General features: G+C 42.1%; 2 protein-coding genes across 3 annotated transcripts; both read right to left on the reverse strand.

Moving 5' to 3' along the window:
- Positions 1-11279: 11279 nt before the first annotated feature.
- Positions 11280-28346, reverse strand: LOC130885250 (C-type lectin domain family 2 member E-like). 2 transcript variants are annotated; one of them, XM_057786698.1, is made up of 5 exons: positions 28233-28346; positions 21446-21577; positions 19311-19486; positions 12150-12256; positions 11280-11589 (listed from the first exon to the last, which is right to left on the reverse strand). In XM_057786698.1, the coding sequence occupies exons 1-5, from the start codon at positions 28276-28278 to the stop codon at positions 11445-11447; spliced, it is 606 nt and encodes a 201-aa protein (XP_057642681.1). In that variant the 5' UTR covers positions 28279-28346; the 3' UTR covers positions 11280-11444. The 2 variants fall into 2 exon arrangements, with proteins under 2 accessions (XP_057642681.1, XP_057642672.1); XM_057786689.1 differs by having other exon boundaries at positions 19311-19489.
- A 20287-nt stretch (positions 28347-48633) lies between these two features.
- On the reverse strand, positions 48634-60147 carry LOC130885263 (C-type lectin domain family 2 member E-like). Its single transcript, XM_057786709.1, has 5 exons — positions 60041-60147; positions 53234-53359; positions 50457-50641; positions 49797-49903; positions 48634-48856 (listed from the first exon to the last, which is right to left on the reverse strand). The coding sequence occupies exons 1-5, from the start codon at positions 60084-60086 to the stop codon at positions 48739-48741; spliced, it is 582 nt and encodes a 193-aa protein (XP_057642692.1). The 5' UTR covers positions 60087-60147; the 3' UTR covers positions 48634-48738.
- Positions 60148-72089: the final 11942 nt, after the last annotated feature.

A 72089-nucleotide genomic window follows, 5' to 3' on the forward strand; every position in this document is an offset into this window, starting at 1 on the left:
TCTATATATAATGAGTTGCGTGGGCATAAATGTATACAGATTCTTGAAACAACTTGTTTTTCACCTGGAGTATGTAAAATGTTTAATCATGTAAGGGATATGGGAAACATGCTGCTTTTTAATTCTATCCATTGTAATCATTCACTTGAAAAATAGAATGTAACCACAAGGTAATTTTTATACTGCTTGAAAGATTTTGCTGGGGTATATAAGCTGTAAGGGAAAGAATAGTTAGAAGGAAGGTTCTGTCTGGCATCCAGTGTCTGTCTCCTGTAGTGGCTACATGGTTTCTTCTTGACTCTGCCTGCTCTTTCTTTTCCAGTCTGGCTATATTCTGTTAAGCCATTGGCCAAAAGCAGTTTCTTTATTTAACCAATGGCAATGAAATATATTTACAGCCTATGTAGAGGAATCCCACATCAGAAAGTCAACCAGAGAGAGAGAGAGAGAGAGAGAGAGAAAGAAAGAAAACAGAAAGAACATCTTTGGATAGAGGTAAGAAAAGAAATCAAGACAAAAGTAAACCTCTTATGTGAGCCCTGTTGTATACCAAGACTCTCTTGTAGCCAATTTTTAAATTATAACAGCACACACAAACACACAGAAGCACACAGAGAGAAAGATAAAGAGAGATAAAACAAACCACCAAAACATAGAAAATATCAAAACAAAAACAGAAAAAAAAATAAACCAAACCCAAATAAACAGACTATCAGGTCCAGAAGAAACTCGGGACAAATGACAGACTTTCATGCTTCAACCATCCCACAATGCATGCTGGCCTCCAGGCTCACTCAGGACCTGTGACTCCTCTCAGCTCCTCTCTCCCTGGCCCCTACTCTAAATGCGCTCATTGGCTTCCCTCTCCCAGCCTCTCATTCCTACATAACCCTGCTATTTGCTTTGCTGTCTCTTTTATCTTCTTCTCTTGGTCCTCCTCTCTCACGTTCTCTTTCTTCTCTCACGGTCAAGTTGAATCTGCTGGCCTTGTTTAGTCTACTACTTTCTCTCCCCACTGTGGACGCTTACAATAAAACCTTCCCCTCAGATCTACCTGGAAATGGTCAAGTCCTCACTTTATTCACGGATCCAACACAGGTCTTGTAATTAATTCATTGTTCATTTCTCTTGCCTGGTTATATTTAAGTATGATATACTCCAATAGAAACTCCTCTCTGCCCTTTAAGTTTGATTCAGATTGCATTAAATACATACCTATTTATCCCTCCTCCAAGAAGTCTGGTGTAATGGTTCTCTCTTCAGAGACTTGGCGGTCTCTGAATCACTTTTATTTTTTATTTATTTTATTTTATTTTTTTTGGTTTTTCGAGACAGGGTTTCTCTGTGGTTTTGGAGCCTGTCCTGGAACTAGCTCTTGTAGACCAGGCTGGTCTCGAACTCACAGAGATCCACCTGCCTCTGCCTCCCGAGTCCTGGGATTAAAGGCGTGTGCCACCACAGCCCGGCTTGAATCACTCTTTTCTGAGCTGAGTCTCAGCTACAGAAAGACAGAAATTGAAACTAAAGAGGAAGAATTTCTGTTCTCGATCCTCGGCTGTTCTTAATAAACCCACTTATAACTGGATCCCACTTGTCAGGTGGCTTGTTAACTTCATCCATTGGAGTAGAACAGCCACTCAGGAAGCAGATGAAGCTCTTTGTGCCTCAGAGAAATGGAATCACATATAAGAGGAGGAATTGAGACATGGGATGAAGTGTAGGGAGAACCAGCCTGCCTCCATTTTAGGCTTAAAAGCCCTCTTATAGTAAAGACAAAATAAATCCATTTCTGTTTATGATTAACCCTGTTTTCATGGTTTGGGCTATGCCCACCTGTACCCATAACTACAAACGGTTCTGTACTGTCTGTTCCAGAAATGGCAATCATGTCTTTGTTTCCAAAGGTTGTTTATAACCATCTTGTAAGCCTATGTTTGTTATAAAAGTTTACATGAACACTCATTACCACCTTTTGACTCCCTGTTACCAGTGACTACCTCCTTTTGCCCCCTTTACAGTCATGTCTTTTGTTCAGGAGCCTGGGTTGGGCTATTGTGTAATTTATGTTCTGCTCCTGTAACCCCACCTCTTTCACCTGTCATGTCCACCATTTAGATACTCCCTACCCTGAGCTTTATAAAAATCTTTACTCCCTCACCTCCAATGCTGACCTCTCAAACTCCACCTTAGGGGGAGGCAGTTCATGCACATGAATAAAAAAAGCATGTTTTAATTAATTTGGTCGTGAAGATTCAGGTCAGTGATTTTTCTCCTCCAGTCTTTGGGATTAACATGTGTTGTAAATAAGATAATTTAACTGATAAATGCAAATTAACTTCAATATGAGAAAAAAAATATTTATTTTAGAAATGGTGTCATTCTGTTTATCTAAAATAAAGTGGATTGGGAAAAACGGGGCACTAAATAAACTAAGAATAGAACACTGGAAATGTTATTTTCCTGAATGAGATAAGCTTGCATCTAATTTTATCTAATATTAAAAACATAGACTCAAGACAAACACGGTCTATTAGAACTTTACATTTCTATTTCACTTTATTATTTATTTATTTTGCCTGCATGCATTTCACAAGTTTGAAAATTAAAGGACAGCTTTTGGAGACCAGTTTTCTTCTTCTACCATGTGAATCCAGGGGTCAAATTCAGCTTATAGAGCTTAGGGGCAGGTACCTTTACCTTCTGAGCCATGTCACTGGCACTAAAGAGTAGCCATGTCCTGTGTGGTGATACACAGCTCTAACTCCAGCTATCTGGGGATTGCATGGAGACCTTGTTGCGAAACAAAATGTACAAAAGGGAATGGGATCCAGATTAGCATGTGTGAGGTCGAGATGCTTCCAGGCATGTGTGAGGTTTAATCTATATATCAATGTAGTAAGACGACAGAGTCAAGAAAAGAGATGCATGTGACCTGTTATTTTCTCCTTTGGGAGATTTGTCAGTACATTGTAGTAAATAGCCTAACAAAAACAAAATTATTTTGTTCTTATAATTCAAAAATGTGTAAACTATTACAAGATTAAGCATCAAATGCTTAAGAAGGCTCAGTAATTAGTTTTCTCCTGATCTTAAATAAATTGAATAAATAATAAAATTAAAATGGCATGCTTACTCATGAAATTCTCAAAAAAAAGTCGAGAAAGTAAAATGGCATTGTTTGTAACATGTTCTTAGTGCTTGTAACATGTTCTTAGTCCAGCCATGAAAAAATGGAAACTGAGATGTAAATGGAGGCTTTTCTCTGCCCCACCCCATCCCACAGCCATTTCCAAATAAGCACTCAGAGGCTTATATTAATTATAAAAGTTTGACCAATGGCTCAGGCTTCTTACTAGCTAGGTCTTACATTTAAATTAACCCATTTCTATTAATCTATGTGTTTCCACATGGCCATGGAATTACCGATCTGCTGGCATCTTGCTTCTTGGGTGACTGGTTGATATCTTCCCTTGACTCCACCCTTCTTCACCTGTATCTCTGCTTGGATTTCCTGCCTGGCAGTATCCAGCCTTGACATAGGCGAAATCAGCTTTATTTATCAACCAATTAGAGCAACACTTATTTACAGCACACAGAAAGATCATCCCACAGCACTGAGAGGTAAATTAAGAATCATTTGGACAAACATTCCTTATGAAATGCAAAGTGTGTAATATTGAACTTAATCCTGTCTATATCTCTTTTCAGGTTGGCTACTGAACTTTGTAAAATAATGTTGACTGTTTCTAAAAATATGTGGAAGCCACAGACACAGCAACCATCTTTTTTGTGGTTATTGAATTATTTCAAGGTTTCATTTGTCCTTTGTTTCTTTTCCAACACATTTTTATGGAATTATTTGAAAATTTCATACAATGCATCCCAATTACACTTGCTTCCCATTCCTCCAAAGTCTACCCTCCCACCCTTCTACCTCCCCCCCACACACACACACAAACACTCTAAGTACTATTTGTGTTGCCCATATACTACTCATTGGAGCATGGTCAAAGCCTTAAAGATAGGTGAGTCCTTTCCCATTCCTCACCATGGCCAAAAGCTAACAGCTGTGAAAAGCTACACTTCAGAATTTTTATCACAATTTTTAAGGACTCTCCTCCACGACTTTCTGTCTAGACTTTTTTTTTTCCTTTTGTAGGGGAGGTTGTTACAGAAGACTTCAATGTCTCTCATTCTGAATTATGAGTCTGGAGTCATTGATACCACTTCAACAGATGCTTCCTTGTCTATAACAGCCAGCAGCCACATGGACATTAATAGGGTCCCAGCATGGATCATTGACATCAACACGGTTTACAGTGGCAGCATGGACCACAGATATCCACATGGCCTCTGGATGCACCATGGAAGATGGACATCAACATGATCTCTGGGGGCAGCATAGACAATAGACTTCATCATACCTTCCTGAAGCAGTACAGACAATGGACATCAACATACATCTCAGTGTCAGGGAAGACCACAGACATTGGCATGGCCTTAACATTGCCTCAGACTACAATACAGGCCACACATAACATGGCCTCTGGCAGCAGCAAGAACCACAGACACATATATACATGATGTCCAGTGGCAAGTTAGACCACAGACAACACCATGGCCTCAGGCTGCATCACAGACCACAGACATCCACATATCCTCTTACTGTTACATGGACCACAGGCATCAACATGGCCTTCAACAGTAGCACGGACAACAAATATCAACATGACCTCAGGCAGCAGCCCAGGCTATGGAAAGCCATTTGTCTTCTGGAGGTAGTATGGACCAACACCATCAACATGATCTAAGGCTGCAGCAATGATCTGGGAAGGGACACCAGCATGGTCTCTGATGGCAACATGGGTCATGAACAACAAGGTTTTCACTGATAGTTCAGAGCAGGGCACCAACATGGGCTCCAATGGCAACATGGACATCAACAAAGGCCTCTAGCAGTAGCACAAACCATTGATATCAGCATGGCCCCATGGCACAGTGGACTAAGGATGTCAAGATTGCTTGAAGTGGTAGCACAGACCATGGCCCAAGCCATGAACATCAATTAACATGGACCCTAGTGATAGCATAGACCACAAAGGCTAACAGGGCCCCTGGTGGTAGCAGGAACCATGGTATCAATTTGGCCCCGCAGCAGCATCTCAGACTATAGATATTAACATGGCCTCAGTGGACAGGAGAGATCACTAACTTCAATTTAGTTCCCTACAAGGGAACACGGACCAGAGACATCCATTTGGTCTCTAGTAACAACTTGGTCCATAGGTAACAACATAGCTTGCAGCAGTCACAAGAGGAGAAAGATGCGAGCTGCCAGCTGGAAACTTGCTGATACTGGACAAATATCTAAGCATGTTTTCCCATTCTTTAAAGTTCCTGTTTGCTTTCTTCAATACAGCTGCTTGCTGATTGCCACTGCTACACAGACTGGACCACTAGCCACTACTGTTTTCCAACTAATGAGTTCATGATGAGTAGCTGGTCAGAACAGGGATCCCCCTTTGAGGGAATTTGGGATAACCTAAGTCTGTGTTCCTAGGCTGTGATCACCCATACTTGGCTAGTGTAGGAGGTCCTTCTATTTATGTGTTGCTTTCATTGGTTAATCAATAAAGAAACTGCTTGGCCTGATAGGGAAGAACTTAGGTAGGCAGAGAAGACAGAACTGAATTCTGGGAAGAAGAAAGCAGAGTCAGCGAGCCACCATAGAGATACCAGGTCAGACATGCTAAATCTTTCCTGGTAAGCCACGACCTCATGGTGAACACAAGATTGGATTAAATCAAGATGTGAAAGTTAGCCAATAGGTGGCTAGAGCTAATGGCCAAGCAGTGTTTTAATTAATACAGTTTCTGTGTGATTGGGCCGGGACAAACAAAGGGACCCTCTCTCCATCAACACTTGGCTACAAAACAAACCATTTGTTATCACTCTTGAGATTTAATTGCCCAGTTGGTACAGTCCACAATCACCTAGAAGAGCATGCCTGAGGCAGTGACCTCCATAGGAGCGGGTACAATGGAGCGATCGCTGAGGAAGTAGGCCTGAGCCAGAGACCTCTACAGGACCAGGTGTGAATCAGCAACCTCTGAGGGAGCAGACTGCAGCCAGTGGCCTCTGCCAGAGCAGGCTATAGCCAAAGATCTCTGACCCAACATGCCTAAGGCAGCAACCTCAGCAAGAGTAGCCCCAAGTCAGCAACCTCTGTGGGAGGCTGAATGACCCCCAGATTTGCAGAGCAGCACCCAAGAGCACTGAGCAGCACCCAGGAGCAACGAGCGATCTTTAGAACACCAAGTGACTTTCAGGGTGACTAGAATTGTGGTTCTGACTGCACCACAAGGAGCAACCAACTGAGCCTTGGATCCACTGGCACCTGGAAGATTGATCACGAGAGTCACAGCCCCAACTACATCAGTAAGAGGAAAAGATGGATAGACAAAAAAAGAGGAACTCTGGACATTGAAATACACAGGAAAAATTCAAAGGATGACTGAAGTTGATATTGGAAGAATAGATTTATAAAACAAGGCAAAGAAAGGATAACTAGGAAGACTGGAACACCCTCTCCATCTGATGATCTTGTACTCTGTAAAGATTTGTCACTTGTACTTGTCTAATAAAATGCTGATTTGCCAGTAGCCAGGCAGGAAGTATAGGAGGGGTGACCAGACAGGAAATATAGGTGGAGCAATCAGAACAGGAGAACTCTGGGAAGAGGAAAGGCTGAGTCTGCAGTCATCACCCAGAAACAGAGGGCACAAGCTGAGAATGCCTCACTGGTAAAAGGTACCAAGCCACATGGTTAACACAGATAGGAATTATGGATTACTGTAAAATGTAAGAATTAGTTAATAAGAAAACCTGAGCTAATAGGCCAACCAGTTTATAGTTAATGTAGACCTCTGTGTGTTTATTTGGGACTGAATGGTTGAGATAGAAACCTCTGTCAACACTGGGCTAATGTGTTGCACTAAATCCACATAAAACTTGAGAAAGCTTGAAAAGGAATTCTAGACACAAAATTACAGACTTTAACACACTTCTTGCTATTTGCTGGTGGTGTGCCACAGTTCCCTTAAGAGAAGTTTTCCTGATTCACCCATGGCTGTTTTGAAATGCCAGCTTTCTGAGCCATGCTGCCATTATGATCTCTGGATCTTTCAGGAGACCGAGCATTTGAATGGGATTTGTGAGCAGACTGATGCAGCTTGGTTAATGGTGACAAGGACTGGCTGTGTGCCTGAGAATGGGGCTGTGTGTATGGCTCTCAAGTGCCAGTGGCTCCACCATGCTGGACTGGGCAGGCAAGCAGGAAGTACCATGTATACCACAGTAATGGTTCAACTTAAATTTTAAGAAGCACATAGCATTTTAAAAAGTGCCCCTGGAGAGTAAAGAATTACAGATATGCAATAAAGACAAATCCAGATGAGTCACAGTGTTAGATAAATAAATGTACATAGGCTTGGAAGAGAGAAGAAAAAGAGTAAAAATAAGCCACATAAAAATGGAAAATTCACAGAGAGTCTTGATTATGCATATTATTGTGTTCTCTTTGAATTTTTTGACTATGAATGAGCTAAGTAAAGAGAGATATTTCATTGTATGGGCTGCTAAGCTAAACCAGCATTTTTATTATAAAGGTATCATGACTTCCAAGTTTGGGTGTAAGGATATGTTGCTTTGGAAAAGAGGTTCTCTTGGTTCCACAGTGGATGAGAACCTATGGATTGCTTCCAGACCAATATGGTTTGATGAAAAAAGAGCCCCTGAAAGGATGCTGTGAATGCCCCCAAAAAGAAAGTACTTCACCCAATAAACAACAGGAAGGAGTTTGGAGAAACTATGCCCATATTCCCAAACATTGCTTATAAATGTCTCTTTACATTTAAAGGGGGATATACTATAAAAATGGGTACTTGGCATTGGTATGAATATTGGTTTATTGATACAAGTTTTAGATTAGTTTTGTTACATGTATATTTCTGTTTTTGATTAAGGTATTGTGTTTGTGCAATTCACTTAAAATGTAATGTATAATTAAGAAAAATAGGTTAATAGATAATCATCTATAATAGTCAAGATTGTAGTCATGTTATTTAGGTTTTCTAGATAGATAGAGATATATTTCAGTTAGTTAGATATTCTTCAAATCTTTCAGAGACCTTCAGAATATGGCATTTAAATGTTTTAAGAACTTAAGACTTTTCATGACAATGAGATACATCTGCTCCTGGCTGACACAAGCATGGCTCCAGTTGCAGCACAGACCACATACAGCAATATGGTACCTGATGGCAGCATATACCATAGAGCTTTTTTGAGAAGACTCAATCCAGAAAGTGAACCACTCTAAATCTTGGACATCCCACCCGTTCTTCAGAACCAGGGTAGTCATGGAGCTAAGTAATAGAGCTTGGTGCATTAGGAAGCAGAGCCTGTGAGAGATCCAGGCTGCTGCTTACCACCCTGCCAGTACAATATTTTTAAGGAGATACAGCCCAGTAAATGAATTTTTCTCCATCACAGACATCCTGTTATTGTTCAGAGACAAGGTGATCTTTTGTCTGGGCAGGGGATCTGGGGGCAGGATCCACTAGAGCTCCAGGCCTCTACACATCTGTGCCATTAGTACCATCCTGCTGGTTCATTAGGTATGACCATCATACCTACGGCCTGAGGGCAGCTGCACAGTTGGTGTCTTCAGTTGAGACCAAGTACCCACACTGAAAGTCACCATCTTGAATCAATCTTCAAATATTTTTTTAAAGTTCTGACAACAGAAGTTACAGCTGTACCAGGACACATTTACTTGAGATAAAGCCATTCTCTCTGCCACTCTATATTGATTTTCTAACATCAGGGCCTCACTCCAACTCTGGCTTGGGTTGCAGCAGCTATGGCATCCATGTTTGAGGCTCCTCCTTGGTGATTGTAGACCTGTAATGCAATCTGCTGCAGGATGCCCAAAGCAGTGGGGAGAGAGTGTGGGAGAGACTTCACTCCTCTGCCTCCCCTTCTAGCCCTCTACAGAAGGCATGTGATTTACCCCTCTTGGCTCAATCCTATCTTTCCTGGATTTTTTTTAATGTAACAGTCATTCAAAAGAAATGAAAAAAAAATTCATATCTGGTCATAAAATGGAGGTCACTAATATGGATATGATTGTAATTCAGGTTTATGGTATGAGTACAAACTCATACCAAACACTTATTTAATTTAGAATCACCCATAGTCTCCCAAAAACCCATAACTATAGTCATCTATGATAATTTTCATCTTTGATGTGACCACAGATTATGAATTGATTTTGATAATTTTATTAGTATAAGAGGTCCTTCTGTATTTGTGTTGCTTTCATTGAATGAATAAAGAAACTACCTTGACCTTTAGATAGGAAAAAACTTAGATAGGCAGGGGAAAGAAAGCTGAATGCTGGGAGAAAGAAAGCAGACAGAGAGAGCTGCCATGGAGTCGCCAGAGTCAGACATGCTGAATCTTTCCTGGTAAGCCATGACCTCATGGTGACATGCAGATTATTAGAAATGGGTTGAATCAACGTGGGAGAGTTAGCCAATAAGAGGCCAAAGTTTATGGGCCAAGCAGTGATGTGGGAAGGTCATTTGTCAATCTGTTGTTTCATTGGTTAATCAATAAAGAAAACTGCTTGGTCTGATAAGTCAGAAAATTAGGTAGGTGGAGTAGACAGAACAGAATGCTGAGAAGAAGGGAAGTGAGCCAGACGCCATGCCTCTCCTCTCTGGGGAAGACGCGATGAAGCTCCAATCCAAGATAGACGTAGGCTAGAATCTTCCTGGTAAGTCACCACTTCGCGGTGCTACACAGATTATTAGAAATGGGTTAATCAAGGTATGAGAATTAACCAGTAAGAGGCTAGAGCTAATGGGACAAGCAGTGTTTAAATGAATATAGTTTGTGTGTTGTTATTTCGGGGCATAAGCTAGCCAGGCGGCCAGGAGCTGGGTGGCAGGAACGCAGCCCTCTGGTCCTTCTACAAATGGCACCAACATGTGGATAACTGAATCCACAGAAAGCCTAAGAAAGCTTGGGAAAGAATAAAGTAAAGCTTTATTGATATAAATTTAAGGTCGATCTTGTTATATGTATATGAATTTCTGATTTGATTAAGGTATTATGATTGTGTAGTTCATTTAAAAATGTAATGTATAATTAAGAAACATAGGTTGATAAATAATCCTCAATAATAGTCAAGTTTGTAGTCATGTTAGCTAGATTTTCTAGATGTGCATAGATAAATTTCAGATGGATAGGCATTCTTCATATCGTTCAAAGACTACAGAATATGGCATTTAAAATGTTTTAATAACTTAGGGTTTTTCATGACAATGAGACATGTCTGCTCCTGGAAGCACCAATCTATATCGAAGAGGCCCCTTATGGAGTTTGTTAGCTATCTAGGCAAGAAATTGCTCTTGCCTGGACTGTTGCATAAACTGGAAATGAAAAACTCAGAGAGAGGACTGCTGAAATTGCCTAAAGTTGAGATGTTCCTTCGGGGTACCTGATTCATGAAAGAGAAGAGTCTGCAAGACATTCTGCAGGACACAGAAGAAAGTAACTGAACTGTTAAAATTTCCTGCTTCATGAAAAAGTCTGCTGGATACTATGGGCCTGTAGGCTGAAGATGGATGCCCCAATGGTACAAAATAACTTTGGGTGACTGTCTAGGAATTGAGATGTCTCTGAAACTTCTAGAGTTTTGGAAATTTCTTACAATTTACTTCCTGTTTACTTAGGTAATATTACATCTTTCTGGACTCTTTGCTGGAGTTGAAGAATAGATAGATAGTTATAGTTTTCCCTAGTTATGATAAAAGATAAAATAGATATAAATATTGTGACTGTAATTCTTGCTTAATAACTGTTTTGTTATATGTAACTTTACTATGTTAAAGTGGAAGCCTTTTTTTTTGTTTAAACAGAAAAGGGGAAATAGTGTAGGAGGTTCTTTTGTATTTGTGTTGCTTTCATTGGTTGAATAAATAAATTGCCTTGGCCTTTAGATAGGGAAGAACTTAGATAGGTGGAAAAAAGAGAGTTCAATGCTCGGAGAAAGAAGGCAGGCAAAGAGAGCTGCCATAGAGTGGCCAGAGTCAGATATGCTGAATTTTTCCCAGTAAGTCAAGACCCCGTGGTGACATACAGATTATTAGAAATGGGTCGAATCAAGGTGTGAGAGTAAGCCAATAAGAAGCTAGAGCTTATGAGCCAAGCAGTAATTTAATTAATACAATTTCTGTGTGGTTATTACAGGGGTTAAGCTCGCGGGGCAGCAGGACACAGCCGGCTCCTTTTACAACATTTTAAAAGATGAATAAATGAAGCTGTAACTGTAGATAACATGCTACAGATCTCTCGTGATGACTTTGACACATTCTCTATACAAGCTGTGAAACTTCTGGACACTGTAAAGTGTAGCTGTTGGGCATGCTACAAATCCACTTCCTATGTATGTTGTTCCTGCCACTGCTGATCCCTCTGTCACTCAGGTAGGCATGATCTCCTTCTCCTCGGGTGGGAACCCTAAAACAAAAACAAACAAAATTTCTGCAGTTGACCACTGCATCCCCCCCCCAGCAATGATATCTCACTCGTGTCCACTGCTTGTTTATAGCACGAATCACAGAAAAGCAGAGTCCATGAGGAATCACCTGCACTAGTGTTACACCCAGTGACTTTTCCATTCTCAGGGTTCCATTTGGTGATCACCTTGTCACTCATCCATATTTAACCATGTACTGTGTGTAAAAAGCATTTGGCAGGTGCTTGCTACCATGTTCACAAGAACTTCAGCCATGAGTAGCATCCCAAGGGTGGTTTTCAATTCTACCTTGAAGTACTTTTCACATGTATGAAAGTGGAAGAAAATGGATTAAAATTCATTGGGATGTGGAGTTTATTGGAGACTGTCTATTGCATGTAACACACAACCAACACCAAGGACACCTCCAGTCCAAGGTTTATTTTTCCTCCATACCAATACATTTCCCTTCACATGACTCAGCCTTTCACCTTTCACAACCACGACTCACTCAATCACAACACTTGAACACAGTAGGAGAAAATGCATTCTGAAAACATACAAGTTGTTATATTCGGTGTTGTCTGTCCACATCCAAGGGTGATGTGATGACTCTCTGTGCAGGCTGATCCAGTGGTCAAATGGTCCCTTGTATCTCTTCAGGAAATTCTGTCATAAAGCACAGAAAACTAATATGTGTCTCTCAACTTCAGATACCATTGAGTGTCTCCAACTTACAGCTTCTTTTCAGGATGTCAACAGGTTTGAACTGAGAGTAATTGACTTTGGAACCTAAATAATCCTCAGTTCTCAGTGGATATATTTTACTGCCATAACCCATAGTACACTGACAACCACCCCTCTTCTGTGGCTGAGAAAGTCCCTTGTTAAATCTGTATTTACAGTTATTAACAGCTGTCACCTTAAGTTCGCAACACCTGCCAGTTTGGACAAAGACTTACATGACCATGTATACTTATGTTTGGTATAGGAGGTCCTTCTGTGTGTTGCTTTTATTGATTAATGAATAAAGAAACTGCTTTGGACCTATAGCAGAACTTAGGTAGGCAGGGAAAGCTAGGCTGATGCTGGGAGAAAGAAAGGTGGAATAAGAAAGAAACATTGGAGCTGCCGCCAGAGTCACACATGCCAAAATTTTGCCAGTAAGCCACTGCCACGTGGCAATACACAGATTCATAAAAATGGGTAAAATTAATATGTAAGAGTTAGCCAGTAGTTTAACTCCCTGGTCATTGAGCAGGGGCTGCTCCTCTGTGCTAAGGCCTCTCACTCCCTAACCCATCCCAGCTTGCACCCAGGATCCTCCTCCCTTCTTCCTCCCTTCCGCGGGGACACAAGATCAGCCAGCTCAGCCTATTTGGGTGCTAAGACGGGGTGGGCAGGAGTTCCTTTGCTTCAATAGCCTGCCTGCAGCAAGGTAGGCCTTTTGTCAGCGAGGTCCCTAGCCAGCAAGGGAACCTGATCCTGTTCCATAAGATCCATCGGATAGCATTTGAAGAAAGAGATGAGCAGGCACCAAGGCAAGAATTCCTCCACCAACCTGAAGAACAACATGAAAACACCAGAACCCAGTGATCTTACAACAGAAGGTCTCAAACATCCTAATACAGAAGAAGTGGAAAAAATTGACAATATAAAAGCAATAGAGTCCCTTAAACAGCATGTAAAATTCCCTTATAGAAATGGATGAGAAGTATAACAAAAAGTTTGAAGAAATGAATAAATACATAAATGATACCCTGGGAAACCAAGAAAAAACAATCAAACAGGTAATGGAAACAGTTCAAAAATTGAAAACTGAAATGGAGGCAAGGAAGAAAACACAAACCGAGGGCCGGCTGGATATGGAAAATCTAGGTCAATGAACAGAGACTACAGAAACAAGCATAACCAATAGAATACAAGAGATAGAAGAAAAAATCTCAGATTCTGAAGACACCATAGAGAAAATAAATGCACTGATCAAAGAAAACAGCAAATCCAACAAATTCTCATCATAAAACATTCTGGAAATATGGGACACAATAAAAAGACCAAACCTAAGAATAATAGAGATAGAAGAAAGAGAAGAATTACAGCTCAAAGGCCCAGAAAATATATTTTAAAAAATTATGGAAGAAAACTTTTCCAACATAAAGAAAGATATTCCTATGAATATTCAAGAAGCATACAGAACAACAAATAGACTAGATCAAAAAAAATCCCCTCACCATATAATAATCAAAACACAAAACATACAGAAAAAAAAAGAATATTAAGAGCTGCAAAGGAAAAAGGTCAAGTAACTTATAAAGGTAAACCTATCAGACTTACCCCGGACTTCTCTATGGAAACCATGAAAGCCAGAAGGTCCTGGATAGAGGTACTGCAGAAACTAAGAGACCATGGATGCAAGCCCAGACTACTATACCCAGCCAAGCTATCGTTCACTATCAATGGAGAAAACAAAATATTCCAGGATAAGAACAAATTTAAACAATACGTAGCCACAAATCCAGCCTTACAGAAAGTAATAGAAGGAAAATCACAACCCAAGGAATCCAACATTGCCAACACTGCCTACAATAACTCAGACATCTAGCGACCCTTCACCAGCACAATAACCGGAGTCAACAACCACTGGTCATTAATATCACTTAATATCAATGTACTCAATTCACCTATAAAAAGACACAGGCTAAGAGATTGGATACGTAAACAGGATCCAACATTCTACTGTTTACAAGAAACACACCTCAACCACAAAGACAAACATCTACTCAGAGTAAAGGGTTGGAAAAAGGGTTTTCAAGCAAATGGACCTAAGAAACAAGCAGGTGTGGCCATACTAATTTCTAACAAATCTGACTTCAAACTAAAATCAATCAGAAGAGATCGAGATGGTCATTTTATAACATACTCATAACAGGGACAATTCATCAGAATGAAGTCTCAATCCTGAATATCTATGCCCCTAATATAAAAGCACCCACTTATGTAAAAGAAACATTACTAGAACTCAAGGCAGACATCAAACCACACACACTAATAGTAGGAGACTTCAACACATCTCTCACCAATGGACCGGTCAATCAGACAGAAACCTAACAGGGAAATAAGAGAATTAATGGAGGTAATGAATCAAATGGACTTAAGAGACACATATAGAACATCCACCCAAATAGAAAAGAATATACCTTCTTCTCTGCAGCTCATGGAACCTTCTTGAAAATTGAGCACATACTCAGTAACAAAGCAAACCTCCATAGATACAAAAAAATTTTAGTGACCACCACGGATTAAAGTTAGAATTCAACAAAATGCTACCCCCCGAAAGCTGACAAACTCATGGAAAATGAAAGTCAACTACTGAACCACACATGGGTCAAGGAAGAAATAACGAAAGAAATTAAAGTCTTCTGTGAACTTAATGAAAATAAAGAGACAACATACTCAAAACTATGGGACACTATGAAAGCAGTGCTAAGAGGAAAGTTCATAGCACTAAATGCCCACTTAAAGAAAATGGAGAAAGCACACATTGGAGACTTAACAGCACACCTGAAAGCTCTAGAAAAAAAAAGAAGCAGACTCACCCAGGAGGAGTAGAAGACTGGAAATAATCAAACTGAGGGCTGAAATCAACAAAATAGAAACACAGAAAACAATCCAAAGAATCAATGAAACAAAAAGTTGGTTCTTGGAGAAAATCAACCAGATCAAAAAACCCCTATCCAAACTAATCAAACGACAGAGAGAGAACATGCAAATTAATAAGATCAGAAATGAAAAGGGGGACATAACCACAGACACAGAGGAAATTCAGAGAATCATTAGATCTTACTACAAAAGCCTGTATGCCACAAAACTGGAAAATGCAAAGAAATGGATATTTTTTTTAGATAAGTACCATATACCAAAGTTAAACCAAGACCAGGTGAACAATCTAAATAGACCTGTTAGTCACAAAGAATTAGAAACTGTTATAAAAAAATCTCCCTTCCAAAAAAAGCCCAGAACCAGATGGTTTCAATGTAGAATTCTACCAGAACTTCCAAGAAGAGCTAATACATATACTCCTAATGCATTTCACAATATAGAAACAGAAGAGTCATTGCCAAATTCCTTTTATGAAGCTCCAGTTACCCTGATACCAAAACCACACAAAGACCCAACCAAGAAAGAATTACAGGCCAATCTCACTCATGAACATTGACGCAAAAATTCTCAATAAATTACTGGCGAACTGAATCCAAGAACACATTAGAAGAATTATCCATTGTGATCAAGTAGGTTTCATCCCAGAGATGCAGGGCTGGTTCAACATATGAAAATCTATCAATGTAATCCATCATATAAATAAACTGAAAGAAAAAAAAATATGATCATTTCATTAGATGCTGAAAAAGCATTTGACAAAATTCAACACCCCTTTATGATAAAGGTCTTGGAGAGATTAGGGATACAAAGGTCATGCTTAAATATAATAAAAGCTATTTACAGCAAGCCGACAGCTAACATCAAATTAATCAAAGAGAAACTCAAAGCCATCCCACTAAAATCAGGAACACGACAAGGCTGTCCACTCTCTCCATACCTCTTCAATATAGTGCTTGAAGTTCTAGCAATAGCAATAAGACAACATAAGGGGATCAAGGGGATTCGAATTGGAAAGGAAGAAGTTAAACTTTCGTTATTTGCAGATGATATGATAGTATACATGAGCGACCCCAAAAACTCTACCAAAGAACTCCTAATAAACACCTTTAGTAAGGTGGCAGGATACAAGATCAACTCCAAAAAAAAATCAGTTGCCCTCCTATACACAAAGGATAAGGATGCAGAGAGGGAAATCAGAAAAGTATCACTTTTCACGATAGCCACAAATAGCATAAAATATCTTGGGGTAACTCTGACCAAGGAAGTGAAAGATCTATTTAACAAGAACTTTAAGTCTTTGAAGAAAGAACTTGAAGAGGATACCAGAAAATGGAAGGATCTCCCTTGCTCTTGGACTGGGAGGATCAACATAGTAAAAATGGCAATTCTCCCAAAAGCAATTTGTAGATTCAATGCAATTCCCATCAAAATCCCATCAAAATTCTTCACAGACCTTGAGAGGACAATAATCAACTTTATATGAAAAAGCAAAAAACCAAGGATAGCCAAAACAATTTTATACAATAAAGAAACGTCTGCAGGCATTACCATCCCTGACTTCAATCTCTATTACAGAGCTACAATATTGAAAACAGCTTGGTATTGGCATAAAAACAGAGAAGTTGACCAATGGAATCGAATAGAAAACCCGGATTTTAACCCACAAACCTATGAACACCTGATTTTTGATAAAGGAGCTAAAAGTATACAATGGAAGAAAGAAAGCATCTTCAACAAATGGTGCTGGCAAAACTGGTTGTCAACCTGTAGAAGAATGAAAATAGATCCATATCTATCACCATGCACAAAACTCAAGTCCAAATGGATTAAAGACCTCAATATCAGTCTGAACACACTGAACCTGATAGAAGAGAAAGTGGGAAGTACTCTACACATGGGCACAGGAGACCACTTCCTACATATAACCCCAGCAGCACAGCCATTAAGGGCAACATTGAATAAATGGGACCTCCTGAAATTGAGAAGCTTCTGTAAAGCAAAGGACACTGTCACTAAGCCAAAAAGGCAACCCACTGACTGGGAGAAGATCTTCACCAACCCTGCAACAGACAAAGGTCTGATCTCCAAAATATATAAAGAACTCAAGAAACTAGACGTTAAAATGCTAATTAACCCAATTAAAAAATGGGGCACTGAACTGAACAGAGAGTTCTCAACAGAAGTTCAAATGGCCAAAAGACACTTAAGGTCATGCTCAACCTCCTTAGTGATCAGGAAAATGCAAATAAAAACAACTTTGAGATACCATCTTACACCTGTCAGAATGTCTAAAATCAAAAGCACCAATGATAGCCTTTGCTGGAGAGGATGTGGAGTAAGGGGTACACTCATCTATTGCTGGTGGGAATGCAAACTTGTGCAACCACTTTGGAAAGCAGTGTGGCCGTTTCTCAGGAAATTTGGGATCAACCCACCCCAGCGCCCAGCAATACCACTCTTGGGAATATACCCAAAAGATGCCCTATCATACTACAAAAATATTTGTTCAACTATGTTCATAGCAGCATTCTTTGTAATAGCCACAACATGGAAGCAACCTAGATGTCCTTCAATGGAAGAATGGATGAAGAAAGTGTGGAATATATACATATTAGAGTACTACTGAGTGGTAAAAAACAATGACTTCTTGAATTTTGAATGCAAATGGATGGAAATAGAAAACACTATCCTGAGTGAGGTGTCCCAGACCCAAAAAGATGAACATGGGATGTACTCACTCATAATTGTTTTCTAGCCATAAATAAAGGGTATTGAGCCTATAATTCATGATCCTAGAGAATCTAAATAAGAAGGTGAACCCAAAGAAAAACATATATAGTTATCCTCCTGGATATTGGAAGTAGACAAGATTGCTGGGCAAAAATTGGGAACTGGGGGGTGGGGTAGGATGGGAGAAAGGGGAGATGGGAGAGAAAAGTGAGAAGGGGAGGATGGGGAGAGCTTAGGGAATGGAATGGTTGGGATAAAGGAAGGGTGGATATGGGAGCAGGGATGTATATATCTTAATTAAGGGAGCCATTTTAGGGTTGGCAAGAGTCTTTACTCTAGACGGGTTCCCAGGGGTCCAGAGAAATGTCCCCAGCTAGGTCCTTGGACAGCTGAGAAGAGAGAACCTGAAATGGCCCTATCCTATAGCCCTACTAATGAATATCTTGCATATCACCATAGAATCTTCATCTGGCGATGGATGGAGATAGAGACAGAGACCCACATTGGAGCACTGGACTGAGCTCCCAAGGTCCCAATGAGGAGCAGAAGGAGGGAGAACATAAGTAAGGAAGTCAGGACCGCAAAGGGTGTACCCATCCACTAAAACGGTGGGGCTGATCTATTGGGAGCTCACCAAGGCTAGCTGAACTGGGACTGAAAAAGCATGGGATAAAACTGGACTCTCTGAACATGGCAGACAATGAGGGCTGCTGAGAAGCCAAGGACAATGGCACTGGGTTTTGATCCTACTGCATGTACTGGCTTTGTGGGAGCCTAGCCTGTTTGGATGCTCACCTTCCTAGACCTGGATGAAGGGGGGAGGACCTTGGACTTTCCACAGGGCAGGGAACCCTGACTGCTCTTTGGACTGGAGAGGGAGGTGGAGGGGAGTGGGGGGAGGGGGAGGTAAAAGGGAGGTGGGGAGGAGGCAGAAATTTTTAATAGAAAAAAAAGAGTTAGCCAGTATGAAGCTAAAGCTAATGGCCAAGCAGTAATTTAAATAATATAGTTTCTGTGTGATTATTTCAGGTTTAAGCTAAACTGGCAGCCAGAAAGAACAAGCACCCTCCTTATAACAATCATGTTTCTCAGTCAAATGTATGTCTGACCATGCAGGATGACTATTAGCATTACAGGAGAGAGTGCCTTTGGAGTATCTCAGGAATACAGCCAGATGGGTTACTATCACAACTGGCACATACTAATATGTGTCCCCCTGTCCCCTGTATGCCTAGGGTGGAATCCTCCCTCATGCTGCAACATTAAGGTCCCTATCTTAAGACAGTAAATATTCAACAGAACAAACAACAAACCAATTTTGATCATTTCTTACCAGCTCCTCTTGGTTGTCAAATCGAGCTAGTTGAGCCCCTAGTGCCCTGCAGTAGTTCTGACTGAATGTCCAGTTTTCCATGTCTTCAGAAAAATAAAAACATTTATTTCCAAATCCAATCCAGTTTCTTGGGCAAAGAGCATAGGTATTGTTACGTGAGATCTGTTCTGTCTTTCCTGCTTTTGTAATGACAAAATAAAGAGAACTCCTCACTTCTCTGGATTTAACTATGGACAAATATCAGCATGCAAACATGGCATAGTCAAACAGGTTTTTAATTCCAAAGCTTTGCTTGAAGACTTTCTGTTATCATATACACATACATTAAATCCATATGAATATATGCTAGTTCTCATTAGAGGCTCCCAGAATGGCAATTATCAAGAAATCTCACAGCATATATCAGAAGGGGCACTTATTTATTGCTGGTGGGAGTATAAACTGATACATGCAGTATGGAGGCTCCTTTAAAAAATTACAAACAGACCTTTTGTGACTCAGCTATGTCATTCCTAGGCATATATGAGAGAACACTACATCATAACACAGAGACCTGCACATCCATGTCTACTGCTGCTCCATGTACAATGGCAGCAAAATGGACCTAACTAGATGTCCATCAACTGATGAACAGATAATGAAATTGTAATATATGAATAAAACAGAATGTTATTCAGACACAAAGAAAAATGAAGCTTGTAAAAAAGTGGTGGACCTAGAAAGTATAATATTAAACAAGGTCACACAAGCCCAGAAAGAAAGAGACCCCATGTACTTCCTCATATGCTTGTCTCAGCCCATAATGCATAGTGTGGACAGCTGTCAAGTGTGAGTATGGTGTAACATGTAGAAAGAAGAACGAGGAAGAGTGTTGTAAGGTGATGAGCAAGAACAGGATTCAGCAAAAGGCTCATAAGGGCTTTTTAATAGCCTTAAGAATAGGGCTATTAAGAGCATGGTTTTTCTAGTTTAAACTTTGCTGGTTTTTTTCTAATTTGTGATGAATAAGAATATAAAAATGTAAATATAGTGAAAGTCTAAACCTTAACCAAAGCTCCATGGCTTCAGAACAGTTATTCTGTATTCAATGAGATTCATAGGGTTTGGGATGTGTCAAGTGCTTAAGTGGCTATGATAATGGAACTATAATATGTTCATTTGTGAGTCCATCATAATAAAGTAATGTGTGTGTGTGTGTGTGTGTGTGTGTGTGTGAAACTCTTAAGGCAGCAAGGTTTCAGAGAATCACTTAGAAAAATAACATGTATTTTATTTCATAACTTTTCCTTTTCTACTTTGACAGGTAAGAATGACTACATGACTCTATGGAAGGGCTACTGAGGATAGAAATAAATGATTTGATAAGAAATATTAAATACTAGAAATGACGATCACACACTTATTTTTAGTGGAGAGCAATTTGTTGTAGCTCTTCCTAGTTCTTATACACCTACCATGAGGCTTTAATGAAAGGAACAAATGCAACAGGTCCTGAGGGTGACTGCTATGTAGAGCCATGTGAAAGTTTAGATTATACATACTGTCTTGTAGGCAAGTGTTTGTCCATGTTTAGACTGTGTATTATTCATTGACATGGTTAAAGTTGATTTTATAAAACAATATACGAATCATTACTCCAGATGCGGCAGGAAAGCTGTACAAGATTTCATCACATTATTTAGAAAAGTCTAAAACTAGAAGCTCAGCAACAGCATATTTCTGGAATATTCTATTTAAGATTTTCAGACTATAGTTGAAGATGTTAAAATAAACCATGGGTCATGGTGGTTCTTCACAATTCTCACTGCGCCTAGCTGCAGCAGTTTCCTTGAGGCTGCTACTTGGGTATTTTTTTCTCCTTGTCCTCTGCATTGAATAGTTTTCCCATGTAGGCATATGTCTCCCACATCTCTCTAGAGGTTGCTGAATGTCCTCTTCCTAGGGATGCTGAACCTGGCCGCCAGTGTTGTTCCTTCACTGCATCTTCCTGCTAGACCCTAAGTTCCCAGAGAACAGGAATTTCCAGTGTGTTCTCTCTCTGCCCTTCACACAGTGCCAGGCTCACAGTGCTCAGTAAGTGTAACTGACAGTGTGGATGTGGACAGAATGCTGCAGGATCTGGAGATGTCACTCACCTGACAATGACAGAGCCACAGAAAGTGCAATCACAGCTGCAGTGAGGACGATGATCACTGCATAGCAGCAGTAAAGCCTAGCAGGAGACACGGGGGAGATGATTCTGAGACATTTTTCTTGGAGCTTTTTACCTGAAAAATATTAATATAAGAATGCCAACTTGGAGAATTTCTTAAGAAAAATTAAAGAAAATTAGCACAAACATCCACTTACAATCACTTACAAGTATCTGAAAGAGTGCTGCAAACCCCTTTCAAAGAAGGCCCTGGTCCATAAAGGATGGCCATGGAAGAAAGAAGACTAGAGATGCTAAAAACAGAACTTCCCAGGGGTCTTCTGGTTACTGAACTGAGGCTGTATCATGAAAGGGCAGGAACCTAAAGGAGTGAGGATCACAGTGAAAAACAGCAACAGTCAGCTGGATTTCTCTCCAGAAAGTGCTCTGGTTAGGAGTAATGAAAACACTAGGGAAAACTCAGTGTAAATAGACCTATTAACACACTAAGAAAAGAGGAAAATAGAAATATCAATACACAGCAAAATTATGCAAAAATAGGAATTAGAGCAACTTCCTCAACCCTATAAAAGTTATCAATTAAAAACAAAATAATAAATCCAACTACACTCTGCTTCATTCCCAAGTGTGCAGTTATTAATGCTTTCCCAGCAACCAGGAGCAGGAATAGGATGTCTGCTCTCTGTTCCAGGATGACTTCACAGGAGATCCACCAAGGGTAAAGAAATAGGGTCACGAAGCTGGAAAATTCCTCAGGACTTAAAATGACTCTTCCACAGGACACAGGTTCAATTTCCAGTGCTCACAAAGTAGTTTACAACTGTGCCAACTTCAGTTCCAGGGGACTCATCGCCCTCTATAGGTACCAGGCACTCATGTTAAGAACAAATGTGCAGACAAAACAGTCATATACATAAGATTGTTAAAGAAATAAAAGAAGGTTTACACTTCTTGAAAAACAGATGAAGGGTTTCTCATCACCGATGATGCAGTTATATCGGCATAAAAATTATGACAATTCTATAAAAGACTACTGAATATAAAATATGAATTTACAAAGCTGCAAGATACAATGTCAGCATGGTAAAGTCAGCTGTATTGTCAAATGGAAATTAAAGTCTAAGACAGCACTATCTTCAGTAATGACAGAAGCCATAAAATTATAAAGCTGAAAAGGTTCATAATCAGCACAGTAATTAACTACATTTAAAGTTATGAAGAAATCAGGACAGGGCTAGATTGTTGGGTCAGTTGTTAAGAGCACTTGTTGCTCTTGCAGAGGACCTGGGTTTGATTCTAGCACCCACATGGTAGCCTACAACCATCTATAATTCCAGTTGCTGGTGCACACCTGACCTTGGTGTGCACTGGAATGCATGTGATGCACAGATATTTATTCAGGCAAAACACTCATATGCATGAAAATTTTAACATAAAAAAGGAAAGAAATCAAGACAGATCTAAACACATAATTGTTCTGAGATACTTGCTCACACTCACACTCCAAGACTGCCAATAAAGTTTAACATTGAATCAGGGGCAGAGCTAGTGACTAGCTGACCAGAATTACCCATAGAGGTTTTGGAGGACCCAGGATACAAATAGAGAGACATAGGAAGTGGTAGAAAAGGATTGAGAAAGATTTGCAAGCCCTTTTGTATCTGGAAAGGAGAGAGACAGGTCACTGGACACTTATCTACTGCTTCTCTGATCAATCAGGTTTTTACCCCATTATCTGACTCCCAAGTTTTATTCAATAACAGAACAATATAAGAAGTAAAGGCTTCACATGATAAAACGGAATACTCAATATTGCTCATGTGTAAACAACTCCTGAACAAGTTTATATATACAACACAGTATCACTTCCTGGTGGAGGGGAAGTGATTGCCTTCAGAAAAAAAAATAGCATCAAATTATTAAAAAATACTAAGAAGGGGCTGGAGAGATGGCTCAGAGGTTAAGAGCATTGCCTGCTCTTGCAAAGGTCCTGAGTTCAATTCCCAGCAACCATATGGAGCTCACAACCATCTGTAATGGAGTCTGGTGTCCTCTTCTGGCCTGCAGGCATACATCGAAGGAATGCTCTGTATACATAATAAATAAATAAATATTTTTTAAAAATACTAAGAAAACTAAAAAGAAACTAGAATATTCTAAAATTATTCTGAAGAGGAGTCAAATTCAGAAAGATCACACTGCCTCATCTCATGATTTATGAGAACAGAAAAACAGACAGCCTGGTGCTAGTAAACAAGTAGACAAAACAATATAGCAGAAAAAAAAGACTCCAGAAATGATATCAAGCACTCATCGTCAACAGATATTTAACAGAGATGTACAGTTTTTAGACAGGGAGAGTGTGGCACCGCTCCAGTATGTGCCACTGAAACAACCTTGTATCTGTCTGCTGAAAACAAGACAAGATGAACTGTAGACCTGAGCACGAAGCTCAATATTGTAAAGTCATTGGATTCTTTAAAAAGTGGGGAGAATGTTTGTGAACTTGTTTTGGGCAAAAAAAATCAGTAAATAACAGGAGGTTGAAGAATTAGTTGCTGATGTGAATCTAAAGTCTTTCAGGATGGCAAAACTATGCAGCTAGTATGAAGCTGTTTGTCCAGAAAGTCTACAATATGGTGATGTGCCCCCATCCTACCCACATACCCCATGCTGGAAGGAAAGCCTGCATTTAAGGTTTAAGAAAAAGAAAAAGAAACATTTATGTGCATATTTGTAGCAGCATTAAGGATCACTGTAAAAAAATGGAATATTTGCAATCACTCAAATGTCCCCAAGCTAATGACAAGGTAAATACACCCTCTCTACACAAGAGACAAGTTGGACCACAAGCCTGTACTTGCCTAGAGCAAATGTCTCCACCTTACCAAGGGAAATGTCCCCAAGGCTTCTGACTCAAAAACATTCCCATACTAATCAGCAAGCTTAAGCAAGTTTACAGTCAGTAAGTCACAGAAAATAGCTTCCTTCTGAGTAACTTTTTTAAAAAGACACCCAACTGTCACGGAAACACCCCAACTGCCGCAACCCTCTTCCTCCTCTCACTTCTCTACAAGTTTCTTGCCAGCTTTCCATAACTTCTTTGTATAACATTTGACTATGAAGTGTGTGTGTTTGCATGCTTCTAAATTCAGAGTACTGTTTCTGTATCAGTGGAGCTGTGGATACAGTGTTAGAATCTCACCAGCAGTGTATCTGACATGCTGTTGTCTGAAGAGCATTGTCTGAAGAGCAGAATGTAATGCTGACACAATGTGAAAGAAGACAAGTGTGATGTCTCTGCTTCAGGGATCCATGTTTTGGCATTCTGGAAAAGTAAGTGTGTAAGGGCTGGGGACAGAGGTACAAAGACTCTGCAAGTGGGAATGGGGAAGTTTGGGGAGGGATGGAGGGGGTCTCTATGTCCTTTATAAACTATTGTTTAAGATTTATTTTATGTGTGTTACTGTTTTGTTTGGACTTATGTATATATGTGTGCTACATGCATGCCTAGTGTTAGGAGACCTCTGAAATATGTATTGGATCCCTGGAATAGGAGTTAGGGGTATGTATGTGAGCCACCATATGGGCTCTCTTAGAGGCAGGGCTGCTGAGTGGCAGGCTTTCTGAGGGGACTGGGCCTGGAATGGGAGGTGTAAGACCAGAGTGTGGATGGGGCCCCTACCTAGAGATACCCAACAGGAGTATGGATCACAATTTCCCCATTTATTCACCTATAAATGTAGATAGGTTCCAAGTACTGGTTTTTGTGAACAGTGTTTGTAGTCAGAGACTGCTTGTTCATTTCTGGGCCTCCCAGACCCAAAATAATCACATAGAAACTGTATTGATTGTAATACTGTGTTACTGGTAGGATTCAGTCATTATGCTGGACCCTGTCATCTGGGAGGATGAACCCAGGCAGTACCCTGGCCAGCCCAGGTCCCAACGGCTGTTGTGTCACTACCTAGTCTGTATTTAGTTGCTATCTCTTTAAGAGACAAGCTCTGCCAACTATTGATTTCTTTCCAGCTCGGCCTGCATGGAGTATTTGACTCCTACCTGCATCCTGGCCCCTTGGCCCACCATGGTCTCTCTCCCGTCATTTTACAACACTTAAAATAATATACAATTAAGTACAAATATCTCTTGGCGAGGTAGAGAGGAAGTAGACAATATTTTCAATAAAGCGGTGTCAGATCTGGTGTTAAAAGGCACAGTGGGATGAGTACAGCCCACCATAACGTGCAGTGCTTCTAAAAGTAGCTGAGGAGTTTAATATATTCATCTTTAAGAAATTTTCCTAATGTGATCTCTCTGCCAACGCAAAAATCCCAATTAGCCAAATCACATTATTAAATAATATCCAGGTTTAATGGGATTTAATGGGATTCCTGCGCTCTGGGGTGCTCCCGAGGGGGAACCAAGAGGCCACAAATGTCACTACCAGGAGGAAGGAAAAGAGACCACGAGGGAACGTTCTGGGGAAGCAGTTTAGGTAGACTGCTGGAGTTGTCAAGATTTTGGCAGGCTTTCTTGACCCTCCTCCAAGGAGGGGTCAAAGCTAGGAGGGCACAAGGACAGGTCCTCCAAAGATGGAGACCATAGACTGGGACTTACATTCACCGTAATAAAGCAACATGTATGTTCATTTTAATGGATGAATCATAAAACATTGAGCTGTGAGCTGTTCGATCTGGTTCACCAGCAGGGGGCCCCACTGGCAGGAGAAAAAGCTTCCCATGACTTTGTTTTAAGCAGCCCTAGGCTTTGTCTCAGGTCTGGAAAGTGAAGAAGAAGCCGCCATCTTGGAAGTTCACCATCTTTATTGCTTAGTCATGGGCTCTCTTAAGGCCTTCACGGAATTTATCTAGCCCCTAATCCTTCAGAAATACTTGGTATACCTGAGAAACAGTAGTATTGTTCGTGAGCTTTCTCTTCTGGTCAGAGAAGCCAGAGGAGGTGAAAGCATCAGAGAGGCTGCAGTGAGTTCGAGAGAGCTGGGTCTGCAGACAGGAAATGAGAACGTGAAACTGTCAGAGAAGCTGCAGAGAATTCAAGAGAGCTGGGTCTCCAACTTTCACCTAAGTCAGCTGCTTTATGGACTGGTCACTGCCCTGAGAACTTGGCTGACATTTTCAGCCCATAGACAAGTCTGGAGAAGGAAGGAAAACTTTACTTTTTAATGTTCCTCAGCACATCAGGTGCTCTTTACCATGAGGAATATGTGATTTAGTGGCCCCTAAGTGCTTAGGCTCAACTCTTAAAGTCAGGACAACAGAGGACATACCTGCTGCTCTACCACAAGGAAGGGCCTGGGTGTGTGCAGAGGAAGAGTCCTTTAGATGTGAACTGGATGGCACGGGATGGGGCCAAGGTATTCAAGGGAGGCCTGGTTAGAAGGCTTTCTTCTTCAGTTTGTCCCCCACCTCCCAGACTAGTATTTACCACATCGGGGGCCTGTCCACCTAGAGGAACTTAGCCTGATCTCCTGAGGCTGTCACTAACTAGACCTTTAAGCTAACAATAAATGTGAATTCTGTTTTTCAAGAAATATTCTATTCCTAAACAAAAATATTAAAGTAGAGGTATAGTCATGTCTCAGCAGTGAAGAGCATTTGCTACCCTTGTAGAGAGAAGACTCGGTTCATTTCCAGCACCCACACAGGGGCTCACAATTGCCTAAGTCCAGGTCCAGGGGATTCAACACCTTCTTCTGACCCCTGTGGGCACCAAGCATGCACATAGTGCACAGACAAGCAGGCAAAACACACATACACGTAAAATGGATTTTAAAAGTTTTAAGTTAAAGGGAAAGAGATTTAAAGAATAAAATAGAAACATTTTCCAAAATGAGAGGATACGGTTTTAAAACAGCAATCTCCAATGTCCTTTTCCCATCATTTACCATAACCTGAAAAAGAAGATGGATTTAGAGGTGGGATCAGTCTCCCATCCCCGACCTACTGAAAATCGTGGGATGCAGCACTAGGTAAAGTAGGAAAGAGATTGTTCCCTGGTGCCACAGAATTCTTTAAGACCTGAAGGAGTACACCTGTGTCCTAAGGAAAGGGGAGAATTTCTGACAGCCTGGAGGTTAGGGATGAAAAAGCACAATCGGTTTGGGGAGGGGGGTCCACTGTGGGAGCCCAGAAAAGAAGGTAGTGGGGAGGTGTGAGCAGGGGCACTTTAGGGGCACTGGATGGCAGCGACTTGCCTGAGCATGCCCAGGTTCCTCCAACCAGACCTCTAGGAATCCGGACACCTACTTTGCTATAGGAACTCAGAAGAGCTGTTTATCTCTCCCTGCCATAGCAGGTATCTCACAATCAAGTATGCATGGCTGGGCCAGGGGGCTGTAAATGTCCCTCAGACTATGGGGAAATGTAATCTGATGGGCAGCTTCTTCAACCCTAACACCCACAACACAGGGCTACAGTTCTTTTAATCACAGTGAGTGAGGCAGCCTCATTGGCTACTTTAGTCAACACAGGCACTCTGTGCCTCACTCTGGCGGGAATTTAAAGAGCGCAGATTCAACAAGTTCGCTGTTGGTTGCTCTTCCCCAAACATGTTTAAGTAACACTCGCCAAAACAGAATAATAGGGAATTGCACTGCTGTGCTCCTACCCACCCCAGGGTTCCCCACCCGCTGCCTAGCCTATCTGGAGAGATGCCTGTGGCAAGCTAAAGGGAGGAAGATTCCACACCCCTGGTGAAGCTCCCCTTTTTCTCCCTTTAATTTAGTTAACGATTGATCAAATACGTACGGTTTTCTTCCACGCGACCCGGAGAGGTGGACTCCGCAGTTGACATTTTTATGAAGGCTATGCACCACCTTTGTCTTGATGAAGCAAAGACACTGGGATGAATGAGATGGACTTCTGAAAACAGACCAAAAAAGCCTGTGGGCGTGGTTTAAATAGCTCTTCCCAGCTGGTCCGTGATTTGTTGCCTGATTAATCATCCTAAGTATTCACCCCTTTGAAATAAAATTAAAAAAAGCATAAAATCTGCTTCTTGTGGGAACGGAATTACAAATTAGGAGAGGGACCCTGCAGGAAATGTGTACCGTAAATGAAATGTGTACTGCAAAGGAAATAAAGGGAACTTAGATTTGTAGATGTTTTAGATTTTGGTAGCGCAAATGCTTTTAAATTAGAGCAACTTCACACACTTTTCTCTGCTACCAAGATAGGAAGACAGGGGGAGGTTCACGGTCCTGGGGAAATCAAACTAAAAACAAAACAACTGCAAAAGAGTGAAATGTAATTGCCAGTCCCTTTTCGAGCCTTGTGAACAGGGAAGTTTCTGGAAAGCAGCAGCACCTTCCACAGACCCTTCTACAAGGCTGATTGCCCTTCAGTGACCAGAGAGGATGTGCAAGCCTATGAGTTCAGAGCCACCTTTGGCCCTCTTTTTAAAAATGTATATTGGAGAGGGGAGAGAAGGGAATGGAAGCAGAGAAAAATGTATAGCTCAATAAAATCATTTTAAAAAAAGAAAAAAAAACATTTACTCTATTATATTGGAAAATCTAAAAAAATAAATGTATATTATATAATGCATATTTGTGTGTTTTGAACATATGTATGTACACCTGCGAATGCCTGGTACTCCTGGAGGCCAAAAAAAGCATCAAGTCTCCTGAAACTGAGCCCTCCTTCTATAGAGCCCTCTCAATACTTATTGCTCTTTTCTGTCTCTCACCTTTATGACCATCAGGGTACTCAGAAGACTAGCTTTCCTTGCAATATATTAACTGACAGTTCCCACAAAACCAAAGGCTAAGAGCATCATCGGGTATCATCTGACCCCTTAAAAACCCCTCCCTCAACTTTGCTATAACTGCCTCTCTGGTATTTCCACCAATGTGCTTAAAAAGTGTCTTCACATGTGGTTTCCATTGTTGTGTGACTGTAAAGACTCCATTGCCACCTCACAAAATGAAATTTGGAGAAATCTAAATCTGTGTTCACTCATTTTGTCTCCAGAGTAAACTCATACCTCCTCTGAGGTGAGGGGTTGTGTTTCCACACAATAGGCAGTGACTCTCTGGGAATCAGCAGGCTGAGACTGCTTTTTTAGAATAGGAAGAAGACCACTCTTTCCATGGCATGAAGATTGAGCACATTTAGAGGGGCTGGTGTGTGTGTGTGTGTGTGTGTCAACCAGAAAGTTACAGCTGTGTTTATGGATTGATGGGGAACACATGAGTTATTTTCATTGCCAGACATTCTATCTCTGCAGATGGAACTGACTCTGGGGATAAGGAATTCTTTATGGTTTGGGGCTACACAGCCCATTGCATCCTGACTCAATTCCTCATGACCTGAGGCTCTTACTCAAAATATCTCAACCCTGGAAGGGTAAAAAAGAATATGGTGGAAAAGAGTTGACATTTGGGGAGGCTGCTGGTGGATCCCAAAGGTGGAATGAGTATGTTGAGATGCTTTCAGGATAAATAAAAGCTGAGAGTCTGGGGGCATAGAGAGTCCAGTGTTGCTTTGGGCCAGGAAAGCAAGGAGTTTCTGTTGGAGGAAGTTGGTGAGAAGCTAAAAAGTCAAGGACCACACAAGAAAATTAGCACAATTATAACAATTAGGCATGCCAAGGGGACTACTGACAGTCCCCAAGCAGAGAGGGGGCCTTCCAGAAAGTATTGTCTACTCTTTCTCTTGTGTTTCTTCCTAGTAATTGTCTAGCATTTCCCCTTACTAGGCCAGGTTCACTCACATCAAAACAGCATTCCTTGCCTAGGAAGAACAGATGCCCCCTCTTTCTGCAGTTCTTAAGTCCAACCCCAGTGGTTTTAGAGGACCACCACAGCCAGGGAATCTCTGAGTTTGTAACATGGCTGTGCTTTGTTGTACCAGGGTCATGACTTCCTCTATATGGTTGCTCAGTTGGCTGTGCTGTATCTCTTGGAATCCTATTGTTCCGCCAATGGTGGTGGCCCCTCTAGGGCCTTCTCCAGCAGCACTGAAGTAGAATGAGGCTTTTGTTTTCCCTGAAATGATGAACAAGATATTACTAGTTTTCCCATGCAGGAGAACACTGGAGTCTGGAGTGAAAAAGAGACACGTTTCCCCTCAGGGTACCTAGTGTAAGTGCAGTCCTGGCAGCCAAATTAAGTCCCTTTTGATGTCCTTGCCTTGGGAGCCAAGTGGACATAATTTGTTTCTGGTCCTACACAGTCGGCTTCTCTGATTATCTGAACCAGGGTTCTGGTTAAGTGGCGCAATTTGTTGACTAGTCGGTTTGTGTTATGTTAGATATGCCTACTCTGTATATTTCATTTGACTCCACTAGTCTTTCTAGAAATCAACAGTCAGTGGAGGAGGTGCAGGGGGACAACTTCAGAGATAGTAGAGCAAAGCCTGATTAGAATAGGGAATGTAGGTAAATTAGGATATCAGTTTGGAGGGCAGTGGTTGTGGGGAAGGAGTGTGTTGGCTTTCTAAGGGCAGATTAAAGGAGTCAAAAAAGGAAGCAAAAGACAAGCAAGCCTGACCTTCACAGAGGACCGTGTTTATATTGGTGGAAACAACCTGGGGAAGGAGTCATCTCATATGGAAAGCCAACAGAGTCCTGCTCTGCTGACTTCGTCACAGGGTTCCCTTAGGTTGCCTCAGAATAGGGAAAGGGATCTTTGGTTAACTCTGATCTCAGGGAAAAAACTCACATGTTTACAGTTCCAGACACGACTCTTTAGTGTTTTGCTTTAATTCTAATTTTCGTGCTCTAATTGTCTATAATTTCTTAGCTCTAATTCTGTCTCAATTCTAAATCCAAACCAATTCTCTGTCACAAATCTCTGTTCCAATTCATTATTGTTCTAAATACTCTATCTTCTTCTTCTTTTCTTTTTTGTCTTTGTCTTCATTTTCCTAAATTCTTTGCACTTCCAATCTTGTTTCTTCCAAATCTTATTTCTTATACTGTTAAAAATTCACAATCATATATATATATGTGTGTGTGTGTGTTCCATATATATTACCAATCATATATATGTATATATATATGTGTGTGTTTGCGTATATATGTATGTATGTATGTATGTATAACCATTCAATAGCAACTTGGTAGCAAAAAAACAAAACTACAAGGAAAATTAGCAGGGACACAAGTATTTTTAAAAAATATACAGCAAATCTCATCAGCTAGTTTGTAGCTAATCACCGATTCTGTTGTGTGTATGTTTCCACTGTCTCTTAAAGGGCTCCCAACAGGTTACAGAAGGAGAAAACTAAACCATGGCAAGATCTAAGGAAAAGGCAAAGAATACAAGCATTATTTTACATTTCTTAAGTGTGATTAATGATATCCGGACATGGTTAGTGAGTTAGGTGCTATTGATCTCTTGAAGGGCTTTGACACCTGTAATACCACCCTAATTTGTCATAAATCTTTAAAGCGCTTAGATTTAGCAAGACAGACACCTGCAGTTCTGCTCTGCGATAGTCCTCCTGTGATCACTCCACTAGTTCTTATATTTGGCCAAATCATACTATGAGGGAGTTAGAGAATGGGATTCTACATTTTATTTTATTTTATTGCAGTGTGGGACAAAAGGTTTGACTTTTATTTTATTTGCTAGAACACACAGTTTAGTAAAAAAGTCATCGCTGTTGTTAGGCTGCAACTGCCATGGTGAGAAATAAACCACAGAGCTCAACAACCCGTCCCCCCACCCCGCGCACCCCTGTCAGAGTTTATTAGTACAGGGCACGGGTAAGGGGAAGGAAGAATGGCTACCCAGAAAGAGGATCTAAAGAGGGCGAACAGGCAGTCAGAGCTTGCTTAAAAGGAAAAGCTTGCACATGCGTACAGAGAATAATTAAGCAGCCGGGCAACACATAACATAGCCACGCAATGCATAATGTAGCTACGCATCACATAATGTGGCCATGAACGCATGACATATCCACGCAACACATGACGTTTCATGCTACCCACGTCTTGGCGACCTATGGTCACAGGGCCCCTGGGCTGGCTGGGTGATCGCCTGAATGCCTGTGGGCTGGGAGGCTGGGTACCGGAGGTGGGAGGGAGTGTCAGTATAATGCTGGAATCCTAACAGTCATCCTACTAACAGAACACAGGAAAACTGTGCCCAGCATATGAGGAATACACTTCAGGGGAGCATGTTATCGCACAAGAGAATGTGCAGTTAGAGACAGTATTCAAAAGGCAGTACTTTTAACAGGCAGTGCCAACGTGAATTTAACCTCCATCAAGTCAACCTCTTCTTATGGGCTGGACTTCTAAATGTCAACAGATACACTAACATGAGAATCCCATGAACCCCATTCACTCACATGGAATCACATCTCACTTGCATGGAAGGATGAACTAGGAATCCCATGCCACGTGGGCAGATGAGCTAATGTGGATGAGACTAAATTCCCACGGTAAGAAACTGGCTGCAAACTTTCTAGGTGCAGAAAAGACATCCTTAGTTCAGAAGCCAAGACTTACTGTCCTGTGCTGTGTGTGTTGACAGCTGTGGAAGGAGTGTCTTCAGTGGACAAGATTGACTCTGCAGGTGGTGTCTTTGTTGCTGGAGCAGAGGTAGGATATGATAGGGCAGTCTGTTGGGACATTGATCTGCCTGTTTTTGAGAAAAGAATCATTTGTCTTTTTTGCCATTGCCTGCAGTGGGCAATGGCTGAAGGAAAACTGCTTCGTTTCTGTACGAAAAGGGAGTTCATTATTGATGTTTCCTTTTGCTTAGGAAACCCCTTTCTCTCCAGAGTAAGGTGTTGCATGTGTTATGCTGCAGATGTATTTGAAACCAGTGTATATGTTGACTCTAAGACTGGAAGCAAGTGCAAGAGCCCAGGTAGGAACACTTAGTTCTGCCACTGGGAAGCTGTGTGAAGGTTAGGTATTCACTGCTACTACGTGTGGGCTTGTGGGACTAGTGGGGTTCTGCCAGACCCCAGGTCAGAGGAGCTACAGTCAGCAAGGGAGCTTAGGGAGTTCAACTGACCGAACAACAAAGCTAAAGCCTAGAGAGGCTCCGCTCTCATCAATTCGCAACAGGTATCCCACACCTAGCCGCCAACCCCAACCAGTGAGTGGCACAGCCTTGCGGTGCAGGACGCCAGGGCGCGCGGGTCAAGTGCGGCCCCATGGCGCGCATCTTCCGCCGACCTCGTCTCCTGCGGCTCGGGGTCCAGCAGTCCCTAGCTCAGTCCCAGGAACCGGCCTCAGCCTCCTCAGCTACGTCCCTTCGTCCCACCCTCTGCGCAAACCACAAGAACGTCCCAAACTTGCCCTTCTCCCTGAACGAGCGGGGACGCTACGTGCTGACGTCATCACGCCGGGAGCGGTGCGCCACACCCACAGCCTACAGCCGCCATTTTAGGAGTGGCTGAACAAGCGGAAAGCAGGGGAGGAGCAGAAGTGTAAGTCGTTATTCAGAGGTGAGAAATGCTGGGGAAGGAATTCACTGAGGGCGAATGAAAGCCACGAGAGCAAATGCCACGGAACAGGGATCCACAGTAAGCCTAGCGGCTACCGTGTGCCTAGCGGAGGGGGCGGAGCTGCCTGTGGAATCTGAGGAGCTTTCCCGTCGTCACTTCTCAGTGATTGGTTGCCTTGAGGGAGCATAAGAGGGGCAATTGGTGGGAGTAGACATCAGTCGTACGTTAGTCCCGCCTCCAGGAGCTTCACTTGTTCTGGCGAGCTAAGATCTTTTAAGGACGCTTGTCTCTGTGGTGACGTCACAACGTCACCGTCGCACCCTACAAACATCTACACCACTCCAGAGGTGTGGGGAAGCCAAGGGAGAGGATGAGATTACAGATGCCAGGATGTGGGGGAGCTTCCACCGGAACAACAGCCTTGACTGTTAAGTGAGATTTTTGTAACGCCTTGGGGTCAATTCAAAGGCCCTGTTATTGGTCATCCTCACAGTTCAGTTTTCTCGGCCTTTTTTTTTTTTTGGTTAAATGGGCGGGGAAAAAAACATAAAAATATGAACGTAGATAGAGTCACTGAAGTCGAGTTCCTCAGCTGAACACCTCAGTGCAGGCCCTGCCAACCTCTCCAGAAGGAAGTCCCCTGAGCACACCCTGCACGGCTAAGCTTAGTGATTTCAACAAACAAAATAGGACGAGAGAATATTCCAGTCCCAACAAATTTGCAAGGTCTGGCTTAGAATTTGTTTCGGCCATTACGGTGGCACGTTTACTACATGTGATAATTTTTCTTACTTTGAGAAGACTGAAAGTACCATAAGGAGGAAGTGAGGAGGATTAGAATTCTCAAGGTTTGTACCAATAGAAAGATCAGCAAACCAAAAATAATTTTTGGGCTGTGTGGACCACGGACAGACTTTACATCTTTCTTCCATTCCCTTGAAATGAAATAGAGTTAATTCAGGTCTGCCATCTTTCTTTTTTCCCCTTCTACCAAGAAATGGATCTAACAATCTCGTGGTGAGATTTTAGGATGCTGGCTCTAAATTATCGTCAAATGTTATCGCTGTACATTATTCATGTGTTCTTGTTTACTTCCTCATACATGAGTCTTAGTGGCTTAGTGGAGCCAGAACCTGCTCTATAGATCGGGACATTTATTTCCCCTGCCCCTGGCTTTCTTACTGTGGCCTGATAGAGGTTACAATACTGTGATTTTAATGAGCAAGGAACCAAGGAATTGCATACTTGAGATCTCAAGTCCAAGCTTCAATCTCTTTTTCAGCTCCTAGAGCATCTTCCATGTGAGAACTGTCATAATTAACAGTGACCAAAGACCACAGTGTGCTTACGTTTTTTGTATTTGGTTTTGGTTGTTTTTGTTTTGTTTTGTGTTGTTTTGGTTTTTTTTTTGGTGTAGAATGAAGTTTTTGTAGTGAACAGTAGACAGCTTAAGTGAATTCATAATAAGCAATTATAAATCATAAAGTGTCATAGAAGAAAGGCGGATTGTGATAGCAACTAGGGAGGCCACCTATATAAAGATGGCTTTAAATAAGGGAGTTTTTAAGTGTTTTTGAAACTATTAATAAAATTATGGTTTTATTTCACTAAAAAAAATCATGGCTTTGGGGTGAAGATGTTGTGTAACTACTTCTGGGCTTCTAATAAAAACACATACGTTATGATCTTTTTTGTTTTCCTTTGTTTGTTTGGTCGGTTTTTCAATACAGGGTTTCTCTGTGTAACAGTCCTAGCGCTCATAGATTGCTGGGCACATGGGCAACAAAGGTGGCCCTGAGAGGAAGTTGGGCAGGCAGGTCCCAAGTTGTTTACCCTAAGACCCTATTTGACACAAGTCAGGCAAGGAGACATCAGCACGTGAACAGCTTGTGGACAATAGGGTAAAGGTAGGACACATGAGCGCATGATACGGTGACCTTTAAAATGATTGTTTGGCTCCTTTTACACACACACACATGATTATGCGGGTTTTTTGCTTTAAATGATGCTTGTTGCTCAATAATAAATGAGTTCCTCCTTGACTTGACTCCTCTTCATCTCACTGTCTGGAGGATTAAGGGAGGCTGGGGAAAGGGCTAGCAAGCAGTGCACTTACCTTTCCTAGTACTCAGTCCATCCCCGTTTAGGAAGCATAATTACATTGATATTCAACTAAGGGTACATGTCATTTCTTCCAAGGAGAAAGTTTCTAGAGATAGGCTACCTATAGTAGCTTAAGGGCCTAAGGGACTACCCTGGTCTAACTTACAAAGGTGGTGTAGAAATCATTTGGGCTGTTAGCCACCTATAGTCTTGGTTGTGGAAGCTTGGTGGAGCCTCTGACTCTAAGGGTCATTTAGATTGCTAGCCACCTCCAGTCTTGGTTGTAAGTGCTTGATATGACCTGACCCAACATATAACACAGATCACCAGGTTGTTAATCACTTCCAATTCTCGCTTTCTGGATGGAAGAACATGATTTTTATTTTCCTCATTGGAAAGACAATCCTGTATGCTTAATATTCCTGGTTTCTCTGGAGATCTGTGGGCTCAAGGACCTTCATGTTATGCTCCCAACAGAAAGAGAGAGAGACAGACAAACACAGAGAGACACAGACGAAAACAGAAGACAGAGACAGAGAGAGAGGGAGAAGGAGGAAGAGAAGGAGAAAAGATATAAGAGAAAAGAGGAGAAAGCTGTACTTTCTGACTTAGAAAATTGTTTGTTAGGAGGCAGGATAGAAAAACAGAAAAAACTATGGGGACATGTAGTAAGGAGACTGCTTGTTTGTTCCTGGCTGCTTAGCCCTGAAATAATCACACAGAAATCATATTATTAGCAATACTGTTTGGTCAATAGCTTAAGCATATTTCTGAATGACTCATATTAAATTGACCCATCTCCATTAATCTGTGTATCATCACAAGGTTGTGACATACCGGGTAAAGTTCCAGCGTCTGTCTCTGGCAGGGCTATATGATTTCTCTTTACTAGCCTTGTTTCTCCCAGCATTCAGTTTAGTTTTCCCTGCCTATCTCTATTCTACCCTGCACAGGCCTAAGACAATTCTTTATTAACTAACGCTATTCATAGCATACAGAGGGGAGTCCCACATCTCCCCATTTCTGTTTAAATAAAAAGGGTAATTTTAACTTTAACATCGTAAAATTAATATAATAGAACAGGTATCAAGCAAGAATTACAGTTAAAATATTTATATCTACTTTATCTTTTATCATAACTAAAGAAAACTATAACTATTTATTCTTCAACTCCATCAAAGACTCCAGAAGGATAAAATGTTACAAATTATAAAATATTAAAAAGTAAACAGGAAGTACATTGTAAGAAACTTCCAAAACTCTAGAATTGACAGAGACATTTCACTTCCTGTACAGTCACCCAAAGCTCTTCTCTAAGAGAAGAAAAAGGAAACTGCTTGCTCTTTTAGACAACAGCAACAAGGCCCACCTCACTGCAACTGCTGACAGACTTCCACTGCTAAGCCTGACTGCTTCCCTGCCAGAAGGGAGGACCCTCCCAATATCTCCAGGTACTAACAAGAAGGAAATTCATGGTATACCTACATTGCAATCCTACATTGACTATGCATTAAAAGTTAAAACTAAAGATATAAAGCTTGTTAACTGCCAATGAAAGTAACTCCAGAGTCATGTAAAGCAGGTCATACCAGAGTCAGTGCATTTGTGTTTGGGAGAGAAAAATGTGTAGTCCAGGCTGACTTTGAACTCAGACACTCCTGCCTCTGCCTCTACAGCATATTATACTGGACTGGGTCACTAGAACCAGCATGAGCTTTCTTAGCGAGTTTAGTAGTTGAAGCTTCCTCTTTATGAAGTAGACTGCTCAAGAATTTCCCACTGTTCTTGCTGAGGTTGAAGCAAAGGCTGGAGCGCCCTCTAGTTCCCCTACCAGGAAACACACTCCCCATGGCCAACAGGCTCCAAGGCCAGGACCACTCCTCTCTCTCTGCCCCACAACCCATGCCTGCAGCACTGTGCACTTCCTCTTCCCAGATTTGACAGCAGGAGATCAGTGCTCAGATGACGGCTGCACACTGGGGTGGCCTTCCACAGCGGTGAATCACAGGTCTCAAAACTCAATCCTTGGGAAACTGCAGGGGCCATGACACTGGGACACTTATCACTGACTCTAAGTGCTGGACTCCAGGAGAGGCCAGGTAAGGCTGGGAAGAGATCTCAATGGGGACACTAATGTGTGAACACTTGTGGTCCTTGCCCAGTGGAGTGACAGCAGTGGAACTGAGGATAAGACAGACATGGCTCCAGAATCTTCCAACAGCAAAGTCTCATCTGAGAAACCTGCCCTCACCTCCCAGCAAGGTTATCGAATTATGAAGCCATGTGTGGATTAATCCATTGGTGGAGGCTAAGCCCTCATAATCTAATCCCCTCACTATATGCATCATGACACCAAGTCTTTTTATTAATTATAACTGCTTGGCTTAACTTAGGCTCCTTCACGGCTAGCTGTTTTAACATATATTCACATGTCTCCTTACATACCTTTTGCCCTATGGCTTTTCAACCTTTCCTTTCTTTATAACTATCGTTCACTACTTCTAACTGGATGGAGGTTGCTTGGTTTCTTGCCCTGGCATTGAATCTTATTCTCTCGACTTCGTCTTCTTATTCTTCCTTCTGTCTTTTCAACCTAAACCTCCTCCTATTGTCTCTAGAGCTCAGCCCTGCCTGTTCTTTCTCGCCCTAGCTAATGTCTGTTCAGCTTTCTTAGAACAATCAGGTGCCATAGGCAGGCAGTGTGAAACAAATACAACACATCTTTCCATAGTTAACAAATGTAGCATAAACAAAGTTAATACATCTTTGCCTAGCTAAAATAATATCCCACAACAGTTTCTTTCTGAGACTATGAAGGGATTGGTGTGCTCCCATGATAAGTAGGTTTCACAATGCCATCAAGCAACATGTTATTTGCCTTGTTTGTGGCAACCTGGGGCTGAGAGATGGAGTCAGGGAGGTAGAGTACATGGCCCTTTTTCTTCACCAGTGGACACACAGTCCCAGGGGGTTTTCTCCTCTCCATGATCAAGCAAACCATCCCCCAATAGCATCTAGGTGCAATATTTTACAAAAATCTACATGAAAGGTGGGCGGTTGGGTCTTAGTAGATAGGCTGGCTATGAGCTTCCTTGTTCCAGTAATCCTTAATCTCCACAAAGAAGTTCCTGGCTTATGGATGGTTGGGGTCTTTTTCACTGCTGGCAAAACAGAGAGAATAGGACAACTGTAATTATATGAGCCATGTCAGTCTTTGCTTTAGTGAGCAGAGGATCTGCTGATGACCCCTCTGCCCTTATGATGTGTAGCCTACCTATGCTGGGTGTGCTGGGTGCACAGGGGACACCAGTGATGCTGTAGCAGTGTGAGGACCACAGGGTATGAGACTTTCCATATTTGCTCAAGGCTCCCTGTCAGGATCTCTTTACCCACCACACAAGGTTGCCAGGCTGGAACTTGTGGGCAGGTACCAGGCAAACATGCACCCTCACAAACAGTCTGATGAATAGTCCCTGTGACTATTACAGGACATGGATGGACAAAGGGAAGGAATGATTAGTCATTTCTGTCTTAGGAGCTTCTTCATACGGGATGCATCTCTCTCTTAGGAGATCAAAAGTCAAGAGATTGGTCCAGTATTCACCAGTCTCAAGGACTTACCTAAATCAAGTTTTCTTTCAATTTATCCTTCCTGTCTTCTCTGAGTTTCGTGTGCTGTATGTACAATGTGGTTTCCAATCAATATTTGGTACCTTATACAGATTTAGGAATGCTTGGGCCAGAAAGACCAGGCAGTTGTTAGATCTCAGGGAGAAGGGAGACTGCAATCTGGAAATAATATCTGGACCTGAGTCATTCAGCAGTTATAGTTGCCTGCAGATTGGTGGCCTGGTGCAGTTTAGTGACCATCTGTCTTCTGATAAAGGCAGGAAGTATAGGTCCCTCATTTGGTAGAAACAACCACCCATTTGTCTTCTATTGACTATCTTTTCTTCAACTTAGTTTCTTTGTACATAGACTGGGCTCTAGAACAGTTAAAGTGCAGGAAGGAAGCCAGGCCATGGTGGGGCTTGCCTTTAATCCCAAAACTAGGGAGGCAGAGACAGGCAGATCTTTGTGAGTCCAAGGACAGCTGGGTCTAAAAGAGGTAGTTCCAGGATGGCCAGGGCTGTTACACAGAGAAACCCTGTCTTGGAAATCAAAATAAAAAATAAAGTGCAAGGCAGGGTAACTAAGTACTAACAAGGCCTCTCAGCTTCGAGAGCCAATTTCAGGACAGCCATATTTGCTTCTTTGTTTCCTGGACCTTTGTGGATTCCATTTGAGGCCTTCTACACTACACAATGGCTTCCTCTCTTGGCAGACTTAGGACATCTTACATGTCCAGGATATTTTTGTTGTTGTTGTTGTTTTATGGATTTATTTATGCCCAGTGTGAGATGAGGAGCCCCCTCTCTCTATAGAAGGTCCATGGACATGGCTATGGCAAGTGAATAGCAACTGTCTGTGTCCACAGGGAGGGCTTTGCCCTTCTCACAGGGAAGTGCTGGTTAAGGCCAGAAGCACAGTCCTTTATGCAATAGCCCATCGAGTGAGGGACTGAACTCACACCTTTGTGTCCAAGGTGAAATCTGTGACCCCCGCACGGTTTTTCTGACCTTGAACAAAATGTCTTCCATTCAGTATCTCCTAGGTCTGGTGTTGGACTGTACTGACCACTTTCAGAAGTGTAGATGCCAAGGAGCCCTGGTTGGAGGTCAGAGACCCGTCATCCTGTTGTAAACGGAAAACTCTCAGCCCAGACAAGGAGGCCAGAATGAGTACTTTAGAAACTTGAAGTGCTTTTTGAGCCACACAGATTTGAGGATGTAATTCTAGAATTATCCACCAGCTGACTGAGCAGGGACTTTTTAAGACCAAAGCCACAAATTTGGCATATTTTACTAGCCTCAAACACTTAACAAGTCTCAAAACCTAGGTATCTCATTGCACTTCCAAAGAGTTGGAACAGCCATTCTGAAGTCATGGAGCTTTGGTTATGGTTTTAGAATTTCACTGTCAATTGCCTGTTTATGAATTTATTCACCGATAAATAAAAAAAAAAAAACTTACGACAGAGCTGACACCAGAAAAACCATTTTCTTCATAACCTTTTTCATGATTCACAGGTCATTTACGTGTATCTTGGCCTTCCTTGTCACCATATGTCACTATATTTGTCAGGGTTCTCTAGAGCAGAGAATTATAGAATGGATCTTAGAATACTGGAAGAGTATTTATTAGAATGACTTGCAGGCTGTGATCCAGCTAGTCCAACAATGGCTGCCTATGAACACAAAATCCAAGAATCCAGAAGTTGCTCAATCTATGAGACTGGATGTCTCAGATGGTCTTCTGTAGATGCTGGAATCCCGAAGAAGTAGGCTCCAATGCAGTGGCTCTCTACCTTCCTAAGGCTGTGAGCCTTTAATATAGTTTCTCATGGTATGTTGACCCCCAACCATAAAATGAATTGCATTGCTACTTTGTAACTGTATTTTGCTATTGTTATGAATCATAATGTAAATATCTGATAATAAGGATATCTGGTATGTGACCCCCAAAAGAGTAGAGACCTGCTGTGGGAGCACATTCAGATACTTCAGCCAATAGCCTTTAAGATACCAGCCCACTTGGGCGTGGTCTCTTATACTGTATAATCAGCCTTAAATGTGTACCAGCTCTCTTGCTTCCAGCTCCAGCAGTTGCTAGACTCTGTTCACACAGAGGACTGTGTCTAGTACAGTAATCTGTAATTTTTCCCCTTAAATAAATAACCCTTTTATTATTCACAATTCCGAACTGGTGTGAGATTGTTTTGTGACTTATGTCATCAGAGATCCACAGGTTGAGAAACTTTGCTCTAACGCCAGGGTAAAAATGAGGAAAGCAAGCAGGCAAAGAGCAAGTCCTGCTGGGCCTGTCACTCACCTGGCCAACAGCCCACTGCTCAGCAAGGCTGATCCACCTAAAGCTTGCTAAGAGGCTGCAGGAGACAGTCTTTCTCTACTGAGATAATGTGCTTTTCCTTCCCTGGAACTCCACTCTGTGGTCACCTGTCAAGCTGCACCAAGTAGTCTGTGAAGTTTGATGGCTTTTCTGAGTGCTAAATCAGAAGATCTGAGCTTCTTCATGCTCTTATTCTCTACTTTAGGGTGCTGGAACAAGCCAGACTTTTTCACTTCTTCTCTGGACCCACCTTGCTGCTTGCTGTCATGTGACTCCTTGTTGCTCCTCATGGTTGAATGGATGTGTTTGACTTAACAGGATTTTCTCCCTGTCTTCTCGATGTTTCTTTCCCCCCACACACACCCACAGTGGCTGCCCAGATTTGTCTCCCTTGTCATTCAATAATATTGTACTTCAAGATATTTGTTTTGTTTTGTTTTACTTTTTTGTTTTTTTTCCATTTGTTCATTTATTTCCATTTTTAAATTTTAATACACTTTGTTTATATTTTCAAAGATAACCTTTTTTTCTAACATACAATTGATAAATATTTAAGATAAATATCCATACTGTTATTTTCTTTTTAAAAGTAAATTACAAACATCATAATCCTCAAGAATGAAAATACTTTGTTTTTTATTCCTGATACAAAAGTATAATTACATAGCTATTTTGTTGTTTTTAGATTGAAAAACTTGCTAAAATTTCCCAAATTATGTAATATAAAATTTATATTTTATTTGAAACAATGTTTTAAATTTTGCTTAATAAAGTACCATTAGAATTTGAACATAGCATTTTCTATACAGCTATTTCTGGCATTTCCTTCAGGAATTTTTTTATTATATAAAGACTTTTCTAAAGCAGTATGTGCCCTAAATTTTGACTCATCTCACTGGTACTTAAACATATATCTTTTGAGGACTAGAGGAAACTGGGGTTCTTATGCTGTATTAAATAATATATATGTAAGGTCCCTTTAGCTCATGTCTATGATATGTTTGAATTTTTTTATTATTAAGGAGACTGTAATAACAAAATGATTTATTTAATAAATGAATACAAAGAAAAATCATAAAATATATTGCTTTATTTCTCTTACTAGTTTCCTACAATCTGTGGTTACTTCTTTTTAAAGACACAAACCTAAATATTCAAAACTAACATTCATAAATGAGAAGGAGTATGAAACCTTTGTCATTTTAGGTCTAGGTAATATCATTTGCTGGAGTTGGGGTCCAGCTTACACTGCATCTCCCCTCCCCACCTTCCCTTTGAACCACACTGGATCTGAAAACCCCAGGCCCCAGTCCACAGGGAACTTCCTTAGCTGTGAACATTGAGAGCTGTGCTCTTAGTGTTTCCTTTCTTCTGGGTCATGAGAAGCATGGTCTACAGCAACTTCCTGTAACTCACCAGATTTTCAAATTACCAGATCAAGAGTGGCCTAGAAAGCTAAACACAGACACATGCACACAAACACACACACACACACACAAATATATATATATATATATATATATATATATATATATATATATATATATGGACAAATGACTGACTTCCATGCTACAAACATCCCACAATGCATGCTGGCCTCCAGGCTCACTCAGGAACTATGACTCCTCTCAGCTCCTCTCTCCCTGGCCCCTACTCTAAACTCCAGCTCATTAGCTTCCCTTTCCCAGCCTCTCTTTCCTACATTACCCTGCCATTTTGGCCATGCTCTCTCTTTATCCTCCTCTCTTGGTCCTCCTCTCTCACTCTCCTCTGCTCTTTATTCTCTTAAGGTCAAGTGGAATCTGCTGGCCAGGTTGGGTCTACTCCTTCCTCTCCCCACTGTGGACTCTTCCAGATGCCTCTGGCTGCTCTTCCTCATATCTACAATAAAACCTTCCCCTCAAACCTACAGGGAAATGGTCATGTCCTCACTTTATTCACTGACAAAATAAAAGCTATGACTCAGTACTTGTCATCTATTCCCTATCCATTTCCTCTTCTTCCGTTATACTTAAGTATGGCATACTCCAATAGTTACTAACATAAGAGAGGCTCCAAGCATCTCCTCTTCTACAGAGAGCGAGCTGCTGGGCAAACTAACATTAATGAGGTTCACCTTCTCTGTGATTCCTCTGTGAATCTCCTCTCTCCTCTTTCAGTTTGATTGCATTAAATACATACCTATTTATCCCATCTGCAGGAGCTCTGTAATGGCTTTGTCTTCTGCAAGCACACAGAAGACTTGGCAGTCTCTGCAGCACTAATCTCTGAGCGGAGTCTCAGCTACAGGAAGACAGAAGTTGAAACTAGAGAAGAATTTCTGCTCTCGATGCTAGGCTGTTCCCAATAAGCCCACTTATAACTGGATCCCACTTGTCAGGTGGCTTGTTAACTTCACCCATTGGTGTAGAACAGCCACTCAGGAAGCACATGAAGTTCTTTGTCTCTCAGAGAAATGGAATCACAGATAAGAGGGGGAATTGAGACATGGGAGAAAGTGTAGGAAGAACAAGCCTGCCTCCATCTTAGGCTTAAAAGCCATCTTATAGTAAAGACAAAATAAATCCATTTCTGTTTAACATTATGCCCACCGGTATCCTGAAGTACAAATGGTTCTGTATTGTCTGCTCCAGGAATGGGAATCATGTCTTAATTTCTAAACATTGTTTATAACCATCTTGCAACCCTACCATTGTTTTTAAAAGGTTACATGACTATAGTGATATTTAATTTGTATTTTAATGAATAATGCTTGTCTGAAGATCAGAGAGTAAAGCAGCCATACTGTTCAGGCACACAGACCAGGCAGTGGTGGCACACTCCTTCAATCCCAGAAGCCGCACTAGTCAGACATAGAGGCCAGGTAGTGGTGGTGGTACAAACCTTTAATCCCAGCACTAGAGAGGAATATAAAACAGGAGAAGACAGGTCTCAGCTCTGTCTCATTCTGAGGATTCCTGGAAGCGGGATTGCCATTTCAGTCTGAGGTAAAGGAAGAATCAGTTGCTGGCTGCTTTGCTTTTCATATCTTCAGGTTGAACCACAATGTCTGTCTCTCAGTTTTTATTAGTCTTGCTACATATTATTACTACCTTTTGACTCACTGTTGCTCATGACTACCACAATATGCCTACTTTGCAACCATGTTTTTGTTTAAGGAACCTGTGTAGCACTAATGTGTAAGCTTATGTTCTGCTCCTGAAACCCAACCTCTTTTGTCTGTCAAGTTCACCAATTGGTAACTCCCTTGATGTCAGAAACTCCCTTGTATGCTGTGATACCATTGGTTAATAAAGAAACTGCTTTGGACCTATTGCAGCGCTGAATAGGACAAGGCAGAAATTCTAAGCAGATAGAGGAGACATTACATGGAGACAGATGCTGCATACTGGACAGAACCTTACTGGTAGACCATAGCCACGAGGCAATACACAGATTAATAAAAATGGGGTATTTTTTTGTTATTGTTGTTTTTTGAGAAAGGGTTTCTATGCAGCTTTGGAAGCTGTCTTAGAAGTAGCTCTTGTAGACAGGCTGGCCTTGAACACGCAGAGATCCACCTGCCTCTGTCTCCTGAGTACTGGGATTAAAGATGTGTGCCACCACTGCCCGGCTAGAAATGGGTTCATTTAAGATATAAGAGCTAGCCAATAAGAAGCATGAGCTAATAGGCCAAGCAGTGCTGTAATAATAGTTTCTGTGTGATTATTTCAGGTCTGGGCAGTCAGGAAACAAACAAGTGGCCTCCAACTACACCCCGTATCATTGAGCTTCATAAAAATCTTGTCTCCCTCACCACCTATACTTACCACTCAATCCTCACCTGAGGGGGAGACACCCCATGTACACAAATAAAAATAGCATGCTTTGAATAATTTGGTCATGAAGATTTGGGTCAGTGATCTTTCTCCTCCAATCTCTGAGATTAACCTGTACTGTAAATAAGATTATTAAAAATGCTAAATGCAAACTAATTTCAATATGAGGAAGGAATCATTTATTTTAGAAAGGGTCATGCTGTTTATCTGAAATAAAGTGGATTGAAAAAAAGAGGGGATGCTAAATGAACTAAGAGCAGAACACTAAAAAATGCTATTTTCCTAAATGAGATAATCTTGCATGGCCTCTGGTGGCATTGTGGGCAAGGGATGTTAACAAGGCTTGAAGAGGCAGTACAGACCATGGCCAAAGCCATGAACATCAGCATGGCCTCCAGTGGTAGCACAGAGCACAGAAGCCCACAGAGTCCCTGGTGGTAACAGGAGTCATGGTATCCAATGGCCCCTAGCAGCATCTCAGTCTACAGACACTAACATGGCCTCAGGGGACAGCACAGACCACTAATATCAACATAGCCGTGCACAGACCAAGAACACCCATATGGTCTCCAGAAACAGCATGGTCCATGGGTATCAACACAGATTTGTCATGGTCCAGCTTCGACAAAAATACCTCTTGCCAGGGTAGGGGCATGGGGGTTCGAAATATAAGAATATGAAGACACATGAAAAATAATAATTCAGAAGCCATAGAAAAGTACAGGAGGGTATATCAGTGAATACTGAAATAACCCACATTTATTTTTCCCAAAGTTTTTATACCCAATAAAATGGGGGTAGGGAGGTGGAGAGAGAATGTAACGAAAAACTTTGTATACCTGATAGAAAGGACAACTCAAACAGTTAATTCCTTTAACACTTTGAGACATCAAATCATTAGCATTTTGTTGTTTAAGCAGTGAAGCTGCCTTACACCATGAATCCTGAAGACAGCAACTGCCCAGGTGACCTCATAGTTATAAAAGAAGGAGCAGAAGTACATTTGCATATCCTGCCCACCTGTCAGGATTGAATGGACCTACTTGTCTGGGCTATCTTAATGTCAAAACAATTAAGTAATCACATGCTGAGTTGGAACATGCAAATATGCTTGGCAGCTACTTTGAGCAACCTACAACTCTCTAACCATCAGACAAGGTGGAAACAGGCTCACATTTTTGGGCCTCCACACAACCTGTAGAGGTAGACAGAACCAGTACAGCTGCAGCCGTAGCATGCACCATGTACAGCAACATGGCATATGGTGGCAGCACACACCATGGAGGTTTTTTGAGATGGCCCAAACCAGAAAATACACTACTCTCCTTGGGCATCCCACCATTCCTCAGAGGCAGGCTGGTCATGGGGGTGCATTAGGGGGCAGAGCCTGTGAGAGATCCAGGCCGCTATTTACCATCCTGCCAGTGTTAGGTTTTTTGAGGTCCAATCAAGAAAATAAAAGGTCTCCATTACAGACATACTGATGTTTCTCAGAGACAGGGTGATCTTACACTATCACTAGCACCGGTCTGGGATATGCTCTTGTTGCCCAGAGACAAGGGGATCTTTCCGATGGGCAGGGTATCTGGGGGCAGAATCCACTGGAGCTCCAGGTCTCTGCACATCTCTGTGCCCCCAATGAAGGCAATTTAGGTATGCTGAAGGCAGCTGCACAGCAGTGGAGATTCCAGGTTTAGAAGAAAAAAGAAAGAAAAACCCACCCTACGAGTCACCATCTTAAATCAATCTTCAAATATTTTTTAAAAGGTTCTGATAACAGAAATTACATACATGCCAAGGCACATTTACTGGAGATAGAGCCATTCTTTCTGCCACTCTTCCCTGACTTTTTAAAAACAGCAGGGCCTCACTCCAGCTCTGGCTTGGGTTGCAGCAGCTGTTGCACCCAGGTCTGAGGCTCCTCCTTGGTGACTGCAGACCTGTGATGCAGCCTGCTGCAGGATTCCCAGGGCTGTGGGGAGAGAGTGCAGGAGAGACTCCACTCCTCTGTCTCCCTCTAGCCCTCTGCAGGAGCCCTGTGTTTCACCCATCTTGACTCAATCCTGTCACTGTTTGTTCGTTTGTTTTGAGGGGGGATTGAGAAAGGGTTTCTGTGTGTAGCTTTGGAGCCTGTCCTGGCACTTGTTCTTTAGACCAGGCTGGCCTCAAACTCACAGCAATCCACCTGCCTCTGCCTCCCAAGTGCTGGGATTAAAAGCATCTGCCACCACTGCCCAGCTCCTCTCTTCATTTTTTTTATTTATTTTTTATTTTTGTTTTTGATTGTTTTCCTCCCTTCATTTTTAAAAGTACCTGTCATTCAAAGGAAAAGTTAATGAAAAAATTTCATTGTCTGGCCATAAAAGTGGGGGTCACTAATACTGATGTGATTGTAATTCATATGGCCAACCCATAGCAAAACACTTATTTAATTTAGAATCACCCATACTCTCCCTGATGGAGGAAGGTCATTGGTTAAAAAATAAAGAAACTGCTTGACCCTCATAGGTTAGAACATAGGTGGGTGGAGTAAACAGAACAAAATGCTGGGAGGAAGAGGAAGTGAGCTCAGACGCCTTAGCCCTGCTCTCTGGGGCAGATGCGATGAAGCTCCGACCCAGGATGGACGTAGGTTAGAAATTTCCTGGTAACCACACCTTGGGGTGCTACATACATGAATAGAAATGGGCCAAGCAGTGTTTAAATGAATAGAGTTTGTGTGTTGTTATTTTGGGGCATAAGCTAGCAAGGTGACCAGGAGCTGGGGCGGCAGGAACGCAGCCCGCAGCTCCTTTTACAACTCCCAAGTAGCTGTAAGTACAGTCGTCTGTGATAATTTTCACCAATAATGTCACCACAGAATATGAATTGCTTGTGATATTTATATAAGATAAAAAAATAATGCTGTAACTGTAGATGACATATTACAGATCTCTCATGATTACTTTGACACACTCTCTACACAAGCTGTGGATCTAATAAGTATGGTTGTTGGGTTTGCTACAAATCCACCTCCTATGTATGTAGTCCCTGCCACTGCTGATCCCTCTGTCACTCAGGTAGGCATGGTTTCCATTTCCTCGGATGAGAACCCTAAAACAAAAAACAAACAAAATTTCTGCAGAGTCGGCCACTGCATTCCCCCCAGCAATGATATCTCACTCGTGTCCACTGCCTGTTTATAGCACAAATCACAGAAAGGCAGAGGCCATGAGGAACAACCAGCACTAGTGTTACACCCAGTGACTTTTCTATTCTCAGGGTTCCATTTGGAGACCATACCTTTGTCACTTATCCATGTTGGACCCTGTACTGTGTGTACAAAGCATTTGACTGCTGCTCTCTGCCATGTTCACATGAACTTCATTCAGCCATGGGTAGCATTGCAAGGGGGGTTTTCAATTCTATCTTGAAGAATTTCTCACATGTATGAAAGGGGGAGAAAATGCACTTAGTAATCTCTAAAGGTCTTTAATAATGGACATTCACTGTTCCAGTGAAATGGGTCTGTTCAAAATGGCTATGCTCACATCCAAGTGCTGTCCTGGGTGCCCTTTGATGATGACACTTTAGAGAAGGTTCCCAAAACCCATGGAGTCTCTGCTTCAGTGACAGAAGCAGCTGTGCACACAGCTGTCTGACAAGTTCTGTCCAGCAGTTCTGCAGTGGCTTCCTGGGGTTTCAGACCCCTTAGTGGCCATCAGCAGTTCTGGCTGCATCCCACAAGGGCAGTTATCAGCAGGGAGAGATTTCCAAGTGCTGAGAGCAGACAGCATCTACCCCAGATGTCATCATCAGGATAAAGATTTGGAGTGAAACAACACTAGGTGACTCTGACAGATGTGAATTTGCTGGGATGTGGATACTGGGGACTCCATGTAACACAACCAGACCCAAGGCACACCTCCAGCCCAAGGGTTTCTCCCTTTCTAGTTCATTTCTCTTCACATGACTCAGCCTTTCACCTTACACAACAACTCACACAATCACAACACTTGAACACAGTAAAAGAAAAAGCTTTCTGAAAACATACAAGTTTTTATATTCAGTGTTGTCTGTCCACATCCAAGGCTGCTCTGATGACTCTCTGTGCAGTCCGATCCAGGCAGGAGAATACCCATTTTTTCTATATAGGAAATCCTGTCAAAAACACAGAAAGCAAATACATGTGTCTCTCAGTTTCAGGTGAGCCTTGAGTCTCTGTCCTACAGCCTCCTCTTGGGATGGTAGCAGGTTTGAACTGAGGGCCAGGAACTTTAGAGCCGAAATAACCCTCAGTTCTCAGTGAATGCATTTTCCTGTCATAAACCATAGTAAACTGACAGCTACCCATTTCTCTGGGGCTGTAAAAGTCCCTTGTTAAGTCTGTAATTACAGTTATTAACAGTTGTCACCTTAAGTTTGCAACACCTGCCAGCTCAGACAAAGACCTGTATGACCACCATGATTCTCAAATGTATGTTTGGCCTTGCACATTGACTATTAGCAATATAGGAGAGAATATCTTTGGAATGTCTCAGTGCTACAGTCAGATGTGTTACCTACCATCACAAATGGCACATGCTAACATGTACCCCATGTGCCCAGTGCCTAGGGTGGAACCTTCCTCATGTTTCAGCTTTAAGCTCTCTATCTCAAGGCAATACATATTCCACATGAGCAAACAACAAACCAACTCCCGATCCATTCTTACCAGCTCCTCCGGACTGTCAACTTGAGTTAGATTAGCCTCCAGCTCCATGCAGGAGGTCTGGCTGGATGTCCAGTTACTTGTGTCCTCAGAAAAATAAAAACATTTACTTCCATATGTAATCCAGTCTCTTGGGCAGGTAACATTCCCAGCTTCAGGGCTCACAATGGCCGGGGTTATTTTTCTCACTAAAATATACACAATGCAAATACATATCATAAATAAACATTTCTGTGTCTCATCTATTTGGCTAAGCATTCACTCTCCACTGTGAGGTGTGTGTTTGACTGTAGCTTTCATTTCTGATCACTAAGAACTCCTCCTAGCATGGTGGTCTCCCATCAAGAACCTTCATGTAGGACTCTAAGGATATGCTTGTCTTTTTTGTATTTTGAGTTTGCAGACAGAATCTCTCTATGTCCCCCTTCCTTGCCTGGATCTCACTCTGTGAACTATACTTATCTGAATGCATTTTATAGCCCTATTCATTGCTTATGGGCCCTTTCTGCATCCTGTCCTTCCTTGTCACCTTACATCACTCTTCCTTGTTCTCCTTTCTACATGTTACACCACGCTCACACTCAGAGATGATCACACTGTACATTATAGGCTGGGACATGCATATGAGGGAGTGCATGGGGTCTCTTTCTTTCAGAATTCCTGGCTGTGCCTCCTGGGTGCAAGGACTAAAGACACCATACCCTAAACAAATCATAGTCATTATCCTACTAGGACTCTTCCTGATGGCTGGAATTCTACAGGTTCCTTTCCTATGATCCTGCATCACATCCTAACCAAATAGAGGAAACGCCTCGCTTCTCTGGATTTGAATATGGCAAAATACCAGCATGCACAACATGGCGTGATCTAATAGTTTTGATACCAAAACTTTGATTGAGGCCTTCCTGGTATCATGTCATGTATACACTAAATCCATATGAATATATGCTGACTCTCATTAGAAGCTTTCAGAATGGCAATTATCAAGAAATCTCACTGCAGATGTCAGAACTCTGCAGAAATAGGGAGACTTATTCACTGTTGGTGGGAGTATAAACTGATAAATCCAGTATTGAGACTCCTTTAAAGTACAAACAGACCTTTTGTGACTCAGCTATGCCATTCCTGGGCATATGTGAGAGAACGCTACATCATAACACAGAGACTTGCACATCCATGTCTACTGCTGCCCCATGTACAATAGCAGCAAAATGGATCTGACCTAGATGTCCATCAACTGATGAACAGATAATGGAAATGTGGTACATGTGTAAAACAGAAAGTTATTCAGACATAAAGAAATTGAAACTTGTAGAAAAGTTGGGGATCTACAAAGTAAAATATTAAATGAAGTCACACAAACTCAGCAAGAAAGAGACCCCATGCACTCCCTCATATGCTTGTCCCAGCCTGGGATGAGTAGTGTGAACAGCTGTGATTGTGGGCATGGTGTAAAACTTAGACAGGAGAACAAGGAAGGGTGATGTAAGGTGACAAGGAAGGACAGGATGCAGCAAGGGTCCATAAGCCAATAATAGGGCTATAAAGAGCATTGTTTTTCTACTTTCAACTTTCCTGGTATTTTATGCCAATTTGTGGCTGATAAGTGTATAAAAACGCAAATACAGTGAAAGTCTAAACCATAACCAAAGCTTTATGACTTCAGGATGTCTTTTCTAACTGTGTGGTAGTTCAGTGAGATATACAGGAATTGGGACTTGGCCAGCGTTTGAGTGTCTATGTTAACGGAGCAGTGTGATGTGTTCATTGGTGGGTCTATCACGATAGAGTAATGTGTGTGTGTGTGTGTGTGTGTGTGTGTGTGTGTGTGTGTGTGTAAGAATTTCCAAATGCAGGACTTGTTAAAAAGTAACATTTTTCTTTCATAAATTTGCCTTTTTCTTCCAATAACAGATAAGAACAAATGCATGGCTCTTTTCAAGGGCTAGTGAACCTAGAAATAAGTGATTGCTAAGAAATATTAAATACTAGAAACGACCCACACACATTTTTTAGTGGAAGGCAATTTGGTATAGCTGTCCCCAGCTCTTATGCCCAGTACCACGAGGCTTTAATGAAAGGAACAAATGCAATGGCACTGAGGACAACTGTCAATTCGTTTCATCTGAGTCTTTTCAGAGATACATAACAGTTTAGGTTACACTGCATAAGTCTTGTAAGCATGTGTTTCCCTGTTTGACTTGTGTATTATTCATTGCCGTGGCTAACGTTGATTTTATAAAACAATATCATGAATTATTTACTCCATCTATTGCAAGAAAGTTGTAAAGATTTTATCACATTATTCAGAATAGTCTAAAACTAGAAGCTTGGGATCACATGTGTCTGGAATAATCTACTTAGTATTTTCACACCATAGTTGAAGATGGTAACATAAACCATGGGTTGTGGGGGTTTTCTACCTCCCCAAGCATACCACTCTTCACTGCCCTCACTGCCCCTAGCTCTTCCTTTGAATTTTCCTCTCCTTGATCTCTGCCTCAAATAGTTTTCCCAGGTGAACATGTTTCCTATATCTCTCTAGAGGTTGCTGAATGTGCTCTTCCCAGGGATGCTGAGCCTGGCCTCCTGTGCACACCACAGCCTGTGCTGTTCCTTCACTATATCTTCCGCCTAGACCCTAAGTTCCCAGAGAACAAGAATTTCCCGTGCGTTTTCTCTCTGCCCTTCCCACAGTGCCGGGCTCTCAGGGCTCAGTAAGTATAACTGACAGTGTGGATGTGGACAGAATGCTGCAGGATCTGGAGAATGTCACTCACCTAACAAAAAAACAAAAGGTGCAATCACAGCTCCAATGAGGACGATGATCACTGCATGGCGGAGGCAAAGCCTAGCAAGAGACACGGGGGAGATGATTCCGAGACATTTTTCTTGGAGCTTTTTACCTGAAAAATATTAATATAAGAATGCCAACTTGGAGAATTTCTTAAGAAAAATTAAAGAAAATTAGCACAAACATCCACTTACAATCCCCTACAAGTATCTGAAAGAGTGCCTTTCAAAGAAGGGCCTGGTCCATAAAGGATGGCCATGGAAGAAAGAAGACTAGAGATGCTAGAAACAGAACTTCCCAGGGGTCTTCTGGTTACTGAACTGAGGCTGTATCATGAAAGGACAGGAACCTAAAGGAGTGAGGATCACAGTGAAAAACAACAACAGTCAGCTGGATTTCTCTTCAGAAAGTGCTCTGGTTAGGAGTAATGAAAACATTAGGGAAAACTCAGTGTAAATAGACCTATTAACACACTAAGAAAAGAGGAAAATAGAAATATCAATACACAGCAAAATAATGCTAAAATAGGAATTAGAGCAACTCCCTGAACCCTATAAAAGTTATCAATTAAAAACAAAGCAATAAATCCAACAACACTCGGCTTCATTCCCAAGGGTGCAGTTATTTATGCTTTCCAAGCAATCAGGAGCAGGAGTAGGATGTCTGCTCTCTGTTCCAGGATGACTTCACAGGAGGTCCATCAAGGGTAAAGAAATAGGGTCACGAAGCTGGAAAATTCCTCAGGACTTAAAATGACTCTTCCACAGGACACAGGTTCAATTCCCAGTGCTCACAAGGTCGCTTACAACTGTGCCAACTCCAGTTCCAGGGCACTCATCGCCCTCTATAGGTACCAGGCACTCATGTTAAGAACAAACGTGCAGGCAAAACAACCATATACATAAGATTCTTAAAGAAATAAAAGAAGGTTTACACTTCTTGAAAACAGATGAAGGGTTTCTCATCACAGATGATGCAATTCTATCTGCATAAAAATTATGACAAATCTATAAATGACTACTGAATATAAAATATGAATTTACAAAGCTGCAAGATACAATGTAAATGCAAGATGCATGGTAAAGTCAGTTGTATTTTCTTGTCAAATGGAAATTAAAGTCTAAGACAGCACCATTTACAGTAATGACAGAAACCATAAAATTATAAAGCTAAAAAAGGTTCATAATCAGCACAATAATTAACAACATTTAAAGTTATGAAGAAATCAGGACAGGGCTAGACTGTTGGGTCAGTTGTTAAGAGCACTTGTTGCTCTAGCAGAGGACCTGGGTTTGATTACAGCACCCACATAGTAGCCTACAACCATCTATAATTCCAGTTTCTGGCATCTGACATCCTTTCCTGACCTTGGTGTGCACTGGAATGCATGTGATGCACAGATATTTATGCAGGCAAAACACTCATATGCATGAAAATTTTAACATAAAAAAGGAAAGAAATCAAGACAGATCTAAACACATAATTGTTCTGAGATATTTGCTCACACTCACACTCCAAGACTGCCAATAAAGTTTAACATTGAATCAGGGGAAGAGCTAGTGACTAGCTGACCAGAATTAGCCATAGAGGTTTTGGAGGACCCAGGATACAAATAGAGAGACATAGGAAGTGGTAGGAAGGGGTTGAGAAAGGTTTGCAAGCCCTTTTGTATCTAGAAAGGAGAGAGAGAGGTCACTGGACACTTATCTACTGCTTCTCTGATCAATAAGAGTTTTACCCCATTATCTGACTCCCAAGTTTTATTCAATAACAGAACAATATAAGAAGTAAAGGCTTCACATGATAAAACGGAATACTCAATATTGCTCATGTGTAAACAACTCCTGAACTAGTTTATATATGCAACACAGTATCACTACCTGGTGAAGGGGGAAGTGATTGACTTCAGAAAAAAAAAAAAAAACATAGCACCAAATTATTAAAAAATACTGAGAATGGGCTGGAGAGATGGCTCAGAGGTTAAGAGCATTGCCTGCTCTTGCAAAGGTCTTGAGTTCAATTCCCAGCAAACATATGGTGGCTCACAACCATCTGTAATGGGATCTGGTGCCCTCTTCTGGCCTGCAGGCATACATGGAAAGAATGCTCTGTATACATAATAAATAAAGATTTAAAAAATACTAAGAAAACTAAAAAGAATCTAGAATATCCAAAAATTATTCTGAAGAAGGGTCAAATTCAGAAAGATCATACTGCCTCATCTCATGATTTATGAGAACAGAAATAAAGACAGCCTGGTGCTAGTAAACAAGTAGACAGAACAATATAGCAGAAAATAAGACTCCAGAAATGATATCAGGCACTCATCGTCAACAGATATTTAACAGAGATATATAGTTTTTAGACAGGGAGAGTGTGGCATCGCTCCAGTATGTGCTACTGAAACAACCTGGTATCTGTCTGCTGAAAACAAGACTCAAGATGAACTGTAGACCCGAGCACGAAACTCAATATTGTAAAGTCATTGGATTCTTTAAAAAGTGGGGAGGATGTTGGTGAACTTGTCTTGGGCAAAAAAAAAAAAAAATCACTAAATAACAGGAGGTTGATGAATTAGATGCTGATGTGAATCTAAAGTCTTTCTCAGGGAGGCAAACCTATGCAGCCAGTATGAGGCTGTTTGTACATGAAGTCTACAATATGGTGATGTGCCCCCATCCTACCCACATACCCCATGCTGGAAGGAAAGCCTGCATTTAAGGTTTAAGAAAAAAAAAAGAAATCTTTATGATCATATTTGTAGCAGTATTAAGGATCAGTGTAAAAAAAAAAAAAAAAAAAAAAAAAAAAAAAAAAAAAAAACGGAACATTTGCGATCACTCAAATGTCCCCAAGCTGATGACAAGGTAAACACACCCTCTCTACAAAAGAGACAAGTTGGACCACAAGCCTGTACTTGCCTAGTTCTTATTCCACTTTACCAAGGGAAATGTCCCCAAAGCTTCTGACTCAAAACATTCCTATACTAATCAGCAAGCTTAGGGCAGTGAGCCACAAAAAAAACTGCTCCTTCTGACTAACTTTAGAAAAGAACCAATCACTCCAACTGCTCTAACCAGCTTCCTCCTCTTACTTCACCACAAGTTTCCTGCCAGCTTTTCATAACTTCTTTGTATAACATTTGACTATGTGGTGTGTTTCCAGGCTTCTAAATTCAGAGTACTGTTTCTGTATCAGTGGAGCTGTGGATACAGTGTTAGAATCTCACCAGCAGTGTATCTGACATGCTGTTGTCTGAAGAGCATTGTCTGAAGAGCAGAATGTAATGCTGAGACAATGTGAGAGAAGACAAGTGTGAAGTCTCTGCTTCAAGGATCCATTTTTTGGCATTCTGGAAAAGTAAGTGTGTAAGGGCTGGGGACAGAGGTATAAAGACTCTGCAAGTGGGAATGGGGAAGTTTGGGGAGGGGTGGAGGGGTCTCTATGTCCTTTATAAACTATTGTTTTAGATTCATTTCATGTGTGTTACTGTTTTGTTTGGACTTATGTATATATGTGTGCTACATGCATGCCTAGTGTTAGGAGACCTCTGAAATATGTATTGGATCCCTGGATTAGGAGTTAGGGGTATGTATGTGAGCCACCGTATGGGCTCTCTTAGAGGCAGGGCTGCTGAGTGGCAGGCTTTCTGAGGGGACTGGGCCTGGAATGGGAGGTGTAAGACCAGAGTGTGGATGGGGCCCCTACCTAGAGATACCCAACAGGAGTATGGATCACAATTTCCCCATTTATTCACCTATAAATGTAGATAGGTTCCAAGTACTGGTTTTTGTGAACAGTGTTTGTAGTCAGAGACTGCTTGTTCATTTCTGGGCCTCCCAGACCCAAAATAATCACACAGAGACTGTATTGATTGTAATACTGTGTTACTGGTAGGATTCAGTCATTATGCTGGACCCTGTCATCTGGGAGGATGAACCCAGGCAGTACCCCGGCCAGCCCAGGTCCCAATGGCTGTTGTGTCACTACCTAGTCTGTATTTAGTTGCTATCTCTTTAAGAGACAAGCTCTGCCAACTATTGATTTCTTTCCAGCTCGGCCTGCATGGAGTATTTGGCTCCTACCTGCATCCAGGCCCCTTGGCCCACCATGGTCTCTCTCCCGTCATTTTACAACACTTAAAATAATATACAATTAAGTACAAATATCTCTTGGGGAGGTAGAGAGGAAGTAGACAATATTTTCAATAAAGCCGTGTCAGATCTGGTGTTAAAAGGCACAGTGGGATGAGTACAGCCCACCATAACGTGCAGTGCTTCTAAAAGTAGCTGAGGAGTTTAATATATTCACCTTTAAGAAATTTTCCTAATGTGATCTCTCTGCCAACGCAAAAATCCCAATTAGCCAAATCACGTTATTAAATAATATCCAGGTTTAATGGGATTTAATAGGATTCCTGCGCTCTGGGGTGCTCCCGAGGGGGAACCAAGAGGCCACAAATGTCACTACCAGGAGGAAGGAAAAGAGACCACGAGGGAACGTTCTGGGGAAGCAGTTTAGGTAGACTGCTGGAGTTGTCAAGATTTTGGCAGGCTGTCTTGACCCTCCTCCAAGGAGGGGTCAAAGCTAGGAGGGCACAGGGACAGGTCCTCCAAAGATGGAGAGCTTAGACTGGGACTTACATTCACCATAATAAAGCAACGTGTATGTTCATTTTAATGGATGAATCATAAAACATTGAGCTGTGAGCTGTTCGATCTGGTTCACCAGCAGGGGGCCCCACTGGCAGGAGAAAAAGCTTCCCATGACTTTGTTTTAAGCAGCCCTAGGCTTTGTCTCAGTTCTGGAAAGTGAAGAAGAAGCCGCCATCTTGGTAGTTCACCATCTTTATTGCTTAGTCATGGGCTCTCTTAAGGCCTTCACGGAATTTATCTAGCCCCTAATCCTTCAGAAATACTTGGTATACCTGAGAAACAGTAGTATTGTTCGTGAGCTTTCTCTTCTGGTCAGAGGAGCCAGAGGAGGTGAAAGCATCAGAGAGGCTGCAGTGAGTTCGAGAGAGCTGGGTCTGCAGACAGGAAATGAGAACGTGAAACTGTCAGAGAAGCTGCAGAGAATTCAAGAGAGCTGGGTCTCCAACTTTCACCTAAGTCAGCTGCTTTATGGACTGGTCACTGCCGTGAGAACTTGGCTGCCATTTTCAGCCCATAGACAAGTCTGGAGAAGGAAGGAAAACTTTACTTTTTAATGTTCCTCAGCACATCAGGTGCTCGTTACCATGAGGAATATGTGACTTAGTGGCCCCTAAGTGCTTAGGCTCAACTCTTAAAGTCAGGACAACAGAGGACATGCCTGCTGCTCTACCACAAGGAAGGGCCTGGGTGTGTGCAGAGGAAGAGTCCTTTAGATGTGAACTGGATGGCACGGGATGGGGCCAAGGTATTCAAGGGAGGCCTGGTTAGAAGGCTTTCTTCTTCAGTTTGTCCCACACCTCCCAGACTAGTATTTACCACATCGGGGGCCTGTCCACCTAGAGGAACTTAGCCTGATCTCCTGAGGCTGTCACTAACTAGACCTTTAAGCTAACAATAAATGTGAATTCTGTTTTTCAAGAAATATTCTATTCCTAAACAAAAATATTAAAGTAGAGGTATAGTCATGTCTCAGCAGTGAAGAGCATTTGCTACCCTTGTAGAGAGAAGACTCGGTTCATTTCCAGCACCCACACAGTGGCTCACAATTGCCTAAGTCCAGGGCCAGGGGATTCAACACCTTCTTCTGACCCCTGTGGGCACCAAGCATGCACAAAGTGCACAGACAAGCAGGCAAAACACACATACACGTAAAATGGATTTTAAAAGTTTTAAGTTAAAGGGAAAGAGATTTAAAGAATTAAATAGAAACATTTTCCAAAATGAGAGGATACGGTTTTAAAACAGCAATCTCCAATGTCCTTTTCCCATCATTTACCATAACCTGAAAAAGAAGATGGATTTAGAGGTGGGATCAGTCTCCCATCCCCGACCTACTGAAAATCGTGGGATGCAGCACTAGGTAAAGTAGGAAAGAGATTGTTCCCTGGTGCCACAGAATTCTTTAAGACCTGAAGGAGTACACCTGTGTCCTAAGGAAAGGGGAGAATTTCTGACAGCCTGGAGGTTAGGGATGAAAAAGCACAATCGGTTTGGGGAGGGGGGTCCACTGTGGGAGCCCAGAAAAGAAGGTAGTGGGGAGGTGTGAGCAGGGGCACTTTAGGGGCACTGGATGGCAGCGACTTGCCTGAGCATGCCCAGGTTCCTCCAACCAGTCCTCTAGGAATCCGGACACCTACTGTGCTATAGGAACTCAGAAGAGCTGTTTATCTCTCCCTGCCATAGCAGGTATCTCACAATCAAGTATGCATGGCTGGGCCAGGGGGCTGTAAATGTCTCTCAGACTATGGGGAAATGTAATCTGATGGGCAGCTTCTTCAACCCTAATACCCACAACACAGGGCTACAGTTCTTTTAATCACAGTGAGTGAGGCAGCCTCATTGGCTACTTTAGTCAACACAGGCACTCTGTGCCTCACTCTGGCGGGAATTTAAAGAGCGCAGATTCAACAAGTTCGTTGTTGGTTGCTCTTCCCCAAACATGTTTAAGTAACATTCGCCAAAACAGAATAATACGGAATTGCACTGCTGTGCTCCTACCCACCCCAGGGTTCCCCACCCGCTGCCTAGCCTATCTGGAGAGATGCCTGTGGCAAGCTAAAGGGAGGAAGATTCCACTCCCCTGTTGAAGCTCCCCTTTTTCTCCCTTTAATTTAGTTAACGATTGATCAAATACGTACGGTTTTCTCCCACGCGACCCGGAGAGGTGGACTCCGCAGTTGACATTTTTATGAAGGCTATGCACCACCTTTGTCTTGATGAAGCAAAGACACTCGGATGAATGAGATGGACTTCTGAAAACAGACCAAAAAAGCCTGTGGGCGTGGTTTAAATAGCTCTGCCCAGCTGGTCCGTGATTTGTTGCCTGATTAATGATCCTAAGTCTTCACCCCTTTGAAATAAAATTTAAAAAAGCATAAAATCTGCTTCTTGTGGGAACGGAATTACAAATTAGGAGAGGGACCCTGCAGGAAATGTGTACCGTAAATGAAATGTGTACTGCAAAGGAAATAAAGGGAACTTAGATTTGTAGATGTTTTAGATTTTGATAGCGCAAATGCTTTTAAATTAGAGCAACTTCACACACTTTTCTCTGCTGCCAAGATAGGAAACAGGGGGAGGTTCACGGTCCTGAGGAAATCAAACTAAAAACAAAACAACTGCAAAAGAGTGAAATGTAATTGCCAGTCCCTTTTCCAGCCTTGTGAACAGGGAAGTTTCTGGAAAGCAGCAGCACCTTCCACAGACCCTTCTACAAGGCTGATTGCCCTTCAGTGACCAGAGAGGATGTGCAAGCCTATGAGTTCAGAGCCACCTTTCGCCCTCTTTTTAAAACTGTATATTGGAGAGGGGAGAGAAGGGAATGGAAGCAGAGAAAAATGTATAGCTCAATAAAATCATTTTAAAAAAAGAAAAAAAAAACATTTACTCCATTATATTGGAAAATCTAAAAAAATAAATGTATATTATATAATGCATATTTGTGTGTTTTGAACATATGTATGTACACCTGCGAATGCCTGGTACTCCTGGAGGCCAAAAAAAGCATCAGGTCTCCTGAAACTGAGCCCTCCTTCTATAGAGCCTTCTCAATACTTACTTATTGCTCTTCTCTCTCTCTCACCTTTATGACCATCAGGGTACTCAGAAGACTAGCTTTCCTTGCAATATATTAACAGACAGTTCCCACAAAACCAAAGGCTAAGAGCATCATCGGGTATCATCTGACCCCTTAAAAACCCCTCCCTCAACTTTGCTATAACTGCCTCTCTGGTATTTCCACCAATGTGCTTAAAAAGTGTCTTCACATGTGGCTTCCATTGTTGTGTGACTGTAAAGACTCCATTGCCACCTCACAAAATGAAATTTGGAGAAATCTAAATCTGTGTTCATTCATTTTGTCTCCAGAGTAAACTCCTACGTCCTCTGAGGTGAGGGGTTGTGTTTCCACACAATAGGCAGTGACTCTCTGGGAATCAGCAGGCTGAGACTGCTTTTTTAGAATAGGAAGAGGACCACTCTTTCCATGGCATGAAGGTTGAGCACATTTAGAGGGGCTGGGGTGTGTGTGTGTGTGTGTGTGTGTGTGTGTGTGTGTCAACCAGAAAGTTACAGCTGTGTTTATGGATTGATGGGGAACACATGAGTTATTTTCATTGCCAGACATTCTATCTCTGCAGATGGAACTGACTCTGGGGATAAGGAATTCTTTATGGTTTGGGGCTACACAGCCCATTGCATCCTGACTCAATTCCTCATGACCTGAGGCTCTTACTCAAAATATCTCAACCCTGGAAGGGTAAAAAAGAAAATGGTGGAAAAGAGTTGACATTTGGGGAGGCTGCTGGTGGATCCCAAAGGTGGAATGAGTATGTTGAGTTGCTTTCAGGATAAATAAAAGCTGAGAGTCTGGGGGCATAGAGAGTCCAGTGTTGCTTTGGGCCAGGAAAGCAAGGAGTCTCTGTTGGAGGAAGTTGGTGAGTAGCTAAAAAGTCAAGGACCACACAAGAAAATTAGCACAATTATAACAATTAGGCCTGCCAAGGGGACTACTGACAGTCCCCAAGCAGAGAGGGGGCCTTCCAGAAAGTATTGTCTACTCTTTCTCTTGTGTTTCTTCCTAGTAATTGTCTAGCATTTCCCCTTACTAGGCCAGGTTCACTCACATCAAAACAGCATTCCTTGCCTAGGAAGAACAGATGCCCCCTCTTTCTGCAGTTCTTAAGTCCAACCTCTGTGGTTTTAGAGGACCACCACAGCCAGGGAATCTCTGAGTTTGTAACATGGCTGTGCTTTGTTGTACCAGGGTCATGACTTCCTCTATATGGTTGCTCAGTTGGCTGTGCTGTATCTCTTGGAATTCTATTGCTGCGCCAATGGTAGTGGCCCCTCTAGGGCCTTCTCCAGCAGCACTGAAGTAGAATGAGGCTTTTGTTTTCCCTGAAATGATGAACAAGATATTACTAGTTTTCCCATGCAGGAGAACACTGGAGTCTGGAGTGAAAAAGACTGTGACACGTTTCCCCTCAGGGTACCTAGTGTAAGTGCAGTCCTGGCAGCCAAATTAAGTCCCTTTTGATGCCCTTGCCTTGCAAACCGAGTGGACATAATATGTTTCTGGTTCTACACAGTTGGCTTCTCTGATTATCTGAACCAGGGGTCTGGTTAAGTGGCGCAATTTGTTGACTAGTCGGTTTGTGTTATGTTAGATATGCCTACTCTGTATATTTCGTTTGACTCCACTAGTCTTTCTAGAAATCGACAGTCAGTGGAGGAGGTGCAGGGGGACAACTTCAGAGATAGTAGAGCAAAGCCTGATTAGAATAGGGAATGTAGGTAAATTAGGATATCAGCTTGGAGGGCAGTGGTTGTGGGGAAGGAGTGTGTTGGCTTTCTAGGGGCAGAATAAAGGATTCAAAAAAGGAAGCAAAAGACAAGCAAGCCTGACCTTCACAGAGGACCGTGTTTATATTGGTGGAAACAACCTGGGGAAGGAGTCATCTCATATGGAAAGCCAACAGAGTCCTGCTCTGCTGACTTCCTCACAGGGTTCAGTTAGGTTGCCTCAGCATAGGAAAAGGGATCTTTGGTTAACTCTGATCTCAGGGAAAAAACTCACATGTTTACAGTTCCAGACACGTCTCTTTATTGTTTTGCTTTAATTCTAATTTTCGTGCTCTAATTGTCTATAATTTCTTAACTCTAATTCTGTCTCAATTCTAAATCCAAACCAATTCTCTGTCACAAATCTCTGTTCCAATTTATTCTTGTTCTAAATACTCTATCTTCTTCTTCATTTCTTTTTTGTCTTTGTCTTCATTTTCCTAAATTCTTTGCACTTCCAATCTTATTTCTTCCCAATCTTATTTCTTATACTGTTAAAAATTCACAATCATATATATATATATGTGTGTTCCACATATATTACCAATCATACATATGTATATATATATGTGTGTGTGTATATATATGTATGTATGTATGTATGTATGTATGTATGTATAACCATTCAATAGCAACTTGGTAGCAAAAAAACAAAACTACAAGGAAAATTAGCAGGGACACAAGCATTTTTAAAAAATATACAGCAAATCTCATCAGCTAGTTTGTAGCTAATCACCGATTCTGTTGTGTGTATGTTTCCACTGTCTCTTAAAGGGCTCCCTACAGGTTACAGAAGGAGAAAACTAAACCATGGGAAGATCTAAGGAAAAGGCAAAGAATACAAGCATTATTTTACATTTCTTAAGTGTGATTAATAATATCCGGACATGGTTAGTGAGTTAGGTGCTATTGATCTCTTGAAGGGCTTTGACACCTGTAATACCACCCTAATTTGTCATAAATCTTTAAAGCGCTTAGATTTAGCAAGACAGACACCTGCAGTTCTGCTCTGCGATAGTCCTCCTGTGATCACTCCACAAGTTCTTTTATTTGGCCAAATCATACTATGAGGGAGTTAGAGAATGGGCTTCTACATTTTATTTTATTTTATTTTATTTTATTTTATTTTATTGCAGTGTGGGACAAAAGGTTTGACTTTTATTTGCTAGAACACACAGTTTAGGGAAAAAGTCATCGTTGTTGTTAGGCTGCAACTGCCATGGTGAGAAATAAACCACAGAGCTCAACAACCCGCCCCCCCACCCCGCGCACCCCTGTCAGAGTTTATTAGTACAGGGCAGGGGTAAAGGGAAGGAAGTATGGCTACCCAGAAAGAGGATCTAGAGAGGGCGAACAGGCAGTCAGAGATTGCTTAAAAGGAAAAGCTTGCACATGTGTACACATAACATAGCCACGCAATGCATAACGTAGCTACGCATCACATAATGTGGCCATGAACGCATGACATATCCACGCAACACATGACGTTTCATGCTACCCATGTCTTGGCGACCTATGGTCGCAGGGCCCCTGGGCTGGCTGGGTGATCGCCTGAATGCCTGTGGGCTGGGAGGCTGGGTACCGGAGGTGGGAGGGAGTGTCAGTATAATGCTGGAATCCTAACAGTCATCCTACTAACAGAACACAGGAAAACTGTGCCCAGCATATGAGGAATACACTTCAGGGGAGCATGTTATCACACAAGCGAATGTGCAGTTAGAGACAGTATTCAAAAGGCAGTACTTTTAACAGGCAGTGCCAACGTGAATTTAACCTCCATCAAGTCAACCTCTTCTTATGGGCTGGACTTCTAAATGTCAACAGATCCACTAACATGAGAATCCCATGAACCCCATTCACTCACATGGAAATACATCTCACTTGCATGGAAGGATGAAGTAGGAATCCCATGCCACGTGGGCAGATGAGCTAATGTGGATGAGACTAAATTCCCACGGTAAGAAACTGGCTGCAAACTTTCTAGGTGCAGAAAAGACATCCTTAGTTCAGAAGCCAAGACTTACTGTCCAGTGCTGTGTGTGTTGACAGCTGTGGAAGGAGTGTCTTCAGTGGACAAGATTGACTCTGGAGGTGGTGTCTTTGTTGCTGGAGCAGAGGTAGGATATGATAGGGCAGTCTGTTGGGACATTGGTCTGCCTGTTTTTGAGAAAAGAATCATTTGTCTTTTTTGCCATTGCCTGCAGTGGGCAATGGCTGAAGGAAAACTGCTTCGTTTCTGTACGAAAAGGGAGTTCATTATTGATGTTTCCTTTTGCTTAGGAAACCCCTTTCTCTCCAGAGTAAAATGTTCCATGTGCTATGCTGCAGATGTATTTGAAACCAGTGTATATGTTGATCTAAGACTGGAAGCAAGTGCGAGAGCCCAGGTTGGAACACTTAGTTCTGCCACTGGGAAGCTGTGTGAAGGGTAGGGATTCGCTGCTACTAAGTGTGGGCTTGTGGGACTAGCGGGGTTCTGCCAGTGCCCAGGTCAGAGGAGCTACAGTCAGCAAGGGAGCTTAGGGAGTTCAATTGACCGAACAACAAAGCTAAAGCCTAGAGAGGCTCCGCTCTCATCAACTCGCAGCAGGCATTCCCACAACTGCCGCCATCCCCAACCAGTGAGTGGCACAGCCTTGCGGTGCAGGACGCCGGGGCGCGCGGGTGAAGCGCGGCCCCATGGCACGCATCTTCGGCGGACCTCGCCTCCTGCGGCTCGGCGTCCAGCAGTCACTAGCTCAGTCCCATGAACCGGCCTCAGCCTTCTCAGCTACGTCCCTTCGTCCCACCCTCTGCGCAAACCGCAAGAAAGCCCCAAACTTGCACTTCGGCCTGCACAAGCGGGCACGCTACGTGCTGACGTCATCACGCCATGAACGTCTCGCCACACCCACAGCCTCCAGGCGCCATCTTAGGTGTGGCTGAACAAGCGGAACGCGAGAGAGGAGCAGAAGTGTAAGTCGTTATTCAGAGGTGAGAAATGCTGGGGAAGGAATTCACTGAGGGCGAATGAAAGCCACGAGAGCAAATGCCACGGAACAGGGATCCACAGTAAGCATAGCGGCTACCATGTGCCTAACGGAGGGGGCGGAGCTGCCTGTAGAATCTGGGGCGCTTCCCCGTCTTCACTCCTCAGTGATTGGTTGCATTGAGGAAGCATAAGAGGAGCAATTGGTGGGAGTGGACATCAGTCATTCGTTAGTCCCGCCTCCAGGAGCTTCACTTGTTCTGGCGAGCTAAAATCTTTTAAGGACGCCCGTCTCTGCGGTGACGTCACAGCGTCCCCGTCGCACCCTACAAACGTCTTCACCACTCCAGAGGTGTGGGGAAGCCAAGGGAGAGGATGAGATTACAGATGCCAGGGCTGTGGCGGAGCTTCCACCGGAACAACAGCCTTGACTGTTCAGTGAGATTTTTGTCACGCGTTGGGGTCAATTCAAAAGCCCTGATATTTGTCATCCTCACAGTTCAGTTTTCTCGGCCTTAGAAAATCGCTTTTTGGTAAAATGGGCGGGGAAAAAAACATAAAAATTGAGCCTGGATAGAGTCACTGCAGTCGAGTTCCTCAGCTGAACACCTCAGTGCAGGCCCTGCCAACCTCTCCAGAAGGAAGTCCCCTGAGCACACCCCGGTGACAGAACTTGTAGAGTGTCATGTGGCCAGCCCCTGCACGGCTAAGCTTAGTGATTTCAACAAACAAAATAGGACGAGAGAATATTCCAGTCCCAACAAATTTGCAAGGTCTGGCTTGGAATTTATTTCGGCCATTACGGTGGCACGTTTACTACATGTGATAATTTTTCTCACGTGGAGAAGAGTGAAGGTACCATAAGGAGGAAGTGAGGAGGATTAGAATTCTCAAGGTTTGTACCAATAGAAAGATCAGCAAACCAAAAATAATTTTTGGGCTGTGTGAACCACGGACAGACTTTACATCTTTCTTCCATTCCCTTGAAATTAAATAGAGGTAATTCAGGTCTGCCTCCTCTCTTTTTTTCCTTTCTACCAAGAAAGGGATCTAACAATCTCATGGTGAGATTTTAGGATGCTGGCTCTAAATTTATCATCAGATGTCATCACTGTACATTATTCATGTGTTTTTGTTTACTTCCTCATACATGTGCCTTAGTGGCTTAGGGGAGCCAGAACCTGCTCTATAGATTGGGACATTTATTTCCCCTGCCCCTGGCTTTCTCACTGTGACCTGATTAAAATCACAGTACCGTGATTTTAATGAGCAAGGAACCAAGGAATTGCATACTTGAGATCTCAAGCCCAAGCTTCAGTCTCTTTTTCAGCTTCTAGAGCATCTTCCATGTGAATACTGTCATAATTAACAGTGACCAAAGAAAGACCACAGTGTGCTTCCGTTTTTTGGTTTTGGTTTTGGTTGTTTTTTTGTTCTTTTGTTTTTTTTGGGGGGGGTGGGAGTGGGTAGTATGAAGATTTTGTAGTGAACAGTAGACAGCTTAAGTGAATTCATAATAAGCAATTATAAATTATAAAGTGTCATAGAGGAAAGGGAGACTGTGATAGCAACTATGGAGACCACCTATATAAAGATGGCTTCAAATAAGGGAGTTTTAAGTGTTTTTGAAACTATTAATAAAATTATGGTTTTATTCCACAAAAAAAAAATCATGCTTTGAGGTGAAGATGCTATGTAACTACTTCTGGGCTTCTAATAAAAACACATACGTTATGATCTTTTTTGTTTTCCTTTGTTTGGTTGGTCTGTTTTTCATAGAGGGTTTCTCTGAGTAACAGTCCTAGCTCTTATAGATTGCTGGGCACATGGGCAACAAAGGTGGCCCCTAGAGGAAGTTGAACAGGCAGGTCCCAAGTTGTTTACCCTAAGACCCTATTTGACACAAGTCAGGCAAAGAGACATCAGCACGTGAACAGCTTGTGGACAATAGGGTAAATGTAGGACACCTGAGCTCATGATAGTGTGACATTTAAAATAATTGTTTGGCTCCTTTTACACACACACACACACACATAATTCTGCGGGGTTTTGCTTTAAATGATTCTTGTTGCTCGATAATAAATGAGTTCCTGCTTGACTTGACTCTGCTTATCTGTCTGGAGGATTAAGGGAGGCTGGGGAAAGGGCCAGCAAGCAGTGCACTTACCTTTCCTAGTACCCAGTCCATCCTTGTTTAGGAAGCATAATTACATTGAGATTCAACTAAGGGTACATGTCATTTCTTCCAAGGAGAAGGGTTCTAGAGATAGGCTACCTATAGTAGCTTAAGGGCCTAAGGGGCTACCCTGGTCTAACTTACAAAGGTGGTGTAGAAATCATTTTGGCTGTTAGCCACCTATAGTCTTGGTTGTGGAAGCTTGGTGGAGCCTCTGACTCTCAGGGTCATTTAGATTGCTAGCCACCTCCAGTCTTGGTTGTAAGTGCTTGATATGACCTGACCCAACATATAACACAGATCACCAGGTTGTTAATCACTTCCAATTCTCAGCGTTCTTCATGGAAGAACAAGATTTTCATTTTTCTCATTGGAAAGACAATCCTGTATGCTTAATATTCCTGGTTTCTCTGGAGATCTGTGGGCTCAAGGACCTTCGTGTTATGCTCCCAACAGAAAAAGAGAGAGACAGACAAAGACAGAGAGACATAGACAGAAACAGTGAGAAGAGGGAGAGAGAGGGAGGGAGGAAGGGAGGGAGGGAGAGAGGGAAGAAGAAAAGATATAAGAAAAAGGAGGGAAAAGCTGTACTTTCTGACTTAGAAAATTGTTTGTTAGGAGGCAGGATAGAAAAACAGAAACAACTATGGGGACATGTAGTAAGGAGACTGCTTGTTTGTTCCCGGCTGCTTAGCCCTGAAATAATCACACAGAGACCATATTATTAGCAATACTGTTTGGTCAATAATAGCTTAAGATTATCCGGCTAACTCGTATTAAATTGACCCATCTCCATTAATCTGTATATCACCACAAGACTGTGACATACCGGGTAAAGTTCCAGCGTCTGTCTCTGGCAGGGCTATATGATTTCTCTTTACTAGCCTTGTTTCTCCCAGTATTCAGTTTAATTTTCCCTGCCTATCTCTATTCTGCCCTGCACAGGCCTAAGACAGTTCTTTATTAACTAATGCTATTCATACCATACAGAGGGGAATCCCACATCTCCTCCCCTTTTCTGTTTAAATAAAAAGGATGATTTTAACTTTAACATAGTAAAATTACATATAATAAAACAGGTATCAAGCAAGAATTACAGTTAAAATATTTATATCTACTTTATCTTTTATCATAACTAAAGAAAACTATAACTATCTATTCTTCAACTTCATCAAAGACTCCAGAAGGATAAAATGTTACAAATTATAAAATATTAAAAAGTAAACAGGAAGTACATTGTAAGAAACTTCCAAAACTCTAGAATTGACAGAGACATTTCACTTCCTGTACAGTCACCCAAAGCTCTTCTCTAAGAGAAGAAAAAGGAAACTGCTTGCTCTTTTAGACAACAGCAACCAGGCCCACCTCAATGCAGCTGCTGACGGACTTCCACTGCCAAGCCTGACTGCTCCCCTGCCAGAAGGGAGGACCCTCCCAATATCTCCAGGTACTAACAAGAAGGAAATTCATGGTATACCTACATTGCAATCCTACATTGACTATGCATTAAAAGTTAAAACTAAAGATATAAAGCTTGGTAACTGCCAATGAAAGTAACTCTAGAGTCGAGTAAAGCAGGTCATACCAGAGTCGGTGCATTTGTGTTTGGGAGAGAAAAATGTGTAGTCCAGGCTGTCTTCGAACTCAGACACTCCTGCCTCTGCCTCTACAGCATAACCTACTGGACTGGGTCACTAGAACAAGCATGAGCTTTCTTAGCGAGTTTAGTAGTTGAAACTTCCTCTTTATGAAGTAGACTGCTCAAGAATTTCCCACTGTTCTTGCTGAGGTTGAAGCAAAGGCTGGAGCGCCCCCTAGTTCCCCTACCAGGAAACACACTCCCCATGGCCTACAGGCTCCACAACCCATGCCTGCAGCACTGTGCACTTCCTCTTCCTCTGCCCTGGCACCCAGATTTGACAGCAGGAGATCAGTGCTCAGATGAAGGCTGCACACTGGGGTGGCCTTCCACAGGGGTGAATCACAGGTCTCAAAACTCAATCCTTGGGAAACTGCAGGGGCCATGACATTGGGACACTTATCACTGACTCTAAGTGCTGGACTCCAGGAGAGGCCAGGTAAGGCTGGGAAGAGATCTCAATGGGGACACTAATGTGTGAACACTTGTGGTCCGTGCCCAGTGGAGTGACAGCAGTGGAACTGAGGATAAGACAGACATGGCTCCAGAATCTTCCAACAGCAAAGTGTCATCTGAGAAGCCTGCCCTCACCTCACAGCAAGGCTATCGAATTATGAAGCCATGTGTGGATTAATCCATTGGTGGAGGCTAAGCCCTCATAATCTAATCCCCTCACTATACGCATCATGACACCAAGTCTTTTTATTAATTATAACTGCTTGGCTTAACTTAGGCTCCTTCATGGCTAGCTATTTTAACATAAATTCACATGTTTCCTTATATACCTTTTGCCCTATGGCTTTTCAACCTTTCCTTTCTTTATAACTATCGTTCACTACTTCTAACTGGATGGAGGTTGCTTGGCTTCTTGCCCTGGCATTATATCTTATTCTCTCATCTTCGTCTTCTTATTCTTCTGTCTTTTCAACCTAAACCTCCTCCTATTCTCTCTACAGCTCAGCCTTGCCTGTTCTTTCTCGCCCTAGCTAATGTCCGTTCAGCTTTCTTAGAACAATCAGGTGCCATAGGCAGGCAATGTGAAACAAATACAACACATCTTTCCATAGTTAACAAATGTAGCATAAACAAAGTTAATACGTCTTTGCCTAGCTAAAATAATATCCCACAACAGTTTCTTTCTGAGACTATGAAGGGATTGGTGTGCTCCCATGATAAGTAGGTTTCACAATGCCATCAAGCAACATGTTATTTGCCTTGTTTGTGGCAACCTGGGGCTGAGAGATGGAGTCAGGGAGGTAGAGTACATGGCCATTTTTCTTCACCAGTGGACACACAGTCCCAGGGGGTTTTCTCCTCTCCATGATCAAGCAAACCATCCCCCAATAGCATCTAGGTGCAATATTTTACAAAAATCTACATGAAAGGTGGGCGGTTGGGTCTTAGTAGATAGGCTGGCTATGAGCTTCCTTGTTCCAGTAATCCTTAATCTCCACAAAGAAGTTCCTGGCTTATGGATGGTTGGGGTCTTTTTCACTGGTGGCAAAACAGAGAGAATAGGACAACTGTAATTATATGACCCGTGTCAGTCTTTGCTTTAGTGAGTCAGAGCATCTGCTGATGACCCCTCTGTCCTTATGATGTGTAGCCTACCTATGCTGGGTGTGCTGGGTGCACAGGGGACACCAGTGATGCTGTAGCAGTGTGATGACCACAGGGTATGAGACTTTCCATACTAGCTCAAGGCTCCCTGTCAGGATCTCTTTACCCACCACACAAGGTTGCCAGGCTGGAACTTGTGGGCAGGTACCAGGCAAACATGCAGCCTCACAAACAGTCTGATGAATAGTCCCTGTGACTATTGCAGGACATGGATGGACAAAGGGAAGGATTGATTAGTCATTTCTGTCTTAATAGCTTCTTCATACGGGATGCATCTCTCTCTTAGGAGAGCAAAAGTCAGGAGATTGGTCCACTATTCACCAGTCTCAAGGACTTACCTAAATCAAGTTTTCTTTCTATTTATCCTTCCTGTCTTCTCTGGGTTTCGTGTCCTGTATGTACAATGTGGTTTCCTATCAACATTTGGTACCTTATACAGATTTAGGAAAGCTTTGGCCAGAAATACCAGGCCGTTGTTAGATCTCAGGGAGAAGGGAGACTGCAATCTGGAAATAATATTTGAACCTGAGTCATTCAGCAGTTATAGTTGCCTGCCGATTGGTAGCCTGGTGCAGTTTAGTGACCATCTGTCTTCTGATAAAGGCAGGAAGTATAGGTCCCTCATTCGGTAGAAACAACCACCCATTTGTCTTCTGTTGACTTTCTTTTCTTCAACTTAGTTTCTTTGTACATAGACTGGGCTCTAGAACAGTTAAAGTGCAGGAAGGAAGCCAGGCCATGGTGGTGCTTGCCTTTAATCCCAAAACTAGGGAGGCAGAGACAGGCAGATCTTTGTGAGTTCAAGGACAGCCGGGTCTAAAAGAGCTAGTTCCAGGATGGCCAGGGCTGTTACACAGAGAAACCCTGTCTTGGAAAACAAAATAAAAAATAAAGTGCAAGGCAGGGTAACTAAGTACTAAAGAGGCCTCTCTGCTTCTAGAG

This window comes from Chionomys nivalis, chromosome 1 (assembly GCF_950005125.1).
Source record: "Chionomys nivalis chromosome 1, mChiNiv1.1, whole genome shotgun sequence".
NCBI classification, from domain to species: Eukaryota; Metazoa; Chordata; class Mammalia; order Rodentia; family Cricetidae; genus Chionomys; species Chionomys nivalis.

Excerpts from the sequence above, each read along its gene's own strand:
- LOC130885250 (XM_057786689.1), bottom strand. The coding sequence starts at position 28,278 with ATGTCAACTGCGGAGTCCACCTCTCCGGGTCGCGTGGAAGAAAACC. Across the intron at positions 21,578-28,232 it reads GGGTCGCGTGGAAGAAAACC|GTAAAAAGCTCCAAGAAAAA; the intron begins GTACGTATTTGA and ends AATATTTTTCAG. Across the intron at positions 19,490-21,445 it reads TGTGGCTCTGTCATTGTCAG|CAGGAAAGACAGAACAGATC; the intron begins GTGAGTGACATC and ends TCATTACAAAAG.
- LOC130885263 (XM_057786709.1), bottom strand. The coding sequence starts at position 60,086 with ATGTCAACTGCGGAGTCCACCTCTCCGGGTCGCGTGGGAGAAAACC. Across the intron at positions 53,360-60,040 it reads GGGTCGCGTGGGAGAAAACC|GTAAAAAGCTCCAAGAAAAA; the intron begins GTACGTATTTGA and ends AATATTTTTCAG. Across the intron at positions 49,904-50,456 it reads TTGACAGTCCGGAGGAGCTG|GATTTCCTATATAGAAAAAA; the intron begins GTAAGAATGGAT and ends TGTTTTTGACAG.